The sequence below is a fragment of the Salmo salar genome, chromosome ssa06, assembly GCF_905237065.1.
Source record: "Salmo salar chromosome ssa06, Ssal_v3.1, whole genome shotgun sequence".
NCBI classification, from domain to species: domain Eukaryota; kingdom Metazoa; phylum Chordata; class Actinopteri; order Salmoniformes; family Salmonidae; genus Salmo; species Salmo salar.
The window spans coordinates 32,161,638-32,233,726 of NC_059447.1; the positions used below are offsets into that span (position 1 = coordinate 32,161,638).

At 47.4% G+C, this 72,089-nt stretch overlaps 1 protein-coding gene across 1 annotated transcript; it reads left to right on the plus strand.

The window, feature by feature from the left end:
• Positions 1-31,556: 31,556 nt before the first annotated feature.
• On the plus strand, positions 31,557-40,719 carry LOC106606996 (neuronal pentraxin-1). The gene is made up of 5 exons (XM_014203525.2): positions 31,557-32,097; positions 32,519-32,726; positions 33,830-34,074; positions 34,370-34,549; positions 38,729-40,719. The coding sequence occupies exons 1-5, from the start codon at positions 31,636-31,638 to the stop codon at positions 38,948-38,950; spliced, it is 1,317 nt and encodes a 438-aa protein (XP_014059000.1). The 5' UTR covers positions 31,557-31,635; the 3' UTR covers positions 38,951-40,719.
• The last annotated feature ends 31,370 nt before the right edge of the window (positions 40,720-72,089 follow it).

The following is a 72,089-nucleotide window of genomic DNA, read 5'->3' on the forward strand; positions in this document are numbered from 1 at the left end:
CAGATACAGCTAGCGTCCCTCTCTCCACTCTAGTCAGCCAGATACAGCTAGCGTCCCTCTCTCCACTCTAGTCAGCCAGATACAGCTAGCGTCCCTCTCTCCACCCCAGTCAGCCAGATACAGCTAGCATCCCTCTCTCCACCATAGTCAGCCAGATACAGCTAGCGTCCCTCTCTCCACTCCATTTAGCCAGCTACAGCTAGCACCTACAGCCCAAATGATTCATGTCAGAAATTAGCTCCCGGCAGCAGCAGAACAATATACTGTACTTCTCTGGACTGCTCACATGTCCCTACTGTCCACTCCAACACAACACTGTCCACTCCAAGACAGTCCTGTCCACTCTGACACAGCACTGTTCACTCCAAGACAGTCCTGTCCACTCTGACACAGCACTGTCCACTCCAAGACAGTCCTGTCCACTCTGACACAGCACTGTCCACTCCAAGACAGTCCTGTCCACTCTGACACAGCACTGTTCATTCCAAAACATCACTGTTCACGCTAAGACAGCAATGTGTTACAAACCAGCTTGTAGCCCGTAACAAAGAGGGAGACAACGCGGAGATAAGGAAATAACAATTTTTATTAAATAAAGTCAGTAGTGTAAGTGAGTGGATGAGTGCATAGATGGTGATAATGCTGGTGGTTGAGAGGTGCCAAAACAAATGAATACAAAGAAACCCCAAATTGCCACAACCAAAAACAACGGTGTGTCTGCATGGAGAGAGTCTCTTCAATGTATGGGGGAAAGGTGTATTTATCCCCGGGACACACCCCAGCCCAGGTGTGTCCCATTTCGCTGACGACCCTCCACCCACCGACATGCTATGAAGGAAAACAAGATTAAAGAGAAAGAATTCGGCAGCCAGAGTGGGAGGGTCATCACAACTGTCCACTCCGACACATCACTGTCTACTCCAACACAGCACTGTCTACTCCAACACATCACTGTCTACTCCAACACAGCACTGTCTACTCCAACACAACCCTGTTTACTCCGACACATCACTTTCCACTCTGACACAGCACTGTCCACTCTGAGAAAACACTGTCCACTCTGAGAAAACACTGTCCACTCTGAGAAAACACTGTCCACTCTGAGAAAACACTGTCCACTCTGAGAAAACACTGTCCACTCTGAGAAAACACTGTCCACGCTGAGAAAACACTGTCCACTCTGAGAAAACACTGTCCACTCTGAGAAAACACTGTCCACTCTGAGAAAACACTGTCCACTCTGAGAAAACACTGTCCACTCTGAGAAAACACTGTCCACTCTGAGAAAACACTGTCCACTCTGAGAAAACACTGTCCACGCTGAGAAAACACTGTCCAATCTGAGAAAACACTGTCCACTCTGAGAAGACACTGTCCACTTGAATACAGCATTGCCCACACATTTTCCACTATAGGAAATTCACTCATGCACATCTCCTCCAGTTCTACATGACCTCTAGTTCAGCTCACATTCTCTCTGGTGAGAACAAGAACTGAGCCTACCATCTCCTGGACTTGCACCTTCCATTGATATTTGATTATCCTGACCCTGTGCTTCTCCTCATAAGCACAATGTTTACAGATCTGCCACTGAAGGCCAGAGAAGTCTATACCAATATATTCTCCCCCTCATATCTATCTACCACAATCACTAACAATCTTCCCTCTCCCCCACGGGCTGCAAATTATTTGGAAAACCCAACAACTTGCTGAGCGGTAGTTTGTGGAGCCATTAGACCCCCTTCACCATCTCCCCATTCCCCTTGGCCCTTCCCCCTCTCTCAATCTGAGAGACCAAGAATCTCTCCAGCCAGTCTAATTCTCTTTCCATATTGGTTGTGTGTGCGACTGTCTGGGTCCCCTCGCTCTGGCCTGTGTGTGTGCCGGTGTTTCAGCTGGTCCCTCTTTCCCCCTCTCTCCCTCCCTCCATCCCTCCCTCCCTCCTCCCTCCCTCCCTCCCTCCCTCCTCCCTCCTCCCTCCTCCTCCTCCCTCCCTCCCTCCCTCTCCCCTTCTCTCCCTCTCTCCCTCCAGGTGCTCCTTCTTCCACCGTGATTTACACACCACCTCTGTGCTATATATTTTGAAGAAAAACCTTAAAAAATACTTACTTTTTTCAGCAGTGGATTGATTGATAATTCAGGGGCGAGGTTGACAGCTGTGTGGTGTGGTTGGAGAAGATCCATGAGGCTACTCTGTCTCCCACTGCCCCCCTCACAGCCCTGTGGCAGCTAACCTCCCTCCTAGTTTCTCCCCAGCCACACAGCTGTCAACCTCACACTGAATTATCAATTCACCGGCGACTCTCAAGGAAAATCTATTTGGAGGAATACGCTGCAGCACAAAAACCTGCAGGTTGTGGTCATGTGACACAACAGTAACACAACAGTGGGTAAATGTGGTCATTGGTATTCTGAGCAGTACCAGTGCTCCTACACACAGCAGAAGTGAGGGATGCTGTATGGGTGTATCTGTTTATTGCACTAACGATGAACTTGATGCATCTGTGAACACGTTACAGTTGGCATGGACACAACACAACACAAACACCAAAATACAAATAAACCTATTAGTCACACAGTGCTACAAGCTGTGGTTGTCTTCATCTTGTTTGTATTTTTGTTTTGAGGTAGGGGCAATTAAAAGGGGATGTTTTTTTAGAAGTGGGATGAAAGCAACAGGATTGAATTGATTCGATAGAAGCACATTAAAGGGTGAGAGTGTGTTCTTCACTGTGATCCCCGAAGACACTCTTCAGCCCCAACAGGCAACCTGGCCTCAGGGCAATTTGTAGGATTTGGTAAGTACATTTGTTTCCCTCCATTTAGTATGATATATTATGTTACGTTAGGTTATGTTATGTTACGTTATGAATGGAGTAGCAGTCGTACAATATCCTACGAATTAGAGGATGTATAGTATCATACGTCTTACCCAATCATATAATATCAAACGAATTAAACTATGTAAGTTATCATGTTATCAAGTTATCTCTCTCATCATCACTAAATGCCTAGGTTTACCTCCTCTGTATTCACATCCCACCATACCTTTGTCTGTACATTATACCTTGAAGCTATTTTATCGCCCCCAGAAACCTGCTCCTTTTTCTCTCTATTCTGGACGTCACAGACGACCAATTCTTATAGCTTTTAGCCGTACCCTTATACTCATTCTTCTCTGCTCCTCTGGGGATGTAGAGGTGAATCCAGGCCCTGCAGTGCCTGGCTCCACTCCTACTCCCCAGGCTCTCTCTTTTGATGACTTCTGTAACTGTAATAGCCTTGGTTTCATGCATGTTAACATTAGAAGCCTCCTCCCTAAGTTTGTTTTATTCACTGCTTTAGCACACTCCGCCAACCCGGATGTCCTAGCCGTGTCTGAATCCTGGCTTAGGAAGGCCACCAAAAACTCTCAAATCTTCATCCCTAACTACAACGTTTTCAGACAAGATAGAACGACCAAAGGGGGCGGTGTTGCAATCTACTGCAGAGATAGCCTGCAGAGCTCTGTCCTGCTATCCAGGTCTGTACCCAAACAATTTGAACTTCTACTTTTAAAAATCCACCTCTCCAAAAACAAGTCTCTCACCGTCGCCGCCTGCTATAGACCCCCCTCGACCCCTAGCTGTGCTCTGGACACCATATGTGAACTGATTGCCCCCATCTATCTTCAGAGCTCGTGCTACTAGGTGACCTAAACTGGGACATGCTTAACACCCCAGCCATCCTACAATCCAAGCTTGATGCCCTCAATCTCACACAAATTATTAATGAACCCACCAGGTACAACCCCAAAGCCGCAAACACTGGCACCCTCATAGATATCATCCTAACCAACGTGCCCTCTAAATACACCTCTGCTGTTTTCAACCAAGATCTCAGCGATCACTGCCTCATTGCCTGCACCCGTAATGGTTCAGAGGTCAAACGACCTCCACTCATCACTGTGAAACGCTCCCTGAAACATTTCAACGAGCAAGCCTTTCTAATCGACCTGGCCCTGGTATCCTGGAAAGATATTGACCTCATCCCGTCAGTAGAGGATGCCTGGTTATTTTTTTTAAATGCCTTCCTCACCATCTTAAATAAGCATGCCCCTTTCAAGAAATTTAGAACCAGGAACAGATATAGCCCTTGGTTCTCCCCAGACCTGACTGCCCTTAACCAACACAAAAATATCCTGTGGCGTTCTGCATTAGCATCGAACTGCCCCCGCGATATGCAACTTTTCAGAGAAGTTAGAAACCAATACACACAAGCAGTTAGAAACGCCAAGGCTAGCTTTTTCAAACAGAAATTTGCTTCCTGCAACTCAAACTCTAAAAAGTTCTGGGACACTGTAAAGTCCATGGAGAATAAGAACACCTCCTCCCAACTGCCCACTGCACTGAGGATAGGAAACTCTGTCACCACCGATAAACCCACTATAATTGAGAATTTCAATAAGCATTTTTCTACGGCTGGCCATGCTTTCCACCTAACTATCCCTACTGCATTCAACAGCACTGCACCCCCCACAGCTACTCGCCCAAGCCTCCCCCATTTCTCCTTCTCCCAAATCCATTCAGCTGATGTTCTGAAAGAGCTGCAAAATCTGGACCCCTACAAATCAGCTGGGCTTGACAATCTGGACCCTTTCTTTCTAAAATTATCTGCCGAAATTATTGCAACCCCTATTACTAGCCTGTTCAAACTCTCTTTCGTGTCGTCTGAGATTCCCATAGATTGGAAAGCAGCTGCTGTCATCCCCCTCTTCAAAGGAGGTGACACTCTTGACCCAAACTGCTACAGACTTATATCCATCCTACCCTGCCTTTCTAAGGTCTTCGAAAGCCAAGTCAACAAACAGATTACCAACCATTTCGAATCCCACCGCACCCTCTCTGCTATGCAATCTGGTTTCAGAGCTGGTCATGGGTGCACCTCAGCCACGCTCAAGGTCCTAAACGACATTGCAACCGCCATCGATAAGAAACAATACTGTGCTGCCGTATTCATTGACCTGGCCAAAGCTTTTGACTCTGTTAATCACCACATCCTCATCGGCAGACTCAGTAGCCCTGGTTTCTCAAACGATTGCGTCGCCTGGTTCACCAACTACTTCTCTGATAGAGTTCAGTGTGTCAAATCGGAGGGCCTGCTGTCCGGACCTCTGGCAGTCTCTATGGGGGTACCACAGGGTTCAATTCTTGGGCCAACTCTTTTCTCTGTATACATCAATGATGTCGCTCTACGCAGACGACACCATTCTGTATACTTCTGGCCCTTCTTTGGACACTGTGTTAACAACCCTCCAGACGAGCTTCAATGCCATACAACTCTCCTTCCGTGGTCTCCAACTGCTCCTAAATACAAGTAAAACTAAATGCATGCTCTTCAACCGATCGCTGCCTGCACCTGTCTGCCTGCCTGTCCAGCATCACTTCTCTGGATGGTTCTGACTTAGAATTTGTGGACAACTACAAATACCTAGGTGTCTGGTTAGACTGTAAACTCTCCTTCCAGACTCACATCAATCATCTCCAATCCAAAGTTAAATCTAGAATTGGCTTCCTATTTCGCAACAAAGCATCCTTCACTCATGTTGCCAAACATACCCTTGTAAAACTGACCATCCTACCAATCCTCGACTTCGGCGATGTCATTTACAAAATAGCCTCCAATACCCTACTCAACAAGCTGGATGCAGTCTATCACAGTGCCATCCATTTTGTCACCAAAGCCCCATATACTACCCACCACTGCGACCTGTACGCTCTCGTTGGCTGGCCTTCGCTTCATAATCGTCGCCAAACACATTGGCTCCAGGTCATCTACAACACCCTGCTAGGTAAAGTCCCCCCTTATCTCCGCTCACTGGTCACCATAGCAGCACCCACCTGTAGCACGCGCTCCAGCAGGTATATCTCTCTGGTCACCCCTAAAGCCAACTCCTCCTTTGGTCGTCTCTCCTTCCAGTTCTCTGCTGCCAATGACTGGAACGAACTACAAAAATCTCTGAAACTGGAAACACTTATCTCCCTCACTAGCTTTAAGCACCAGCTATCAGAACAGCTCCCAGATCACTGCACCTGTACATAGCCCATCTATAATTTAGGCCAAACTACTACCTCTTCCCCTACTGTATTTATTTATTTTATTTATTATTTTGCTCCTTTGCACCATATTATTTATATTTTAACTTTGAACTTTCTTCAAATTATAATTCTACCATTCCAGTGTTTTACTTGCTATACTTTATTTACTTTGCCACCATGGCCTTTTTTTGCCTTTACCTCCCTTATCTCACATCATTTGCTCACATTGTATATAGTCTTATTTTTGTCTACTGTATCATTGATTGTATGTTGTTTTACTCCATGTGTAACTCTGTGTTTTTGTATGTTGTCGAACTGCTTTGCTTTATCTTGGTCAGGTCGCAATTGTAAATGAGAACTTGTTCTCAACTTGCCTACCTGGTTAAATAAAGGTGAAATAAATAAAATAAAATAAATGTGTCTTGGAGGATGTAAAGTATTACATGTCTCTGAGACCAGGCTGCTTTTGCTTCACAAAAACAAAGGAGAATTAAACAAGGAGAATTTTATGTTGCTGGATAGGAGAACTAACGACAAAGGTTAGGATAATTTACGTAGCAGGTTAGGTGAATAAGGTAAAGCTTAGGAAAAGGATTAGGGGAAGGGTTAGCTAAAATGTTACAGTTGTCCCCGATGTGTCTCGAACAAACAAACTTTGGATTGCTAGACGTTCACTGTCTATGCCCACCCATCCTTCCCAATCATCCTCCCTTTCGTTTCTGTCTTAAGTAACCATACCATTATTGCATGTATAACATAACGTAACATATCATACTTACTGGAGGTACACACATTTATGTAAAATAGCCTTTGTCTGTCCAGTGAGTCCAGTCTGCAACAGGGTGACCTAAAGTGGGCTAGCCGCCGTCAACCACATGTGGTATTGATGGATCCATCTTCATAGAGCTGAAAATCTGGTGACTGAACCTTCGTTCTGGTGACTGAACCTTTGTTGTGTTTCTCATAGGAATCTCACTGTGGGCCATTGAAGGCGTACTGTATAGTAATTGGCTTGTGACTGTAGTGAATCCTTTGGCTGGGTTCGTGCTCATACCCATCTCCTAGGTGACAGATATGCTGATGATCTATGGAACTGCTTTGAGAACGGGCCAAGGCTCTCACCACACCTCTGTCATTGGCCAGCTACGAGACCTCATTCATCAGATACGAGGTAGTAGTGTAGTAGGGGCTGACCAAAACTTGGCAAAACAAACCATGTCAAAGACTATTAGGATCTTCATCTACAAATAGCCCGGTCAAACACCCTGATCGAAAGAAGAAACCAGAACACAGATATACTGAAGCACTGTTGTGCATTCGCAGGTTAATTGCTCTAGCTCTAGTAATCCTCCCATCTGAATGGCTGATATGTAGGCCATTGATCCCTGCAGCTGGCTGGGGCCGCGTGAGCATCTGGTGGCAGGGCCAGGCTACAGGCTATAGCCATGCTGTACCCAGTTAGGATAGATTGCCTCACCTCAGCCTGTACCCTGCTAGGATAGGCTGGCTCACCTCAGCTTTTACCCAGCTAGGATAGACTGCCTCACCTCAGCCTGTACCCTGCTGGGATAGGCTGGTTCAGACTCCTGATGCGTGGAGACTCGAGGGGGGTGAACAAATCTAAAGCACCACATGCTATTCCTCCCAGACAAAAGCTGATAACACCTTGAAACTCGTTTGTTTTGTTGTTCAGGACAGAGCCCCCCTAGGTACATTAGGCCACTGAAGGGCAGAGCAACAGCAGGCAGGCTAACTCAGGGAATAAAAACAACCTACAGGGTTCTGTGTTTCTGGACTTTGGTTGATTGTGTCTGAACAAAGGATAGGCCGGGAGAGGGAGAGATGCCCGTGATCACAGCAAACAGCTCACAGATAACGGGTGGTGTGTATGTGTGCAATCGTGTGTGTGTGTGCCACTCATTCTTCCTCCTCAGAGTACTTTTTGTCTGGTCTCCCACCTAGCCTCAGACCAGGGCCATAGACAAACACTTCCTACTGAGTACCCATTCATTTTCCCATTACCATAGATGCAATGCAGGGTTGTCTGCTTCTTTAGTACAGAACAATTTGGGTAAAGTACAATATAATTTCACTTAAACTGACAGATTTCTATAGGGAGTTTGTATTATGCTAATTAGATAAACTTTCACTGCAATTTCATCGACCTGAATTTGTATGCGATATCTAAATAAACCTTCAATGACAGACTTCTTTATGTTGACACACACGCATGCACACATGCACACACACACACACACACACACACACACACACACACACACACACACACACACACACACACACACACACACACACACACACACACACACACACACACACACACACACACACACACACACACACACACACAAACCAATCTGCCACATGTCTTTCTACTGTGAGACAGACAGATTGTAAGTTCTGCACTGATCCATCCCCAGGTTTCACTGTGATGCCTGTATGAGATACTGCATCAGTATGTAAATGGACAATAGAAAAAGGGATGTTCTAGAGGTAAACTCAACAGTGGGAGGTTTGAATCACGCATCTGTGTCCCTGCAGACTGAGATAAATTAATTTGGAATCCTGCGTTTTGACTAAAATATATCCCAGTCAAAATATCAAGCTGAATCATTGGCACTTTTCAGACATTTTCTCCAAATAAAAACAGAACATTTGTGCATGTTTGTTTTGCCTCCAGCTGTGTGTGTGTTTGATGCTGATGCATAGATGAAAGGGGGTGGAAGGGCGTTGTTCGCTATGGTGGATCAGAGGATCGGCAGAACACAGCCCACACACAGCTGTGCCGGCTAGGAGAGCCCTGGACACAGAACATCCTCTCAGGGTGGATGGATAGCATGTGGTACAGACACTGCAGGGACTAAGTCACACACATAACATACACATACACATACACATACACATACACACATACATACATACATACATACATACATACATACATACATACATACATACATACATACATACATACATACATACATACATACATACATACATATATACAGTCCCCATAATTCTTACTTACAAGTACTGTGAACCTTACAAATATAGTTAATAACTCTCTAAATCTCTTTGGGGGGAAACTTTTCTCTTACATAACATGAAAATGCATAAATTAGATTTATGCTGCATGTGATTTCGTACACAACTGGGCACACACACACACACACACACACACACACACATACATACATACATACATACATACATACATACATACATACATACATACAGTCCCCATAATTCTTACTTACAAGTACTGTGAACCTTACAAATATAGTTAATAACTCTCTAAATCTCTTTGGGGGGAAACTTTTCTCTTACATAACATGAAAATGCATAAATTAGATTTATGCTGCATGTGATTTCGTACACAACTGGGCACATGCACGCTATTTGGAGTGTAGCTGACTATATGGAAATGAGTTGGAAAGGTTGCCCGGGCCAATACACTGCAGGAATTTATTGGGGTCTCTACTTAAAATAAAACACAAAAACTTCTGAGTCCCTAAAAACAAATTAATTCATTTTCACTTTCATCACCAGAGGGAAAATGGCTTCAGTTCTAGTAGCAACATATTTGTTGAAAGGCAGTTCATTTCATGTGGATTCACTTGTATCAAATTTTGCAGACAACGCACTGAGCATCAGGTTGGCTCAGCTCACATTGCGTTTTGTATTGATAGACATTTAATCTCATACAGCACATGTCTGCAGTTTGAGATGGCATATTCCAGGAATTAGTTTGATGCAGATCCCCAAAATAAGATGAAACATATTGTTATGAGTGTGATAATGAGAACAACATTGACAGCGCTTTCATGAACCATAAGACTAAAGCTCCAATTAGAGAGAAAACCTAGGCCCTGCAATAGGTTAGCCAGAGTACCCTTCACATTCCTCCAATTAGAGATAGGACAAATGTTCCAAGGACAGTGATCTCTGTCAACCTGTACCATAAAGCCTCCTGGTAACAAGGTGTTCCTTTTAAAAACGGCTATAGTTGACGGTTTGAAATTTGATCTCGATGTGACCTTTGAAGTAATTCAAACGCTAAAGGTTGCAGTTAAAGTGCTGATAGCTTCAATTATTCTCCAACAGAACAAGTATCAGCACCTATTATACCAAAGCCCAGACACTAACTAGACCAGAGCAATGCCATAACCTAACATAAGTCACATTCTCCAAAAGTCTAAGTGCTGTTTTCTTTCAAGTTGGCAATGTCTTCTGTCCATAGGACAAGAATGCCCTGTCCTTTTGAGGCAACAGAGACAGGACTGAAGTGTTCCTGTATCTGGTCTCCAGAGCCTAGGAGGTCCAGGAGGTCTAGCAGGTCCAGTAAGTCAGACATACTCAGACTGATAGGTTGGTACAAAATGGAGCAGGTCTTAGGTCTTTCCTTATCACACACAGGGTCGCTCTGGCACCCTGCCAGAAGTGGTAACACAAGCGCTCCCATAGCACTGCAGTACTTAAAGGCCTTAGGCATCACCTCCCCTCAGGGCATGGGGGACTAGTCTATTGTCTTAACACAATAGATCCACATTGACATTCAACAGTCATCAACAGCTCATCAATCAATCAATCAATCAATCAATCAATCAATCAATCAATCAATCAATCAATCAAATGTATTTATAAAGCCCTTCTTACATCAGCCGATGTCGCAAAGTGCTATACAGAAACCCAGCCTAAAACCCCAAACAGCAAGCAATGCAGGTGTAGAAGCATGGTGGCTAGGAAAAACTCCCTAGAAAGGCCGGAACCTAAGAAGTAACCTAAAGAGAAACCAGGCTATGAGGGGTGGCCAGTCCTCTTCTGGCTGTGCCGGGTGGAGATTATAACAGAGCATGGCCATCAGAGTTTTTGTAAAGGGATTTATATGTTTGAATGTAATGATTAAATAATTCTACCCTGAGACTTAACTATTAGGGATATGGTCTATATAGCATGTAGAATGAGTAACTAAAGGGTTAAGCATAAGTCTAACTAGGTTGGACTAGGATAAGAGAGGAATGGGTGTCTGTGTTTAGTCCCCCTCAAGGTTTCCCTAATCTCAGAGGAATGAAACTGTCGGCTGGGTAATGATTTACAGTGTTAAGAGATCTGGGCCTTAATGTTAGTGTGTATGTGTGTGTGTGAATACGGAGCCTGGTATATAATGATGTCTCTGTACAATGGACTTCAGAGCGCTCTCCTGAATAAACACGTCTGATTCTTGTAAGCTGGGCCTCTGTCTGTGTTATTCAACCAGAATCTTACACATTCTGGGTGGCAGACTGAGTATTTTAATTGAAGTTAACATTGAGAACATAATTCTCATATCAGTTTTATTACCATAGCATAAAATACCCATCATTTTTACCAAGCACGATATCAGCCTATCATGCTGATCTGTGTTGTTAGAGTGGGCAGCGTGCTGGCTGAGCTGAGGCCCTGACTCTCCTCCACATGCTCACTGTGACCCTGGACCAACGGGGGAGGAGCTAGGACCACCCATAATGTGTTTTCAGAACCAACCCTCCCACCCGAGACCTGCCCTATGACCCCGCCTACTTAAAAAACACACACTTGTCACTGTGAGTCACCTACACTGAACTGGCAGAGTCAGTGATCAGATAAAGATAGTGAATAGTACTTAGTTATAGAATATGCCCACTGTATTGATCCTAGAACCTCCAGGCCTGTTCACTCCAGGCATGTCTCTGGGTGTCCTACTCTTCCAACACGATCAATTCAATCCAACAAACTTGTATAAACTGTAGATCTGTGGGATGTTCTGTGGGATGTTGATGGAGCTGTGGGATGTTGTTGATGGATGATAAAATACAGATAGGCTACACTGTCACAAAACGGCAAGACTAAAAAGCTTGCTAAGAGTGAGAGACCTCTTGACCACAACAATGACTGGATGAACAAGATGGATGACTGGATTGAGTGAAGTATGCAATGGATGGATGAATCTCATGCTGACTGCTCAACCAATAGTCGCACAAGGAGCAGACAGGCTCTGTGCTTACTATAGTAAAACCACCTAGCTCTCCTCAATAGAACCAGCAGCCCTCTCTGTCCCTTTCTCTCTGCTGAGTCCTTCTTAACCCCTAACTCTGAGTGAGTCTCTGCTGAGTCCTTCTTAACCCCTAACTCTGAGTGAGTCTCTGCTGAGTCTTTCTTAACCCCTAACTCTGAGTGAGTCTCTGCTGAGTCTTTCTTAACCCCTAACTCCGAGTGAGTCTCTGCTGAGTCTTTCTTAACCCCTAACTCTGAGTGAGTCTCTGCTGAGTCTTTCTTAACCCCTGAATCTGAGTGAGTCTCTGCTGAGTCTTTCTTAACCCCTGACTCTGAGTGAGCCTCTGCTGAGTCTTTCTTAACCCCTGAATCTGAGTGAGTCTCTGCTGAGTCTTTCTTAACCCCTGAATCTGAGTGAGTCTCTGCTGAGTCTTTCTTAACCCCTGACTCTGAGTGAGTCTCTGCTGCCTGCTCAGCAGTCTACTAGAGCACAACCTTCAGTCACTTTGAATTTGCAGAAATGTGCAATATTGCTTTTGTTTGAAATCTGGACAGCGGTTTCTTTGATCGATGCACGGAGGCTTAGGAGGCAGTGCTGCCTGGCACCTGGGAAGAACATTGAGTTTGAATTGAGCGGTGCTGAGCCATGAGGTGTCTGTGTCTCAGTCTCTCTCCACAGCATGGGTGAAAGGCTGGCTGTACCAGGGAGAATCACATTTTAGTCTTTAGGATGGGAGGTGTCAACTAGATTTTTGGGCACAAATCTCATATATGTATTAATGCATAATGAACCACAATGTCTGAGTTATGATACAATTAGGGGATTCAGCCCACAATGTAGGGCAGCCCAGTCCCCAAAGTAACCCTTATCAACACTATGCAAGAGGGTTTATTGTCTGCTCAGGAATTCAGTCTTCTCCATGTTGCTCTTGCCAACCCCTATTCTGTTTTGCTGTGATAACATCCTGTAAGTCTGATATCTGATTGGACGTTAACGCAACAGTAATGCTATTGGTCAACAACTCAGATTTTAAATCCAAATAACTCAGATGTTATAGAGTCTCAGATTCATTGTCTCTTTCTCTTTGTTCTTGACCTGCACTGGTGATAAATACTTTTTCTTTCTCCCTCTCTCGCTCCCTCTCCCATGAGCTATGGGCCATGGCACAAGCCATGGTTTCTTTGTTTCTCTCTCTATCTCCCTCTCTGATCATGCCTACAATAATGCCTTGTAATGCTTGTTAATGCTTTGTAACTTAGGCTTTATGCTTTGTATATGATTTCATTAATTTTACAATGTAATTCAATATCTGCGTTTGATATGGACAATTCTTAGTCCTTTCTTGACCTTTCTATTACTGTAACTCAATGCTAGTCTCTTGCATATTGCTAAGGCATCTTTATGGAGTCAGATATTCCATTTAATAGCCGTAATCATATTAATTGCAGATTCTTATTATGGGTTGCATGTGAGGTACAGATAATATTGATAACTACTTCCCCACTGCACAATAAAGCTGTGTGTTTGTGTAGTGCGGGCTGTTCTTGTACTGTGCTTAGATAATAGTCAGTGCCGGTGCTAGTGGGCAGGAATGTCCATAACTGAGGTTCAGGAGGTGAAGAGAGAGGCAGTAAAACACATGCCCTCCAGATCTATCGGCTGATGAAAGGAACCATCACAGGTGCTTAACCTCACTGCACATTGTGACACATCACGTCTGCTGCCTCCAGTCCCTAATTACAGCTACACTCAGCCACTTTTACACTCCTTCACGACAGAGACTGTCCATGATTTACTATTTAGCTTTCATTACTGACTTTAAATGCAATATTAGGATGGTTACAGAGTCACTTCTGATAACAGGATCTATCCCAGTGCTTAATGCACTTCCTCGTAACGTGAATGAGGAAGTGAGTGAACTGAGCTGAACAAAAAGGAATGTGATGCATCAAGCAGTGCACACAGGACTACCTGCCTCCTCCCCAACTATTCCAGTGTACCCTGAATAAGGAACATAGCTTTTAAGAGTAAACACAGTTTTTATGTGTGCACACAGATGCCCCAGGATGTTTATGACGATACAGTGCTGAAGTATGGATACACACTGTAAAGGTCTGCAGGGAGCATGTAGCTTTAAACATTCTGCAATGTAAAACATCAAAGAACTAGCTGAAATAGCGTAAGTCTATGATGAAATTCCTAGCTTGCAGCTACCGTTGTCAGCTAAGCCTCTTCAGAACTTATGATGCAACCTGAGCTAATGGTGGGTCTGGTTGGGTGAATTTACAGTAAGTAATGTCTAAAGACAACAGAACACACTGTAAGTGCCCAGCATACTAATAGAGCTGTACTTGTTTACATGTCAACAGCACAAACAACTGTGTCCTGAGAGAGGAGAGAGGGAGAGAGAGAAAGAATGATTGAGTAGTGGGACAGATGAGTTTGATGTATTGTAGTTGATCGACTGTGCTGCTATGCTCATTACCCAATGAACACACACAGGTGTCAGAGGTCAGAAAAACATGACCTTTAACATTGAACTGGTTCCAAGCACCCCCAGATTGATAGGCAGTGATCATTCGGCCTGCTCCAGTCATTAAGGCCATTACCACTGTAGTCTCCATCGATCGCTGGACTCCGTCCCCCGTATCCCCAGTAGACGATGGATGTCCAATGGACAAAGTTAACATTCTCTCACCCTCCACGCCTCTGCTGCCTCTCCATCACGCAGAAACAAGGACAAACAGAGATACTCACAGCAGGTTGCAGGCCACAGAGGCCAATAACCATCAGACACTGGGAAAACATTGGAGAGAGATAAGCACTGGTCTAAAAGTATTATTCAAAGATGTAGCTGACCCTTAAGTTTCATGTGTTTGAAAAGAGGTTGGTTCAGATGTTTTGTCAAGGCAATGGGTTTTTCAAGGGTAAAGTCAAAGTGCAACATGGCTATGTTTAGGTCTGGTTAATAGTTTGGACTTATACTGTTGAGCTGAGGTCTGTCAGGGAGTTATGATTGATTCCACTGTGTGCAGAGGTTACTGGCTACAATGCTCTGATACAAAAGATACAACTCACATCTGAAGGACACAGTGCTATTTTTACCTTGTTATCAAATAAATAAAGTACAATCTCACAGGAAAGAGAATTATTTCAAACGTATGCCAGAAGAACAATTTGGGATTAGTAGTAAGTCTTGAAATACATTAAGATTTATTCAAGCACTACTGTCTTTCAACATTATTTTTGTGGTTTCACTGTAACTTTGAATTCTGATTTGAAAAACATATGCATATGTTCACTAGTTTTGTCTTATTTGATCACTTATTAATCCTAATTAGAGAAGGACTATTGTATCATATCAGCATGTCCAGGTAAAGCCCATAAACCAAACCCATTGTCTGAGGAACCCATTGTCTGAGGAACCCATTATCTGAGGAACCCATTATCTGAGGAACCCATTGTCTGAGGAACCCATTGTCTGAGCCTACGTTCAAGTATGACAGACATGGTAAACAGGAGAGAATGATCTCAACAGTACTTTAATTCCTTCTCCAAACATCATTATACTGTACCTCTGGGATCAAATAAGCAAACAGAATAAAATAATAAACCGCTATATCTGGAGAACACTGTGTACTAATGTTGCTTTGCTTATTCTACTGGGGTTGGAATGTTAGACGCAACAACACAAACATAGTCAAATACAGTCAGCCTATAAGGTAATAGTGGGGGTTCCTCCTTGGGCTCTGTAAAAAGGCAGAAGTATGGCGGTTTCAGGTTGAACTAGGTTGAGGGTTGGCCTGCCTCCTCAGGTGTCACTGTCCAGGGTGGTGCAGTGCTGAAGGGACAGCCCTCTCACAGTCAGACATTGGAATATTGAATGAAAAAATCTTGAAAATGCTGCTGATCATATATCCTAGTATAATAATTTAACATGGCAAGCATATTTGTTCCAGAAACATAGCAGAAACACAATACTGTATGTCATCTGACACAGCATCCCACTTCCAATGAATTCCTGTTATTATAATAAGAGCTGCATGCATAGTGGAACTGCACAGCCTTGCCACACGCACCTACACAATGTCAAGGGCAAGCAGGGAGGGGGGCAGGATAGAAGTATTTGTCCATTAGCAGGGACAGACCAGCAGGCCTAACTAAATTCAACTCTCAGCAAAGCACTCTGATCCCCATCACTCTGCTCATACAGTCTACAGGGGTCTAAGGGGAGACATTAGCCTGACGTTACCAAAACGTCAACCACACAGCCAGCTAAAAGCACAATGAGGAGAAAGATAGGTGAGATAGACCCAACAACCCTAAAAGCCTCCCCTAAAAAGCAGAGACTATTTTTACCCAGTGAATTGCTGATATGGAATGAATAACCGTGTGACGCACGAATGAGTGCTTTCCATAGACATCATCACCTCCTTAAACACTTACACTGCAATTCCCCCTCAGTCTATATTATGCCTCTCTTGATGATGAATGAGAGTCCACTCACATTGAAAAACATGAAGTGTCCTGGTTTAGAAACTATTATGGAAGTGGAAAGGTCGTGGAGAGGTCAAATGGAATATTGGTCTTTTGTGGGGGAAGGAAAAACCCTGATGATGCAAAGTGCTACACCATTGTGAGTGTGTGGTTTAAATAACATGGACCCCAGAGAGAGTAAAGACAATAGATGTGGAGAATAAATTGGCTGAAAAATGTGTCAGTAAAGCTTAATTCCTTCAACCCCTAATGTGAGTCAGAGCTCATAAAGAATGAATCAGATTCAAGGGTGACATACACTCACAACGAATCACATAAAATGAAAATGTGCAGATACTGTCTGCTGTTAAATCCAACTATAGAAAGACGGTGTGTTAAGCTCAGCATTCAGTCAACTAATTACACCCTGTCATTACTGAGCCCAGCACCATGCAGACAGATGGCGCTGACAGAGAGGGTGCCTCGCGTCTAGTCCTTAGGAAACTTTGCATTGCTAGCCCAGAAACTTTCCATTAGGAAACTTTGTATTATTAGCCCAGAAAATCTTAAGTGTTATTACAAACAGCCGGGGGAGGGGGGGGGGGGGAATGGTCACCTAAAACCATCACAAACTTTTACAGATGCACATTTGAGAGCATCCTGTTGGGATGTATCACCGCCTGCTAAGGTAACTGCACCGCTCACAACCACAAGGGTCTCCAGAGGGTGGGGCGGTCTGCACAACTGTGGGCAAACTACCTGCTCACAGGAAGGCCAATAAGATCATCAAGGACAACAACCACCAGAGCCACTGCCTGTTCACACCGCTACCATCCAGAAGGCGAGGTCAGTATAGGTACATCAAAGCTGGGACTGAGAGACTGCAAAACAGCCTTTAGCTCAAGGCCATCAGACTGTTAAACAGCCATCACTAACACAGAGAGGCTGCTGCCCAGATACAGACTTGAAATCATTGGCCACTTTAATAAATGGATCACTTGTCACTTTAATAATGGCAATTTAATAATATTTATATATCTTGCATTACTCATCTCATATGTATATACAGTTGAAGTTTACATACACTTAGGATGGAGTCAAACTCGTTTTTCAACCACTCCACAAATTGATTGTTAACAAACTATAGTTTTGGCAAGTCGGTTAGGACATCTACTTTGTGCATGACACAAGTAATTTTTCCAACAATTATTTACAGACAGATTATTTTACTTATAATTCACTGTATCACAATTCCAGTGGGTCAGAAGTTTACATACACTAAGTTTACTGCCTTTAAACAGTTTGTAAATTTCCAGAAAATGAAATCATGGCTTTAGAAGCTTCTGATAGGCTAATGGACATAATTTGAGTCAATTGGAGGTGTACCTGTGGATGTATTTCAAGGCCTACCTTCAAACTCAGTGCCTCTTTGCTTGACATCATGGGAAAATCTAAAGAAATCAGCCAAGACCTCAGAAAAAAAGTCTGGTTCATCCTTGGGAGCAATTTCCAAATGCCTGAAGGTACCACGTTCATCTGTACAAACAATAGTACGCAAGTATAAACACCATGGGAACACGCAGCCGTCATACCGCTCAGGAAGGAGATGCGTTCTGTCTCCTAGAGACGAATGTACTTCGGTACGAAAAGTGAGAATCAATCCCAGAACAACAGCAAAGGACCTTGTGAAGATGCTGGAGGAAACAGGTACAAAGTATCTATATCCACAGTAAAAACTAATCCTATATCGACATAACCTGAAAGACCGCTCAGCAAGGAAGAATCCACTGCTCCAAAACCAACATAAAAAATCCAGACTACGGTTTTCAACTGCACATGGGGACAAAGATCGTACTTTTTGGAGAAATGTCCTCTGGTCCGATGAAACAAAAATATAACTGTTTCGCCATAATGACCATTGTTATGTATGGAGGAAAAAGGGGGAGGCTTGCAAGCCGAAGAACACCATACCAACCGTGAAGCACAGGGGTGGCAGCATCATGTTGTGTGGGTGCTTTGCTGCAGGAGGGACTGGTACACTTCACAAAATAGATGGCATCATGAGGAAGTAAAATTATGTGGATTTATTGAAGCAACATCTCAAGACATCAATAAGGAAGTTGAAGCTTGGTCCCAAATGGGTCTTCCAAATGGACATTGACCCCAAGCATACTTCCAACGTTGTGGTAAAATGGCTTAAGGACAACAAAGTCAAAGTATTGGAGTGGCCATCACAAAGCCCTGACCTCAATCCCATAGAAATTTTGTGGGCAGAACTGAAAAAGCGTGTGCGAGCAAGGAGGACTACAAAGCTGACTCAGTTACACCAGCTCTGTCAGGAGGAATGGACCAAAATTCACCCAACTTATTGTGGGAAGCTTGTGGAAGGCTACCCGAAACGTTTGACCCAGGTTAAAAATGTTAAGGCAACGCTACCAAATACTAATTGAGTGTATGTAAACTTCTGACCCACTGGGAATGTGATGAAAGAAATAAAATCTGAAATAAATAATTCTCTCTACTATTATTCTGACATTTCACATTCTTAAAATAAAGTGGTGATCCTAACTGACCTCAGACAGGGAATTTTTTCTAGGATTAAATGTCAGGAATTGTGAAAAACTGAGTTTAAATGTAGTTGGCTAAGGTGTATGAAAACTTCCGACTTCAACTGTACTGTATTTCATACCGTCTATTGCATCTTGCCTATGCCGCTCTGTCATTGCTCATCCATATATTTACATGTATATATTCTTATTCCATTCCTTTAGTTAGAATTGTGTGTATTAGGTAGCTGTTGTGGAATTGTTAGATTACTTGCTTGATATTACTGCACTGTCGGAACTAGAAGCACAAGCATTTCGCTACACTCGCAATAACATCTGCTAACCATGTGTATGTGACCAATAAAATTGGATTTGATTTGATTTGACAGCATCCAACACACATTGACTGGGCATAGGGAGAGATACTGGAAAAGTGGAGATGAGTTGGACGGACTGAAGGACATGGGAGAAGACAGCTAGACAGTGGATGTGCAGAGCATGGATTATTTGGGGAACATAGAGGGAGGGAACATTTGAGGAGGGAGGTCGGGGTGGGAGGTTGCATCTATTTGTGAGTTTGTTGTTTCTTCAACCTGGCCTCCCTAAAAGCCCCTCTTTCTCCTCCGTAAAGAAGATAGAGGAGAGAAGAAGAAGAAGGGGGAATGAAATATTAAACAAAAAAGGATATCTATTTTTAGAAGCAGGGGCAAAGCTTGAGTTGTATTATTGATGTTGGAGTGTGAGTGGGGCCTCTCGGGCTCTCTGTCTGACAGAAGAAGAAGAACAGGCAGGCCTGTCAGAGTGGACGTGTGCATGTGTGTGCGTGCACGTGCGCATGTGTGTGTGCATGTGTGCGTGTGTGTTTGTGCGTGTGTGCATGTGTGTGTGTGTGCGTGTGTGTGTGCGCATGGGCAGAGGATGCGAGCACAGCATGGGTTTGGCAAGGAGGCACTCCTTGGAATTGAGAAGGAGAAAGTGAGAGGGTGGAAGAGATAAATACTATAAAATAAGAGCAATAAAATCCAAGGAGAAAATAATAGTAAGTAAAAATGAAGACAGGCTGAGAGTAAGAGAAAGAAAAAAAGAGTCAGTGAGTAGAGAGAGACAGTGGGCATGGGAGAGATGGAGAGATGGAGAGATGGAGAGAGGGAAAGAGGGAAACAGGGAAAGAGGGAGAGAGGGAAGAGAGGGAGAGAGGGAGAGAGGGAAAGAGGGAAGGGAAGAGGGAGAGAGAGAAGAGGGAGAGAGGGAGAGAGGGAAAGAGGGAAGAGGGAGAGAGAGAAGAGGGAGAGAGGGAAAAGGGAGAGAGGGAAGAGGGAGAGAGGGAGAGAGGGAGAGAGGGAAAGAGGGAAGAGGGAGAGAGAGAAGAGGGAGAGAAAAAGGAGAGAGGGAAGAGGGAGAGAGGGAAGAGGGAGAGAGGGAAAAAGGGAAAAAGGGAAAGAGGGAGAGAGGGAGAGAGGGAAGAGGGAAGAGAGGGAGAGAGGGAAAGAGGGAAAGAGGGAGAGAGAGAAGAGGGAGAGAGGGAAAGTGGGAAAAAGGGAGAGAGGGAAGAGGGAGAGAGGGAAAGAGGGAAAGAGGGAAGAGGGAGAGAGAGAAGAGGGAGAGAGGGAAAGTGGGAAAAAGGGAGAGAGGGAGAGAGGGAGAGAGGGAGAGAGGGAGAAAGGGAGAGAGGGAGAGAGGGAGAGGGAGAGAGGGAAAAAGGGAGAGAGGGAAAGAGGGAGAGAGGGAGAGAGGGAGAGAGGGAAGAGGGAGAGAGGGAAAAAGGGAGAGAGGGAAAGAGGGAAAGAGGGAGAGAGGGAGAGAGGGAAGAGGGAGAGAGAGAGAGGGACAGCGCAGGGGCCTATACTGCCTGAGCTGCATTCCCTCCAGACAACACAAGTGTATAAAAAACATCTGCCTCCGCTTTCTGCCACAACATTGTGATTCCACACAGGAGTGGAGTGGGATCGCCTGGGTTCCGCTGGTGGTTTGGGGAGACGGGTGTTTCATGTGGAGACATTGATCCTGATCTGTTTTCAGACCAGCCATCGGAGCTGGAGGGGGGAGTTTATTGGGCTTCTACAAGACAATAGACAGGTCTGGCTTAATAGCACTGCTCTGAGCACAGTCTGAGGACCAATGGCTGTTAAGGCCAAGATGTTGATGGACAGACTGTAAGTCACGATCAGTTCTAACCCTACTTCCATAAAGCCTTTTGTATTGTGCCTACATCTATTTAGGGTAAGACCATTATCCTTCCCACAGTTATTATCATGCTTTCCAAGCTCAAGGAAGTGAGTGTATCCGTGTTTCTATTCACTCTGGGGTGTACAGTGCATGTAATGTATTTCCAATCAGAGAGTTAGGAGATAGTTGCCAGAGACAGAGACACATGGCCCCTGGTGGTAAGTGGAGCTACCCCAGTGAATCAATTCACTCACAGTCACTTCTTCCCAAATTATCTTCCCCTACGTTACGTCACATTCATATCAGTGAGTTTATACCATCGACTCACAGTCATCCAGGCACAATGAACAGATGCAACGTACATACAGCTCTGATCCATCTCACGCATGTTCAATAGTGCATTCAGTAAGACGCATGTTACACATACAGTACCAGTTAAAAGTTTGAACACACCGACTCATTCAAGGGTTTTTCTTTATTTTGACTATTTTTGCTTATTTGAGCTGTTCTTGCCATTATATGGACTTGGTCTTTTACCAAATAGGGCTATCTCCTGTATACCACCCCTACCTTGTCCAACACAATTGATTTTTTGAAACGCATTAATTAAGAAGGCAAGAAATTCCACACATTTACTTTTAAAAAGACACATCTGTTAATTGAAATGCATTCCAGGTGACTACCTCATGAAGCTGGTTGAGAGAATCTTTGGTTGTCTTCCTCTCATGCTTCCATGTCTTCTCCCTGGACCTCCTCAATGTCCACCTCTTGAACATCAGACTCTGAGGGCTCATCTTCACTGTCACTTTCCAACCATGTTGAAGATGGCTCGTTGTCAGCCTCAAATTTGCCCCGATGGCCACCAATTATTCAATCCTTGCATTGGTCAGCCTGTTGGGTGCTTTGGTGTGTGTGTTCCCAAACAAGGACCAGTTGCGCACTGAGGCAGCTGATGTTGGTGGGATTTGGAGGATGATGGGGGCAACAGGGGAAATAGCCTCAGATCCACAAAGTCCCTTCCACCAGGTGGCTGATGAGATATGTTGGCACAACTGCCATATCTCCATCCCAAAGCACTTGCTTGGAAGTGTACTTCACCAGACTGCCAAGAACCTTGCCCTCATCCAGGCCAAGGTGGCGAGACACAGTAGTGATGACACCATGGACCTTGTTGATCTCTGCACCAGACAGGATGCTCTTGCCAGCATACTTGGGGTCCAACATGTACGCTGCGGTGTGTATGGGCTTCAGGCAGAAGTCTTCACGCTTTTGATGTATTTCAGAACTGCAGTTTCCTCTGCTTGGAGCAACAGTGAAGTGGGCAGGGCAGTATGGATTTCTTCTCTGACATCTGCAAGCAGAGTCTGAACATCAGACAGGATGGCATTGTCTCCCTGCAATGGCTACTGCTATGGGTTTCAGGAGTTTCAGTCTGCTTACCACTCTCTCCCAAAATACATCATCCAGGAGGATCCTCTTGATGGGGCTGTCCATATCGGCAGACTGTGATATGGCCATTTCTTGGAGAGACTCCTTCCCCTCCAGGAGACTGTCAAACATGATGACAACACCACCCCAACGGGTGTTGCTGGGAAGCTTCAATGTGGTGCTCTTATTCTTCTCACTTTGCTTGGTGAGGTAGATTGCTGCTATAACTTGATGACCCTTCACATACCTAACCATTTCCCTTGCTCTCTTGTAGAGTGCATCCATTGTTTTCAGTGCCATGATGTCCTTGAGGAGCAGATTCAATGCATGAACAGCACAGCCAACGGGTGTGATGTGAGGGTAGGACTCCAGTACAAATACCTACTGTGGTCCAAGGTCATTGATGACTGCCTTCAGCTGCCTGCAATGTAGAGACCGGTGTGTCTGTTGTCCCTTGTGCGTGTGCTCTTGTAGAATACTGGTTGAGGGGTGGAGATGATGTAGTTAATTATTCCTTGCCCACGAACATTCAACCAGCAACCAGAGATGATTGCAATACAGTCTGCTTTCTCGATGATTTGCTTGACCTTCACTTGAACTCTGTTGAACTCTGCATCCAGCAAATGAGTAGATAAAGCATGTCTGGTTGGAGGGGTGTATTCTGGGCGAAGAACATTCAGAAATCTCTTCCATTACATATTGCCTGTGAGCATCAGAGCTGAACCAGTTGCATCCACTGCTCGAGCAAGACATTCATCAGCATTTCTCTGACTACGTTCCTCCATTGAGTAAAAAAAAGTCTGAATCCAGGAGGACCATGAGCTGTTGCTATCGATAAGGTGTCTGAGTCATCATTTTCACCTCGAATAGAAGTAGAGGGACTTTTGTCAGAGGTTGCTTGCTGTGAGCGCTGAGGGCACTTTATGCACTTGGCCAGATGATTCTGCATCTTTGTTGCATTCTTCACATACGATTTGGCACAGTATTTGCAAATGTACACAGCTTTCCCTTCTACATTAGCTGCAGTGAAATGTCTCCACACATCAGATAGTGCCCATAGCATTTTTCCTGTAAAGATTTGAAAGAAATGAGTTTATAAAAAAATACAATTCCATGTACAGATAAATAGTTAAGCAGTTAGATATAACAACTCCTTTGTAAGATAAATGTTTTGAAAATGAAACATTCATAGAAACAGGTGAATTAACACTCCTCAGTTTGCAGGCTCAAGCAAGCTAAAACCCACATGGTAGCAAAAACTAACTAGCAGAAATTGTTAACAAGTTAGAAATTATTTAAACACACTTTGCTGTAGGCAACTATTTACGAGTTAACAAAGGATCTTGTATGTCATTTAAAATATATTCACCCCACCCAGTATTGTAATCAAAACTTACCAGAATGCATGTAACCCCTGGCTCAGACAGTGTAGTAGTGGGCTCAATAGCCTCTCATTAGTGTGCAAGATCTTGAGAATCAGCTGTACATGTGATGGAAGAATGCACTGTGCATGCAGAGGGTTGCAATTCCATTGAATTGGGGATAGTTTAACCAAAATATGCCACAAGACCTAGAATTGCCTTATGTGTATCCCACAAAGAAGTTTCACTGTTATAAGCTAACTTTTTTGATGAATTTAAGCAAAATTACCAACATATTCTGGGAAAGTTTCTGACCCTTTGCAACCCTAGTTCTGAGCAAAGGGTCTGAAAACTTATGTAAATGTGATATTTCCGATTTTTTTTTAAATACATTTGCAAAACTTAAAAAAAAACTGTTTTTGTTTTGTCCTTATGGGGCATTGTGTGTAGATTGATGAGGGGGAAAAAATATTTGAATCAATTTTAGAATAAGCCTGTAATGAACCAAAATGTGGAAAAAGTCAAGGGGTCTAAATACTTTCCGAATGCACTGTAAACCATCAGAGAAAACACTGTAACCTTCCCATGACCATCTACTTCTCTCGGTCCTCCAGCAACTTGAGAGAAGTGGATGGTCATGGGAAGGTTACATCTCTCGGTCCTCCAGCACTTCCTGCATTCCATCCATTGCCGCCTCAAGCAGAAAAAACCTTTACTCATACCAGAATATAATTTTGAATAATTGAGATGTGTAGGAAGTCATCCAGGTCAGAGCAAAGAGAACTCTAGAGAACCAGAGACACAGGTTAGTGGAAAACACATTCCAGAAGCATTTCACAGAATCTTAAAAGCTACTCTGAATACATTTCTATGAGGAAAACACCCATATGGGCTCTGTGCATTAGGAATCTTTATCTCATCAATACAGTGTGGGTGTTTTTGAATATCAATTACTTTACTGTGAAACTAACTTTGTTCGACATCTTTTATTACTTTTTTCCCAGACTTTGGAACACAGTTTGACTGTCACGGCGTCGTAAGGAGTGGACCAAAATGCAGCGGGTATATTGATAATCTTCTTTACTTTATTAAAGAGAAGACACTTAAACAAAATAAACGCCTAAAACAGTCCAGTAAGGTGCACAGACTATACTAGGAACAACCACCCACAAAAACAAGTGAAAAACAAACACACTTAAATATGGCCTCCAATTAGAGACAACGACAACCAGCTGCCTCTAATTGGAGGTCATTGAAAAACACAACATAGCAATAGAAAACTAGAATAAACATAGAAATAGAAAAGATAGAACATAAATCAAAAACCCCGAAACACACAAAACAAACACCCCCTACCACGCCCTGACCAAACTACAATAACAAATAACCCCTTTTACTGGTCAGGATGTGACATTGACGGACATGACTTCAGCAATTCCATCACATTGGCTAGTTTAATTTTGTCTGTCTACATCCATTCATTAAACTGGACCTCTTGACAGCTCCGCATGCTTCCTCTGTCTCTCTGACAGGAGACTGCTACATACCCAGACATGAGATTCCCACCTACACATAACGTGCTGCCAAGAGTTTATGAGTCATGACTGTATATGTGTTTTGAAGCATAGTATACAACTTTACATTGTGCATATTGTGTTGACGTGAACATGGATCCAATACCCACAGCAGCCCACAGTATTGGAAGTATTTTTGCTAATATCTCTTTTCTGATATCCAAAGGTGTAAGAGATTCAGAGGCTGATAGTGCCTTGAGCTGTGTGCTTCATATTCATGTGATGTGTTTACACTGTGATCCACCTTTGCATATACTGTTCATTACGCTGAACTCTCACCTTAGTTCGGGCGCTTCGTATGCAAAATCCAAAACCAGTCGAGGATTACCAGGGTTTGAGCTAAAACTATGTGTGAAACGTTGGCACGGCTGGATTAATCTAGATTTGTATGTCCAATAAAACATGCAGTTATGCTTAGGTTGTCTCGTTAGTAGCTGTAGGATAGTACTTACACCATACCGTGGCCTACAGGCCTGTAGTACTACATAGTTAAAATATTTTAAAAACATGTTTGACTTAAACCAATATATTACAGAAGCTGCTTATGCGATTTTCCAAAGCCAGGTTTCATCTTTGTTTGAGAGCAGTATGAGATTGAAATATAATACCCCCGGCTATGAGAATGAGAGAATGCCTGATGCCTAATTCAATTCATACCTGCAGGTTTAGAAAGAGTATCAGACACGGTGTAATCATAAAAAATAAACATTACACAGCAGTTGTTCAAGTTTCTGACTACACTGACTGCTTCAGGGGTGTACATTATCTACAGACAAATCGACCCGTTTACATTCCCTGATAGGAATATGGGCAGGCCAGGGTCATACGATAAATACCATTATAGAGGTACAAGCATATACCCAATTTTCACTACAACAGGAAAAGGATCTAAATCATGAAAGCTAATGATCCATAAAATCAAATCATACACAATAGCCATGCACGTAATCTACAGAGGCAAGCTGAGAACATTACTAGATTCCTGTTTGCTTTTTCATGTCAAAATACCACATCAGAAAAATGGCAATGAATAACTGAGTGCTTTGTAGATCATGTACTGTACATGTCAGCGTTACAAGAGAGGGAGCAAATTAGTATTTGGTAGCGTTGGGTCAAACGTTCCTTCCACAAGCTTCCCACAATAAGTTGGGTAAATTTTGGTCCATTCCTCCTGTAACTGAGTCAGGTTTGTAGGCCTCCTTGCTCGCACACGCTTTTTCAGTTCTCCCCACACATTTTCTATAGGATTGAGGTCAGGGCTTTGTGATGGCCACTCCAATACTTTGACTTTGTTGTCCTTAAGCCATTTTACCACAACTTTGGAAGTATGCTTGGGGTCATTGTCCATTTGGAAGACCCATTTGCGACCAAGCTTTAACTTTTTGACTGATGTCTTGAGATGTTGCTTCAATAAATCCACATAATTTCACTTCCTCATGATTCTATCTATTTTGTGAAGTGTACCAGTCCCTCCTGCAGCAAAGCACCCCCACAACATGATGCTACCACCCCTGTGCTTCACGGTTGGGATGGTGTTCTTCGGCTTGCAAGCCTCCCCCTTTTTCCTCCAAACATTATGATGGTCATTATGGGCAAACGGTTCTATTTTTGTTTCATCAGACCAGAGGACATTTCTCCAAAAAGTACGATCTTTGTCCCCATGTGCAGTTGCAAACCGTAGTCTGGCTTTTTTTATGTCAGTTTTGGAGCAGTGGCTTCTTCCTTGCTGAGCGGCCTTTCAGGTTATGTCGATATAGGACTCATTTTGCTGTGGATATATTTTTGTACCTGTTTGCTCCAGCGTATTCACAAGGTCCTTTGCTGTTGTTCTGGGATTGATTCGCACCAAAGTACGTTCATCTCTAGGAGACAGAACGCGTCTTCTTCCTGAGCTGCGTGGTCCCATAGTGTTTATACTTGCATACTATTGTTTGTAGAGATGAACGTGGTACCTTCAGGTGTTTGGAAATTGCTCCCAAGGATGAACCAGACTCATGGAGGTCTACAATGAGGTCCTGGCTGATTTCTTTTGATTTTCCCATGATGTTAAGCAAAGAGGCATTGAGTTTGAAGGTAGGCCTTGAAATACATCCACAGGTACACCTCCAATTGACTCAAATTATGTCAATTAGCCTATCAGAAGCTTCTAAAGCCATGACATCATTTTCTAGAATTTCCCAAGCTGTTTAAAGGCACAGTCAACTTAGTGTATGTAAACTTCTGATCCACTGGAATTGTGATACAGTGAATTATAAGTGAAATAATTTGTCTGTAAACAATTGCTGGAAAAATTATTTGTCATGCACAAAGTAGATGTCCTAACCGACTTGCCAAAACTATAGTTTGTTAACAATCAATTTGTGGAGTGGTTGAAAAACGAGTTTTAATGACTCCAACATAAGTGTATGTAAACTTCCGACTTCAACTGTACGTTACGGTATGTAAGAGTTAAACCTCCAGTAAGAAAAACAATTGTGTGTATTTGTTATTGTATAGTGTCTGGGCAGAGAACAGGGATAAGTCGCTACAAAGACTATTAGAGACAGAGCATTTACAACCAACAAAAGTAGAATGACAGTGCAATGCAGTGTACACTATCATCTTTAAATATATATGTTTTATTATCACATACACCAGCTAGGTGCAGTGAAATGTGTTGTTTTACAGGGTCAGCCATAGTAGTACGGCACCCCTGGACCAATTAGGGAAAAGTGCCTTGCTGAAAAAGACAATACTGCACTCATAATTTGAAAAACATTTGGTTTTGGTAAGAGGCATTAATGCGAATAAAATATTTACAGTGGCCTAGGGCTAGTTAACGGAAGAGGGTTAGATTGTTTTTACTTTTGCTTGAGCTCACACGAGGCAGAGCAGAAGATATGCTCCTCCATCTTCCAATCCATAAAAGCTTGGTGAAACATCATCATCAACGACTGTAAATTGTGAATTCCAACCATTTCTTATGACAGCATTACTTCACCCTTTCCAGGTTTACCCCTTACAGCCTGTTATGAAGCACTCAGACAATTACATAACCATAAATGTAGTCTTCCATTCCATCTCTTGAACGCCCCAGAAGAGCTGAGAACAAAGAATTTTCCCTTGGCTTTTTTTGGTGGCAGGAATCAGTGGACACAGACGTTATTTTTATTATGGCCCCCTAGCAACCTTATGGTTACACACAGAGCTTAGAGTCAATAAATCTCCTCCTACTCATTTAATTCCTTGTACACATCTGACTTATTTTCACCTAAGAACAGAATAATAATATCTGATCAGAGAACAACCATGATGGTCAATGAGAATTGAATAGAGGCAGGAATGTCACATTTAGTTCCATGCGCAAAACCAAGAACCACTCGCCCTCAGTTCAGCCATTATACATATACACTACAAAAGTATGTGGACACCTGCTTGTCGAACGTCTCATTCCAAAATCATGAGCATTAATATGGAGTTTAATATGGAAAATTGCTGGGGGGACTTGCTTCCATTCAGCCACAAGAGCATTAGCGTGGTCGGGCACTGATGTTGAGCGATTAGGCCTGGCTCGCAGTCGACGTTCCAATTCATCCCAAATGTGTTTGATGAGGTTGAGGTCAGGGGTCTGTGCAGGCCAGTCAAGTTCTTCCACACCAATCTCAACAAACCATTTCTGTATGGACCTCGCTTTGTGCACGGGGACATTGTGATGCTAAAACAGGAAAGGGCCTTCCCCAAACTGTTGCAACAAAGATGAAAGCACAGAATCGTCTACAATGTCATTGTATGCTGTAGCATTAAGATTTCCCTTCACTGGAACTAAGGGGCCTAGCCCAAACCATGAAGAACAGCCCCAGACCATTATTCCTCCTCCACCAAACTTTACAGTTGGCAATATGCATTCGGGCAGGTAGCGTTCTCCTGGCATCCGTCAAATCCAGATTCGTCCGTCGGACTGCCAGATGGTGAAGCGTGATTCATCACTCTAGAGAACTTGTTTTCACTGCTCCAGAGTCCAATAGAGGCGAGCTTTACACCACTCCAAGAGACGCTTGGCATTGTGCATTGTGATCTAAGGCTTGTGTGCGGCTGCTTGGCTATGGAAACCCATTTCATGAAGTTCAGAGGCAGTTTGGAACTCTGTAGTGAGTGTTGCAACCGAGGACAGACGATCTTTACGCGCCCCGAGCTTCAGCACTCGGCGGTACTGTTCTGTGAGCTTGTGTGGCCTACCATTTCACAGCTAAGCTGTTGTTGCTACTACTTCACTTCACAACAACATCACTTACAGTTGACCGTGGAAGCTCTAGCAGGGCAGAGATTTGATGAACTGACTTGTTGGAAAGGTGGCATTCTATGACGGTGCCACATTGAAAGTCACTGAGCTCTTCAGTAAGGCCATTCTACTGCCAATGTTTGTCTATGGAGATTGCATGGCTGTGTGCTCAATTTTATACACTTGTCAGCAATGGGCTTGGCTGAAATAGCCAAATACACTAATTTGAAGTGTTGTCCACACACTTTTGTATATATAATCTACCTCATGGTAAGACTATCTAGGATTGTCAGCTGATAGGAGGTGAAAAGCTTTGGCATTCAGGTGCAGCACTTACAGCATTCAAAGTAAGCACTAAACACGTATAGAATCTTCATTTCAATAACTTGGACTGGGATCATTGCTCAGGGAACAAGTTGCCTGTAGGCACAAATCTAGGATCACTTCCCCAATAAAATGTGTTAGTGGCATGAGTTTCCCTGGGGATAGAAGGCGTAATTTGTGAAGTCAGTGAAGGTGTTGTAGGTTTAATGCCTCTCCGTCCTCCATGTCCTTCCATCACATAGACTCATATTGTCCATTGTACTGTACACATTCTGCAGTTGCCTAAAGTAAATCCATTTTAATCTAAGCTCCAATATGTTTTCATTACTTATTCAAGTTGTTTCATTTGATTTTCAACACTGATATAATTAATAAAGGCTGAGTACGCAACCAAAAAAGTAATATTGCTCTCTCTGAATAATTGAAATAGCAAAAGTCCTTTTTATGGATTGAATTATTCAGATGATTACAAATACTGCATTCAAATACTGCAGACTGTGTTGACACTTTGCAGTATCGTTTTGCCCAAAGGGCAAAAACAGGCTGACACCCCATGGGTGCCTGAGGGCCTCAGGCTGACACCCCATGGGAAAACATTCTGGGTATTACCACTGAGTCACTTACAAACCACCATGCCTGTGTGAGGGGCCTGACTTAAGGTGGACCAGCTTGACAATAGATGAAGAAGATTAGGAACATATTAATTTAGAGCATTCAATTATTTTCACGTTTCTGCAAAATTATACTGTACAATGAGAAATATATGCAATTTACCAAATAAAGAAAACCACTTAACAACATTCTAATAAACCTGGGTGTGACAGTCAAAGAAGTGCAGCTATTGATGGTAATACAACTGCTGCTCGTGTAATTATACTGATGTTAATGGCTGTGCTGGCTGCTGTAAACATGCAGACAGTGTTATCTATTATAAATATGGTAACATGAGAAAATGTATATGGGGCTATCAGTGTCACAGCCATACAGCCCTGAACTTCCTTTCGATGTGAATTCAGTTCGGTCGGTTTTGCCTATATGCACAAAACGAACACAGCTGACTCTCCTGATACCCAGTAATGCCATTGCTGTTTACCAATCCGCAAATTTTAAATTAATAATACACATTAAGAAATGACAAATTGTCGTCGTGATGAATGATTTAGCATCCGGGAGCCTCGAGTTTCATCTTTGAGCGTGAGGCTCCTTCCACCTTGACGTCGAGAGGTGATTAAGCTGCGAGAGTCCTCCTCTCCGTGATGGGGTGAATCTGCTCAGCGCAGACCACGCGCGCTATATAAACCGGGCGCGCGCCACAGACGGATTACAACAAAAAGCGACAGCTCCGTGGTCCTGAAATCACTCGCCACACACCACCGCTGCTCCTAAACCAAATGCAACACAACACACACGGCGAAATGCAGGCCATTAAGAAGGCAATCTCTTGGAAACTTTTTATACTTTGTTACTTATTCGTGGAGGGTTCGTGCCAAGACTTTGGTGATGGACAGACTCAATTTATTTGCACGTCGGTGCCCAAGGATATGGACATATGCGCCGCTACCTTGCAAAACAGTATGCCTGGAGAGGATCTGAAGACTACTGTAATGCAGCTCCGGGAGACCGTCCTACAGCAGAAGGAGACCATTATGAACCAAAAAGAGACTATCAGAGAACTGACTTCCAAGTTAACTCGCTGTGAGGGCCAGAGTGCGCCCGAGCCCGGACCTGGGGGAAGGAGAAAAGAGACGGGGACCAAAAATACTATGGGGGATGTATCAAGGGGTCCCTCGGACACTTTGGCGCAACTATCGCAGACATTACAGTCTCTAAAGCAGAGATTAGAAAATCTCGAGGTATGTGGAGAACCATAATCTTAACGAAATAATAGGCTTTATACATTTCACCAATCATTTTGGGTGAAAAACGAGATGTTTATACAATGGCTAAATCACGTTGCACTGTCCTGTCCAACTCGCACTGCCGCCCTTGTACTTTGTTTATCACATTTACTTCCAGGGATGAACAGCCCTCCACAATGTAGGTTAATACTCTGCACTAATCGTGAAATTTAACAAGTCATGCTGAGGACAGACACCTTGCCGGAGACGAATTTAGTTGCTAGATGTAGGCTACCATGTTGCTAACTCCACAGGGCAATAAACCTTAAATAAATTAATCTGGCATTAGCTTTACGATGTCCCTCAGCATATGGGTTGTAATGTTTCTCAGTATTTTTAAAACGTTTTTTTAACTAATCATTATTTCATTCCACAGCAATTCAGTCGGAACAACAACTCGGTCCAGACGAACAGTCTGAAAGACCTGCTACAGAGTAAAATCGACGATTTGGAGAAGCAGGTGTTATCCCGTGTGAACAGTATAGAAGATGGAAAGCCTGGGCTGCGGAACGAGACGGAGCAGCGCGGTAGAGTGGAGTCGACTCTCACATCCCTGCACCAGAGAATCACCGACCTCGAGAAAGGTGCGAGCTCAAAAACGCCACAAATACTTGGCCGGCATAGTTTAACTAATTAGTATTGCCGTTTAAAAACAAAAACGAGCTATTCTGAAAGACCTTTCAAATCCAACTGAAGTGATGTTTATTACTAATGAATAGATTAATGTCAATATACGAAATCAATTGGTAATATGGCTGGTGTCCATTGCATCGCAGGGGAGGGGATGGGATCCGGTGAATAGCTGCATTGCTTTGCATATCCAATTCCACAAAGATGTGTGGCTTAAGAAGGTGATTTACTGTTTAAGGCATCCGTAAAAAAGGGATGGTGCAACCTTCTGTATTTAGAACTTTCCCCTTAATTAATGCAGATCAAAATGGTTAAATTCTATTGAAACAGCCTTCTCCACTTGCACCACGAGCCGTTTGAGCAGAGCAAAGTTCGCCAGGACCCTATGGCGTAAAGCTCCAGCTCCTTATAGCGGGCAACAAACACCGTTGTAAAGTCCCGCCGAGGGAGGGGTGAGGAGAGACCAGGACCGCTATTCCAAACGCTTTGCTCATGTGATGCCTATCATGCCGCAGAAAAAAACGTGGAACCACAAGAAACAGGATTTTGTTGTATAACTACATTGATCAGTCAACCTTCAGCAGCAATCCGCTGCAAATCTCCCCTGCGCATTACGTGATGCTCAGCGACATATTTTACAACCTTCAAAAAATAAAACTCAAATCCTCACGTTCATCTTGACCTGACAATCACAGTTGGTTGTTAAAGACAGGACACATGTCCCACCATTGATGTCCAACAAATTGGTGTCACTCAGATAGCCGATATAAGAGGCTCTAACAGTGCTCTACAGTGCTTGACTTGGAGTGAAATATGTTTCTGTACTAATTTTGGGTGCTGGTACTGTTTATATTTAGATGCAGGAGCTCCACAATATTTCTTAGCTAATATTCTATAAGAGGAACAGGAGCTCAAGCAGTAGAACATCTGAGGTGCCAGTACTTAGTACCGGTGAGCTCCTGCCCAAGTCAAGCACTGCTTCAATAGGCCTAGGCTATCCCACAATAATTATTGTGACAGGTGACATCTTTAACCTTGTCCTCTGTTTTGTTTACAGGTCAGAAAGAAAACAGGCCGCTGGATAAATTCCAGTTGACATTCCCGTTGAGGACCAACTACATGTATGCCAAAGTGAAGAAGAGTCTCCCTGAGATGTACGCATTCACTGTCTGCATGTGGCTCAAATCCAATGCATCACCTGGGGTGGGCACGCCGTTCTCCTACGCAGTGCCAGGGCAGGCCAACGAGCTGGTGCTGATTGAGTGGGGGAATAATCCTATGGAGATACTCATCAATGACAAGGTATACTCACATGTTATTTTACATGATGCATATATCACCAACAGTATACAAAATATTATTTGAAAGCAGAGTATTGCATCAAAATTATTCTTAATGTATGAACATGCTGATTGTAGCATGAGTGCCTGCACTACAAACTACAAAGAAATATCATTTTTGAATTAGACCACACTGACTATAAAGCCTCAAGCTTTTTAATAAATATGCAAGCTTTTTTATTTTAGTTGGCTGCAGTGATAAAAAAATATAAAAAACTCCAGCATATACTAAAAGAAAATACTGAAATCCATTCCAGGTAGCTAAATTACCATTCATTATCAATGACGGGAAGTGGCATCACATCTGTGTCACATGGACAACTCGAGATGGAGTATGGGAGGCTTTCCAAGATGGAGTCATGAGGGGCAGTGGAGAAAACCTTGCTCCATACCATCCAATCAAACCACAAGGTGTTCTGATATTGGGACAAGAACAGGTATGTCCATTACAATTTTAATGGTCAGTTTTTAATCAATACACTTTGGTACCTTAGGACATAATATCAAAAGGGACATGGCCTATAGCATAAACATAGCATCAGTCAGACCTGAGCTGCTGACTCTCAGGTTCCATAATAAGATGGAGGAATTATCCCTTTTAGGCATGAATTTGGATCGATTGTCAAATTAAATCAATCAAATAAAATAATATTTGTCACATGCTTCGTAAACAACAGGTGTAGACTAACAGTGAAATGCTTACCTCTAGGCCCTTCCAAACAATGCAGAGAGAAAAAAAGAGAAATAATAGAAAAATAGACAAATAATAACACAAGGAATAAATACACAATGAGTAATGATAACTTGGCTATATACATGGGGTACCAGTACTGAGTCGATGTGCAGGGGTACGAGGTAATTGAGGGAAATACAGTGCGTCCGGAAAGTATTCAGAACCCTTCTGCTTTTTCCATATTTTGTAACGTTACAGCCTTATTATAAAATGGATTAAGAAAAAAACTTTCCTCATCAATCTACACACAATACCCCATAATGACAAAGTAAAAACAGGTTTTTAGAAATTTTAGAAAATATATTAAAAAAAACAACTGAAATATACATTTACGTAAGTATTCAGACCCTTTATGCTGTACTTAAGCACCTCTGGCAGCAATTACAGCCTTGAGTCTTCTTGGGTATGATGCTACAAGCTTGGCACACCTGCATTTGGGGAGTTTCTCACATTCTTCTTTCCTTCGATCCTGACTAGTCTCCCAGTCCCTGCCACTGAAAAACATCCCCACAGCATGATGCTGCCACCACCATGCTTCACCGTAGAGATTGTGCCAGGTTTCCTCCAGACATGACGCTTGGCATTCAGGCCAAAGAGTTAAACTTTGGTTTCATCAGACCAGAGAGTCTTGTTTCTCATGGTCTGAGATTCCTTTAGGTGCCTTTTGGCAAACTCCTAGCAGGCTGTCATGTGCCTTTTACTGAGGAGTGGCTTCCGTCTGGCCACTCTACCATAAAGGCCTGATTGGTGGAGTGCTACAGAGATGGTTGTCCTTCTGGAAGTTTCTTCCATCTCCACAGAGGAACTCTGCAGCTATGTATGAGTGACCATTGGGTTCTTGATCACCTCCCTGACCAAGGCCCTTGTCTCACGATTGCTCAGTTTGGCCAGGCGGCCAGCTCTAGGAAGAGTCTTGGTGATTCCAAACTTCTTACATTTAAGAATGATGGAGGCCACTGTGTTCTTGGGGACCTTCAATGCTGCAGACATGTTTTGGTACCCTTCCCCAGATCTGTGCCTCGAAACAATCCTGTCGCGGAACTCTATGGACAAATTCCTTCAACCTTTCTGTTTTATATTTTTAATACATTGGCAAACATTTCTAAAAACCTGTTTTTGCTTTGTCATTATAGGGTATTATGTGTAGATTGTCCAAAAAATCTATAATTTAATACATTTTAGAATAAGGCTGTAACGTAACAAAATATGGAAAAAGTCAAGGGGTCTGAATGCTTTCCAAATTCACTGTATGTACATATACAGTAGGTAGGGATAAAGTGACTAGGCAACAAGATAGATAATAAAAACTAGCAGCAGCATATGTGACGAGTCAAAAGAGTTGCTGCAAAAAGGGTCAATGCAGATAGTTAAATAGTGAACCAATAGCTCCCCGGACTAACTATTTAGCAGTCTAATGGCTTGTAGTAAGCTGTTCAGGGTCATGTTGGTTACAGACCTGGTGCATCGGTAGCGCCTGCCATGCGGTACCAGAGAGAACAGTCTATGACTTGGGTGGCTGGAGTCTTTGACAATTTTAAGGGTCTTTCTCTGACACAGCCTGGTATAGAGGTCCTGGATGGCAGGGAGCTCAGCCCCAGTGATGTACTTGGCCATATGCACTACTCTCTGTAGCGCCTTGTGGTCAGATGCCAAGCAGTTGCCATACCGGTGATGCAGCCAGTCAAGATGCTCTCAATGGTGTAGCTGTAGAAAGTTTTGAGGATCTGAGGGCCCATGCAAATCTTTTCAACCTCCTGAGGTGGAAGAGGAATTGTCGTGCTCTCTTCACGACTGTGTTGGTGTGTGTGGACCATGATAATTCCTTAGTGATGTGGACACCGAGGAACTTGAAGCTCTCAACCTGATCCACTACAGCACTGTTTATGTGGATAGAGGCATGCTCAGCCCTCCGTTTCCTGTACCTACAATCAGCTCCTTTGTCTTGCTGACGTTGAGAGAGAGGTTGTTGTCCTGGCACCGCATTGCCCCTAAGGTTCAATGTTGAGGGTCAAGGGTGGTGGATGTGTTGTTCCCTTCCCTTACCACCTGGGGGCAGCCCCGTCAGGAAGTCCAACATCTAGTTGCAGAGGGAGGTGTTTAGTCCCAAGGTCCTTAGCTTAGTGATGAGCTTGGAAGGCACTTTGGTGTTGAACGCTGAGCTGTAGTCAATGAACAGCATTCTCACGTAGGTGTTATTTTTGTCCAGATGGGAAAGACAGTGTGGAGTGCAATAAGATTGCATTATCTGTGGATCTGTTGGGGCGGTATGCCAATTGGAGGGGGTCCTCTGTGTCTGGGATGATAGTGTTGATGTGAGCCATGACCAGCCTTTCAAAGCATTTCATGGTGGCAGATGTGAGTGCTACGGGGTGATAGTCATTTAGACAGGCTACCTTGGCATTCTTGGGCACAGGAACTATGGTGGTCTGCTTGAAACATGTAGATATTACAGACTGGGTCAGGGAGAGGTTGAACATGTCAGTAAAGACACTTGCCACCTGGTCCTTGCATGCTCGGAGTACATGCCCTGTTAATTAGTCTAGCCCTGCTGCCTTTTGAATGTTAACCTGTTTAAAGGTCTTACCCACATCGGCTACGGAGAGCGTGAACACACAGTCATCTGGAACAGCATGTGCTCTCATGCATGGTTTAGTGTTACAAGGCTTGAAGCAAGCATAGAAGGTATTTAGCTCGTCTTGTAGGGTCGCATTACTGAACAGCTCGTGGCTGTGTTTCCCTTTGTTATCCGTGATAGTTTGCAAGCCTTGCCACATCCGACGAGCATCAGAGCTGGTGTAGTAGGATTCGATCTTGGTCCTGTATTGATGCTTTGCCTGTTTGATGGATCGTCGGAGGGCATAGCGGGATTTCTTGTAAGCGTCCGGAATAGTGTTCTGTTCCCTAAAAGCGGCAGCTCTAGCCACTGGGAGTGTGAGAAATGATCCTTTTTACACATGAAACCAACATAGTCTCAGGGCAATTCGTATTATTCTGTAAGTAAATCTGTGACACTCCATTTCATATGATATATTACTTTATGTACGTTACATTATGAATGGAATAGCGATCGTACAATATCATACGAAATATAGGATGTATAGTATCATATTGTACGTCTTACCCGGTCGTACAATAGCATATGAACTGAATGAAGTATATTATACAACACTTTGTGGGACGTATACTATTATACGTCTTTCTCTGGGACCAGGTTGCTTATTGCGCCATAACCACAAATGAGAATTATGGGGAGAATTTATGTTGGCGGTTAGGGGAACTAAAAACAAAGTTTAGGATAACTTTTGTAAACGGTTAGGAGAACTAAAACGACAAAGTTTAGGAGAATTTACATAGCAGGTTAGGTGAAATTGGTTAAGTTTTAAATAAGAGTTAGGGGAAGAGTAAGTTAAAATGCTACAGTTGTCCCCAACGCGACTCGATCACACAACCTTTGAATTGCAAGACAGTTGCAGATTACTCCCATCCATCCCCCCCAACCAATCTCCCTTTCTAGCTAAAGTAACTACACCATTACTAGGTATCATATGTCTTGGAGGTGCTAAGAAATACGTAAAGTATGAGGCCAGGCTGACGAAACAGGGCAACCCCAATTCTGATTTATCAGCTCACACTGCAATGGCAAAATGACAAGCCATTTGCATGGTAACGTGATTCATCAGTCAAAACAATAATCTGGCTAAATGAAAAAGTCTACTCATTTGATATATGAGCTATCCTTGGTTTCATCTAACAAGCCACATGGATGGAAGCATGGATAAATTATTTAATGCACAAATTAACTCCAAAGGTTAACTTGAAATAATTGTTTTCCTTTGTGTTAGCACAATATCCATCTTCATTAATTCTATATTATTTCCCACAGGATACGCTTGGAGGGGGCTTTGATGCTACACAAGCTTTTGTTGGAGACCTGGCGAATTTTCATATCTGGGACCGGAAGTTGTCTATTGGAGAGATATACAACCTGGCAACTTGCAGCAGCAAAGCGCAGATAGGCAACGTGTTTTCGTGGTTGGAGAGCAGCATTGATATTTACGGAGGAGCCTCCAAGTGGACATTTGAGGCTTGTCGTCAACTGAACTGAACTGCAGGGAAAAGTGAAAAGCCAATGAGAAATGTGTGTGTTAAAGCCTCTGTTCATAATGCGTCTGATTTGATAGATAAAGAAGAACTTATTTCGGTAAATGACATCTGGATTTGTTATAGATATGGAATACTTTATGTGTGGACACTTACTAGATTTCTACCTGTCTAAAATAAGAATCTGACCTTGTTCATCTTGGATATTTCAGTTAGATAGTTTTGGCATCTGGTTGGATGCTTCAAAGCACTTCGTCCAACAGGCCGGTTTGTTATCTCATGGTCTTCAGAGCAATTGACACATACAGGCCAGCATATCACCACAACGCAGTGCAGACGCAGACAGCACTCCCCGACAGAGGACCACTTAGAACGTCCACCATCAGTAGAATTGGTGACCATGTAGTTGTCCCCGACGAGGAAATCGGGGAGGGGACTGGGGATCTGTCTCCGTCCGTTAGTACATTAGTGCGTTCGTACATTAGTCACACGTGACATCTCAGACAGCACTAGGTCGGTTGTGACAAAACTTGAATGATGCGTCTTGCATTAGATATCCGGCATTTACAAAATTACACTGATTGGCCAGATGATGGCGCTATAACAAGAATTGTATAATATTTCAAATGCAAACTTTGAAAGGTCACGTCCATTACCCCGTTTGACCTAATGTCATGAAATTCGGTACATAGGTCCCTCTCCTCAAAAGAAACATATTTGCCTCAGGGACCAATAAGCTTCACCATTATGGATTTTCCGTTATTTAGAATTTTATGAAAAACACTTAAAACGCTACTCTTCTGGCACCAAATGACCGATCTGCATGAAACTTGATATGTGGCATCTATGGCAATATTTTCCAGACTAGTACCTAAAACAACATGGCCACTATTGACCAATAAATATTCACTTGGGCATGGTCTGGCAAAAATTAGTCAAGGATATTCGTATTGTAACAAATGCTGTCAAGACTCAACATATGACTCAGAGTGATGAGTCTAGCTAACCCACAAGATATCTCAGACACCACTGGCCCGATTTTGACGAAACTTGGGTGAATGATGTGTCTTGTCATAGAAATTGGTCATTTACAAAATCATACTGATTGGCCAATGGGGTGGCTGCATCATTCGTGGGGGACGACATGCTTACTGTTGCTTTGTTTTTATTGGACTGGGGACACGCATTTCAACCAATCATGCGATTTTATTTATATTGCCATTGCCTGGGATTTTCACTGTGATCAACGGGTGGACTTGAAAAGGAATGTATACTTAAATGGTTATGAAACAGGCACAGCTTTCTGCTCTATCGCTATCGTTTCTCTATCACCACCTGCTTGACGCAATTTTGTGTAAAGAATGACATATTATTTGCCAACATACAAGCCTGGGTGCCTTGGGATGTTGAAATAACTCAGCACATTCATTATGATTTGCAAAGTATTTTCTGTCGTATTTATTTTCCTGTAGGCCTACAACGAGATTTATTTCCAAAAGAGATGTTTATTATCATAACACCTTAAGTTGGATAATAAGATGATTATTGTACTTAAAAGCAATTCATTGAGGTGTTTGTACTTTAATGGGAATGTTTTCTGTACAGTAACTGCATGACTTAACTAATTGCTGCAGCAGCATCAACAAAATCTGCTTTTACTATCCTCCTTTTGGGTTGAGATTTTATACTGTATTGTTATATGCTCAAAGCATGGCAACACTGAAATATGAAAAAGTTCTAATTTTTTAAATAAAATTGTGATACCTGAATCTATCCCTGTGTGAGTGTGACATTACTGTCACAGAGTAACCCATGCATGTCACAGGCCTACAAATGTTTTTGAAAGCATATGAGAGTCCTCTTACATTTCTCTATAGTCTCAATTAACATTGTGAAACCTATTGTCAAGAATCAATGGCAGGTTCAGAGACCTCTGTACACCACTCGCTTGTATTTCCTCTTACTAGATATGCACAGACTGAGAGGCATTGAGAGGCCTGGGTTTCAGTATGTGGCATCAGTGGATGAACCGGGTCTGTGGTGTAACAGCACTACTGCTCTCTTCTTATGGAAACCCTAAAAGTTGAACCCTAAACGTTGTGGCCAGGACCCGGAGAGGATAGAGAAGGTCAACACTATCTGCCTCCTTAAAAGAAAAGCTAGTCCTCAATACCACTGGATAAATCTCCCGGCCACCGCGACCCAGACAACATCTCAAGGTGCATTCCATTGCCACCAAGGTCAAGGGCTACCTGGGAAATATTCTGTCCTCCTGACATAAAAATACACACACACACACGTAAGAACACACACACACCAGTATTCCCAAAACTTGATGTCTATTAGCAATAGCTTTGAATCGACGACAGGGAGAGAGGAGTTTAACTGAGATACGCAGATGACATGCCCATTTCCCATTTCCATTTAACTAGTTAAGAACAAATTCTAATTTACAATGACGGCCTAGGAACACTGGGTTAACTGCCTTGTTCAGGGGAAGAACGACAGATTTTTTTACCTTGTCAGGTCGGGAATTTGATCTAGCAACCTTTCGGTTACTGGCCCAACGCTCTAACCACTAGACTACCTGCCGCCCCATTGTAATGCATCCTGTATCCCATATACAATCACAGAAATACCATGTAAAACCGGTTGGCAGGGCTTGACCTATAGCTAGTAGGGTTCATGAACTCAGTAATGAGGCCAGGTCGATAATTCATGGTAAAACCACCTCAGTTGAGTGGTGGGCTTCCCATGATCCACCTCTGGGACATGGAACACATCTGAAGTCTTTTCCCCAGGTGCCATCCTGCTGTAGCCTATACATATCCCATAGCCATTATCGCGTGCTGCTTTGGACACAGGTGGAGTTGGGTTACAGAGATAATTCCTACTGTGGTAGAGAACAGCAGACAGGCTATCTATCCCCTGAGTGACCACAGCCTCTGCGTGGCCCCTGGAGCACTGGCCGGAAATAGACCAGAGATATAATAGGTCAACCTTGTCTTCACCTCTGGACCATGTGTGTCTGGTCCGGATCAGGCTTTTTTTGGTCTGACCCAAATCCCGGCCCAGATGTTTTGAGGTGTATTTTTATCCTAGCTGGACAGGAGGGACTCTGGTCAGTATTACGTGGCCAATAGCACTACTATTCTGATGTAAGGTTCCTATCAGGGTCATCTCCTCCACATCTGTTTGTCTTTATTATATCATGGTCTGAAATCTAACAACCAACTCCAGTCTTTCACCATATTCTGAAACCCTTATTCTCTCTCCCTTGGCGTGACGCAGTAGGAGCAGTAAGAATAACACTGGGGTGGTAATGAACAGGTAAAGGCTGGTAGCTGGAGGCTCCTGGATAACAAGCTCACAGTGCTGCACTGGGAACTCAATATCTTACTACAGGTGTACTTCAGCATCTCATTGCATGAACTTCAATCCACAACTCGAAGGTAACTGGCTCTCAATAGACAGTCAACAAACCAGTAATATCTACCATGCTCCACACAACAGTACTACATATTCAACTATATTGTATATTATAAACTGGGTGGTTCGAGCCCTGAATGCTGATTGGCTGACAGCTGTGGTATATCAGACCGTATACCACAGATATGACAAAACATTTATTTTTACTGCTCTAGTTATGTTCATAACCAGTTTATAATATGGTAACCAGTTTATAATAGCAATAAGGCACCTCAGGGGTTTGTGATATACGGCCAAAATACCATTGCTAAGGGTCCAGGCGTTGCGTCGTGCCTAAGAGCAGCCCTTAGCCGTGGTATATTGGCCATATACCACACCCCCTCGTGCTTTTTTGCTTAAATATACCCTGTCCCTGTCACGAATGTTTGTAGAGAAGGACCAAGGCGCAGCGTGAGTATCGTTCCACATCTTTTTTAATACGTGAAACTTCGCAAGACATACATTAAACTATAAACAAAATAACAAACCGTGACGACAGAGGTGCAACATGCACTAACTCAAAATAAGATCCCACAAACAACAGGTGGGAAAAAACTGCCTAAATATGATCCCCAATCAGAGACAACGATAGACAGCTGCCTCTGATTGGGAACCATATCAGGCCAACATAGAAATATAACATCTAGATTACCCACCCTAGTCACACCCTGACCTAACCAGAAATAGAGAATAAAAAGATCTCTAAGGTCAGGGCGTGACAGTCCCTGACCCTTTGACTCACACTCCACACTGGCAAGTCATCCCATTCACAGCTAAAAAAGCGTGATGTGTGAGGACGAGTACTGCATACAGTTGGCCCACTCAGAATGATCTGCCCTAAATTATGAATTGTATTTGTGTTTGTATGTGTGTCCATAGCTCTGACCACTATGGTATTCTCACAGATGCCTGGTCCGGTTGACCAGCTTGGCTGGTTGGCCTGTGTGACCTTGCCGTCTGCATCCAGCTAGCTATGACTGTATGAAGGTGGCAGCTAACAAGATCTCTCTCTCCTGCCATCTTCCACCTGCTTTGAATACATAATGAGAAAAGCCAGGCACTGTCCCACCAGTGACCAGAGCCTGATGAAAAATGCATGACCAGTGTGGGTAAACAGCCCCTCAATGTGGGTCAGCAGAGAGGAGAGGAGGAAATTATGCAAAGGTCATATTGATGTTGAATATGATCCTCACTTCTTGTGATATTTAGAAAAACCTTGGGAGGTGCGTATTGGATTGTTGATGAGAATGTTGGTCCGTGACAGTACAAGTGGTTAGAGTGATAGAGCTTCTGATAGGTCAGCTGCAGAGCTTGGAAAAACATGACATCATCAGAAAGAGGTCATAGAAGCACTACATCTAGTATGACTCTGTCATTAGTCAAAGTATCAATACCCCATGTGGGTGGGAGTGGCCTTAGACCAATGGGAGAGTTTCCTAGAGAGGCTGAATAAAGAGTGACCCTGAGAAGTCCAATATCACCAATTACCATTGATGTAAACCCTACCATTAAAGGCCTTGTGAAACTCCTTTGTAGTTAGTTTAAAACTCCTTCCCAGCTCATTTGAGCAAGCACAAGCAGTAGATCACTGTTCCAATCAAATCTTATTATGCTAAGTATTTCTGGTCAGCCTTATTAAATATGTACCCTATTCATTATTGCACAGCATTAGCAAACCATTCCCATTCATCTTTCTTGTAATTATTTCATGTTGGATTACAGCAGGCAGAGCTACTGTGGATCCCCTCTGACTGTCCATAACAGAGGCCGACAGAGCCCTGTGGTAGACTGGCAGAGAGACAAGACAAGAGGCGTTTGTAAGGCAAACTGAAACAGAATATATATGAGACACATCCGTATTCGTCCATAATCTCACAGCCTTCTCTATGGCTGTCAGACTCATGCTCAACACTCCATGTCACTGAATGAATAATTTATTTCATCCCAGGAAGCAAAGAAAATTCTCCTTCAGATTTCTCTTTTGCCAGTGCACCAGCCAGCCACTCAGATTCACTACTTCTTCCACCGCCGCAGTCGACGCTTTGCCTCTCTGGGGAAATACAAACACAAACATTAGGCTGGGCAGATTCCTTTGAAGAACCCTCCCCGAGCTATCCCAGATAGGCAGGTATCTGATAACTTCTCTAGGGGTAAAGTCATTTTGGACCAGTGCTTTTAAGAGAAGAAGCTAGTTAAGCGTGCTTTACATACAAATTACCTGCTCTTTGCACCAGGGATGAATATCACTGCAGGTTGTATGAAATCATCAGCACAAATAAAATGTGAGGAGTATATAGATGGTAAGTATCAAACTGCAGCACCCTCAGAAGCCACCATTTGAGCAGTTCAGTGTGTTTTGGGTCGTGGCGTCTCTGGGGGCCCATACAGTTTGTCTTGTCTAAAGGATGACAGTGCAGATTAATGGGCCAATCCAGCCCACTCATCCAGCTCTTCCTCCCCTGGCGCTGTGCCACACTCTGCAGCTCAGTGCCTGCTGGGAGGTCACAGCCCCCAGAGGGGGTGGCAGAGTGCTGTTGCCACCAGGGATAGGGGAGGGGAACACATGTTATGTTGTGTGTGCCCCCCCCAGTAGGAGTAAAAGGGTCTACTGGGATGAGTGTTTAGAGACCAGTTGCCTGAGAGGCATTAGCCACGGGAGGTGTATGACAGAAGCCGACACCACAGGAATATTTTTCAAGACATTGCCACAATCTCTGCACCCTCTGGGAACGATGCCAGGGGCTGTGTTCCATAATCAGGTCAATCAGAGACAGAGCACCTTCCCACCATCTCTCACCCCCACCCAGCACACCACCCTGCACCTCCTCACAATTCCTGGGTTTGGGCACAGAGCACAGACTACTGGTGCCCTGCTATGTGTGTGAACATACAGAGAAGGTGTGACAGGGCTGGTGCCAGAAGGGGGGAAGAGGGGGGAAGGAGGGGGAGCATCACACCTAACCAGACAGAAACAGAAACAGATGAGCTATACTGACAATTCTATGTGTCTGAAAAACAGGAAATCAACAGCAACTCTCATGCATACAAATAAAACAGAAACTATAAATTAGTGGCAGCAGGCAGAATGTGAACAAAGTTCAACATCTGCTAAGTTGGGCACATTGGTCCTTTTCATAAGAACCCAAACAAAAATAAAATATGAAGATAAGAACAAAAGCTGCAATCTTAATCATTTTTCTAGGATTGAAAAATTGGGATCTCACTCCAAAGGATTACAACTTCAAATGAAAACAGATTCTGTTGGGAAATGTTTTCTAAAGTATGACGAAAGCTAGCTGCAAAGCCAAAAAAAAGAGAAAGAAGTGCTCTAGTCTCTAGAACACAAAGGGATGTATGTACCACAGTCTCTTCTGTACTGAATGGAACTCTTTGAAAGAATCTAGAGAATTTAAAGATTTCATAGGGCTGAGTCACAATCAAACCAGCCCAGACAGTGTTGACAACTTGGATTAAATAGTGGCCAGGAGAAGATGTTGGCCAGAACCACATACAGTACCACTTCTACACAATGGAGGACAGACACATAGATGGAAGTACAGGGCAGGCAGTGTTAAAAAGACCAGCCCATAGTTTCATCACCCCTGAACTATTAGTTAGCTGTACTCTCCCAACACCCCTTATTTTCTTAATTAGTGGTACCTACAAGTCACCCCACTTGTATCAGCCAATCATAGTTCACCATTCCCATGCAGCTCACTGACCTCTGCTGCTGCCATCAGAGTGAGATCGTGGTCAGAAGAGAATGAACGTCTTGGACTGATCCTCACCAATCTGTATTTGACCTGTGTTTTAGTGCGTTCATCTAAGTGTAAGAACTGTTGACATGTCAGTGGTATTTTAGTTGGGTGTTGCTAAGGCAGTCAAGATATTTACCAGTTATTCCTTTTATATGTGTGTCATGCTATTCCTTGCCAGCTAGCCTAGTCATGCTAGCTCGTCTACACTGTGTACCACACGCCTTGTTTAGGATAGACTATTCATATTATTTTGTTCATATTGTCTGTGTACTTGTAGTCATATTTATTGACATGTAGAGCCTTTATGTAGTGTTACTGTACACTGTATTTAGCCTTGTCTAACAAGTAGCCTAATTTAGCCTTTGCCTTCCTCGTGGCGCAGTTACTATTCCACAGTGGTCGTGGTCTCGTGCTCATGCAGAATCTGGTTGCATTATGGTCATGTTTTCAGATATGCTTACCTGTATATGGATCTTTAAGCTGTAACTGCATGCCATTATTGTTTCTGCATTAGTAAATCAGTAATTGAACATTGTAGTGCATAGATGTGTGTATTGATGTACATATTACGCTAAGCCAGTCTATTGGTTGTATACAGGCCATACTACTATGATACGACAGGACAGGCCATAGTATATGCTAAGCTAGTTGACCTATTAGAGGCCATATGTATCTGTGTATGATATTGTCCAACTGTGCTACTGCCAATGCTCTGTATGGTCATTACTGGAATCTAGCTTAATTTCTTCATAGAACCACTCCTATTTGGCTTCCTATTTCGCAACATAGCATCCTTCACTCATGCTGCCAAACATACCCTCGTAAAACTGACCATCCTACCGATCCTCGACTTTGGCGATGTCATTTACAAAATAGCCTCCAATACCCTACTCAATAAGCTGAATGCAGTCTATCACAGTGCCATCCGTTTTGTCACCAAAGCCCCATATACTACCCACCACTGCGACCTGTACGCTCTCGTTTGCTGGCCCTCACTTCATACTCGTCGCCAAACCCACTGGCTCCAGGTCATCTACAAGACCTTGCTAGGTAAAGTCCCCCCTTGTCACAAGCGTCAACATGAGTAGACCAAGGTGCAGCGTGGAATATGTTCATCTTGTATTTTAATGCCAAAATTGAACACTTTACAAATATAACAAAAATGACAGCCGACAGTTCCGTCAGGTACTTACAACAAAACAGAAAGCAACTACCCACAAAAAACAAAGGAAAAACAGGCTGCCTAAGTATGGCTTCCAATCAGAGACAACGATAGACACCTGCCTCTGATTGGAAACCATACCCGGCCAAAACATAGAATGCCCACCCACCTATCACACCATGGCCTAGCTAAACAGAGAAAACACAGCTCTCCTAGGTCAGAGCGTGACACCCCTTATCTCCGCTCACTGGTCACCATAGCAGCACCCACCTGTCGCACGCGCTCCAGCAGGTATATCTCTCTGGTCACCCCCAAAGCCAATTCCTCCTTTGGCCGTCTCTCCTTCCAGTTCTCTGCTGCCAATGACTGGAACGAACTACAAAAATCTCTGAAACTGGAAACACTTATCTCCATCACTAGCTTTAAGCACCAGCTGTCAGAGCAGCTCACAGATCACTGCACCTGTACATAGCCCATCTATCATTTAGCCCATACAACTACCTCTTCCCCTACTGTATTTATTTATTCATTTATTTTGCTCCTTTGCACCCCATTATTTCTATTTCTACTTTGCACTTTCTTCCACTGCAAATCTACCATTCCAGTGTTTTACTTGCTATATTGTATTTACTTTGCCACCATGGCCTTTTTTGCCTTTACCTCCCTTATCTCACCTCATTTGCTCACTTTGTATATAGACTTATTTTTCTACTGTATTATTGACTGTATGTTTGTTTTACTCCATGTGTAACTCTGTGTTGTTGTATGTGTCGAACTGCTTTGCTTTATCTTGGCCAGGCCGCAATTGTAAATGAGAACTTGTTCTCAACTTACCTACCTGGTTAAATAAAGGTGAAATAAAAAATAAATACAATTATACACTCTCACTTTTACTGTGAGCCATCATTACAGAGGAGTGCGGTGTGTTGAACCCAATATCTGCAATAAACCTGTTCTGAAGACATCTGACTTGTTATTGTCAGACAGACCAGTGGCTGATCCTTATCAACTGGTACCTATAGCTCTCTACTAGTGCCCAGTTCTAGCTGGTCCTCCCGGATCAGCCTTTAGTATTTTTCAGGCAGACAGAAATTAGAGTTAAGGTTAATTCTCAAACGACATTCATGTAGAATGCAGATATTATGAGGGTATGCGGAATAGACGTTCATTGGGGGTAAGAATTGTGAGTTGGATAGAAAGGGATAGGACAAAATCATTCAGAGAAATGACTGTATTTTGGAGAAAGAAGTGAAGGAGACAGTATTCACTCCTAACCTCATCAAAGCACAGAGCCATTCTTCCTTATTCACACTTCAGATTTCCAATAGTCAGGAGACTTATAACAATTTCTATATTGTAGTAGTGGTGTGTTTTATAGAATGTAAGACTATCGAGAGGGCCAGTCAATGATCGACCAGAGTAGACGACCTACCTTGAGACATTCTTCTGATCTGTAAAGTGAAAGAGTAATGTATAGACATTCTGAATCACAAACCACAGGAGATTGCGGCATATGTACTGTTGGGTAACCGTGACAGTCTAAAGGATATAATTGTGAATCTTAATAACACAGGGATATATTTTCGATGAGTTTCATCATGTAATTACTTTTAGATGAGTTTCCTCATCTTCTGCTGAAAGCCTGGTGCTTATTTTTGAACGGTGAGAGTAATGCAATCATTGAGAGATTAAAAAGTTCCAAGTAGCTTACTGATGTTTACAAAATATTCATATGCACCGCAAACTGGCCCCTGCAGTCACAGACCCAGAGCTGGCCCCTGCAGCCACAGACCCTGAGCTGGCACAGAGCTGGCCCCTGCAGTCACAGACCCAGAGCTGGCCCATGCAGTCACAGACCCAGAGCTGGCCAACAGCAGGCCCCTGCAGTCACAGACCCAGAGCTGGCCCCTGCAATCACAGACCCAGAGCTGGCCAACAGCAGGCCCTTGCAGTCACAGACCCAGAGCTGGCACAGAGCTGGCCCCTGCAGTCACAGACCCAGAGCTGGCCCCTGCAATCACAGACCCATAGCTGGCCAACAGCAGGCCCCTGCAGTCACAGACCCAGAGCTGGCCCCTGCAGTCACAGACCCAGAGCTGGCACAGAGCAGGCCCTTGCAGTCACAGACCCAGAGCTGGCACAGAGCAGGCCCCTGCAGTCACAGACCCAGAGCTGGCCCCTGCAGTCACAGACCCAGAGCTGGCACAGAGCAGGCCCCTGCAGTCACAGACCCAGAGCTGGCCCCTGCAGTCACATACCCAGAGCTGGCACAGAGCAGGCCCTTGCAGTCACAGACCCAGAGCTGGCCCCTGCAGTCACAGACCCAGAGCTGGCACAGAGCAGGCCCCTGCAGTCACAGACCCAGAGCTGGCACAGAGCAGGCCCCTGCAGTCACAGACCCAGAGCTGGCCCCTGCAGTCACAGACCCAGAGCTGGCCCCTGCAGTCACAGACCCAGAGCTGGCCAACAGCAGGCCCCTGCAGTCACAGACACAGAGCTGGCACAGAGCTGGCCCCTGCAGTCACAGACCCAGAGCTGGCCCCTGCAATCACAGACCCATAGCTGGCCAACAGCAGGCCCCTGCAGTCACAGACCCAGAGCTGGCCCCTGCAGTCACAGACCCAGAGCTGGCACAGAGCAGGCCCTTGCAGTCACAGACCCAGAGCTGGCACAGAGCAGGCCCCTGCAGTCACAGACCCAGAGCTGGCCCCTGCAGTCACAGACCCAGAGCTGGCACAGAGCAGGCCCTTGCAGTCACAGACCCAGAGCTGGCACAGAGCAGGCCCCTGCAGTCACAGACCCAGAGCTGGCCCCTGCAGTCACAGACCCAGAGCTGGCACAGAGCTGGCCCCTGCAGTCACAGACCCAGAGCTGGCCCCTGCAATCACAGACCCATAGCTGGCCAACGGCAGGCCCCTGCAGTCACAGACCCAGAGCTGGCCCCTGCAGTCACAGACCCAGAGCTGGCACAGAGCAGGCCCTTGCAGTCACAGACCCAGAGCTGGCACAGAGCAGGCCCCTGCAGTCACAGACCCAGAGCTGGCCCCTGCAGTCACAGACCCAGAGCTGGCACAGAGCAGGCCCCTGCAGTCACAGACCCAGAGCTGGCCCCTGCAGTCACATACCCAGAGCTGGCACAGAGCAGGCCCCTGCAGTCACAGACCCAGAGCTGGCCCCTGCAGTCACAGACCCAGAGCTGGCACAGAGCAGGCCCCTGCAGTCACAGACCCAGAGCTGGCACAGAGCAGGCCCCTGCAGTCACAGACCCAGAGCTGGCCCCTGCAGTCACAGACCCAGAGCTGGCCCCTGCAGTCACAGACCCAGAGCTGGCCAACAGCAGGCCCCTGCAGTCACAGACACAGAGCTGGCACAGAGCTGGCCCCTGCAGTCACAGACCCAGAGCTGGCCCCTGCAATCACAGACCCATAGCTGGCCAACAGCAGGCCCCTGCAGTCACAGACCCAGAGCTGGCCCCTGCAGTCACAGACCCAGAGCTGGCACAGAGCAGGCCCTTGCAGTCACAGACCCAGAGCTGGCACAGAGCAGGCCCTTGCAGTCACAGACCCAGAGCTGGCACAGAGCAGGCCCCTGCAGTCACAGACCCAGAGCTGGCCCCTGCAGTCACAGACCCAGAGCTGGCACAGAGCAGGCCCTTGCAGTCACAGACCCAGAGCTGGCACAGAGCAGGCCCCTGCAGTCACAGACCCAGAGCTGGCCCCTGCAGTCACAGACCCAGAGCTGGCACAGAGCAGGCCCCTGCAGTCACAGACCCAGAGCTGGCACAGAGCAGGCCCCTGCAGTCACAGACCCAGAGCTGGCCCCTGCAGTCACAGACCCAGAGCTGGCCCCTGCAGTCACAGACCCAGAGCTGGCCAACAGCAGGCCCCTGCAGTCACAGACACAGAGCTGGCACAGAGCTGGCCCCTGCAGTCACAGACCCAGAGCTGGCCAAAGCAATCACAGACCCATAGATGGCCAACAGCAGGCCCCTGCAATCACAGACCCAGAGCTGGCCCCTGCAGTCACAGACCCAGAGCTGGCACAGAGCAGGCCCTTGCAGTCACAGACCCAGAGCTGGCACAGAGCAGGCCCCTGCAGTCACAGACCCAGAGCTGGCCCCTGCAGTCACAGACCCAGAGCTGGCACAGAGCAGGCCCTTGCAGTCACAGACCCAGAGCTGGCACAGAGCAGGCCCCTGCAGTCACAGACCCAGAGCTGGCCAACAGCAGGCCCCTGCAGTCACAGACCCAGAGCTGGCCCCTGCAGTCACAGACCCAGAGCTGGCCAACAGCAGGCCCCTGCAGTCACAGACCCAGAGCTGGCACAGAGCAGGCCCCTGCAGTCACAGACCCAGAGCTGGCACAGAGCAGGCCCCTGCAGTCAAAGACCCAGAGCTGGCCCCTGCAGTCACAGACCCAGACCTGGCACAGAGCAGGCCCCTGCAGTCACAGACCCAGAGCTGGCACAGAGCAGGCCCCTGCAGTCACAGACCCAGAGCTGGCACAGAGCAGGCCCCTGCAGTCACAGACCCAGAGCTGGCCCCTGCAGTCACAGACCCAGAGCTGGCAAAGAGCAGGCCCCTGCAGTCACATACCCAGAGCTGGCACAGAGCAGGCCCCTGCAGTCACAGACCCAGAGCTGGCCCCTGCAGTCACAGACCCAGAGCTGGCACAGAGCAGGCCCCTGCAGTCACAGACCCAGAGCTGGCACAGAGCAGGCCCCTGCAGTCACAGACCCAGAGCTGGCCCCTGCAGTCACAGACCCAGAGCTGGTACAGAGCAGGCCCCTGCAGTCAAAGACCCAGAGCTGGCCCCTGCAGTCACAGACCCAGAGCTGGCCCCTGCAGTCACAGACCCAGAGCTGGCACAGAGCAGGCCCCTGCAGTCACAGACCCAGAGCTGGCACAGAGCAGGCCCCTGCAGTCACAGACCCAGAGCTGGCCCCTGCAGTCACAGACGCAGAGCTGGCACAGAGCAGGCCCCTGCAGTCACAGACCCAGAGCTGGCCCCTGCAGTCACAGACCCAGAGCTGGCACAGAGCAGGCCCCTGCAGTCACAGACCCAGAGCTGGCACAGAGCAGGCCCCTGCAGTCACAGACCCAGAGCTGGCCCCTGCAGTCACAGACCCAGAGCTGGCACAGAGCAGGCCCCTGCAGTCACAGACCCAGAGCTGGCACAGAGCAGGCCCCTGCAGTCACAGACCCAGAGCTAGCCCCTGCAGTCACAGACCCAGAGCTGGCCAAAAGCAGGCCCCTGCAATCACAGACCCAGAGCTGGCCCCTGCTGTCACAGACCCAGAGCTGGCAAACAGCAGGCCCCTGCTGTCACAGACCCAGAGCTGGCACAGAGCAGGCCCCTGCAGTCACAGACCCAGAGCTGGCCCCTGCAGTCACAGACCCAGAGCTGGCCAACAGCAGGCCCCCTGCAGTCACAGACCCAGAGCTGGCCCCTGTTGTCACAGACCCAGAGCTGGCCAACAGCAGGCCCCTGCAGTCACAGACCCAGAGTTGGCACAGAGCAGGCCCCTGCAGTCACAGACTCAGAGCAGGCCCCTGCAGTCACAGACCCAGAGCTGGCCCCTGCAGTCACAGACCCAGAGCTGGCCCCTTCAGTCACAGACCCAGAGCTGGCACAGAGCTGGCCCCTGCAATCACAGACCCAGAGCTGGCCAACAGCAGGCCCCTGCAGTCACAGACCCAGAGCTGGCACAGAGCTGGCCCCTGCAGTCACAGACCCAGAGCTGGCACAGAGCTGGCCCCTGCAATCACAGACCCAGAGCTGGCCAACAGCAGGCCCCTGCAATCACAGACCCAGAGCTGGCCCCTGCTGTCACAGACCCAGGGCTGGCCAACAGCAGGCCCCTGCTGTCACAGACCCAGAGCTGGCACAGAGCAGGCCCCTGCAGTCACAGACCCAGAGCTGGCCCCTGCAGTCACAGACCCAGAGCTGGCCAACAGCAGGCCCCTGCAGTCACAGACCCAGAGCTGGCTCCTGATGTCACAGACCCAGGGCTGGCCAACAGCAGGCCCCTGCTGTCACAGACCCAGAGCTGGCACAGAGCTGGCCCCTGCAGTCACAGACCCAGAGCTGGCCCCTGCAGTCACAGACCCAGAGCTGGCCAACAGCAGGCCCCTGCGTCACAGACTCAGAGCAGGCCCCTGCAGTCACAGACCCAGAGCTGGCCCCTGCAGTCACAGACCCAGAGCTGGCCCCTTCAGTCACAGACCCAGAGCTGGCACAGAGCTGGCCCCTGCAATCACAGACCCAGAGCTGGCCAACAGCAGGCCCCTGCAGTCACAGACCCAGAGCTGGCACAGAGCTGGCCCCTGCAGTCACAGACCCAGAGCTGGCACAGAGCAGGCCCCTGCAGTCACAGACCCAGAGCTGGCCCCTGCAGTCACAGACCCAGAGCTGGCCCCTGCAGTCACAGACCCAGAGCTGGCCAACAGCAGGCCCCTGCAGTCACAGACACAGAGCTGGCACAGAGCTGGCCCCTGCAGTCACAGACCCAGAGCTGGCCCCTGCAATCACAGACCCATAGCTGGCCAACAGCAGGCCCCTGCAGTCACAGACCCAGAGCTGGCCCCTGCAGTCACAGACCCAGAGCTGGCACAGAGCAGGCCCTTGCAGTCACAGACCCAGAGCTGGCACAGAGCAGGCCCCTGCAGTCACAGACCCAGAGCTGGCCCCTGCAGTCACAGACCCAGAGCTGGCACAGAGCAGGCCCTTGCAGTCACAGACCCAGAGCTGGCACAGAGCAGGCCCCTGCAGTCACAGACCCAGAGCTGGCCCCTGCAGTCACAGACCCAGAGCTGGCACAGAGCTGGCCCCTGCAGTCACAGACCCAGAGCTGGCCCCTGCAATCACAGACCCATAGCTGGCCAACGGCAGGCCCCTGCAGTCACAGACCCAGAGCTGGCCCCTGCAGTCACAGACCCAGAGCTGGCACAGAGCAGGCCCTTGCAGTCACAGACCCAGAGCTGGCACAGAGCAGGCCCCTGCAGTCACAGACCCAGAGCTGGCCCCTGCAGTCACAGACCCAGAGCTGGCACAGAGCAGGCCCCTGCAGTCACAGACCCAGAGCTGGCCCCTGCAGTCACATACCCAGAGCTGGCACAGAGCAGGCCCCTGCAGTCACAGACCCAGAGCTGGCACAGAGCAGGCCCCTGCAGTCACAGACCCAGAGCTGGCACAGAGCAGGCCCCTGCAGTCACAGACCCAGAGCTGGCCCCTGCAGTCACAGACCCAGAGCTGGCCCCTGCAGTCACAGACCCAGAGCTGGCCAACAGCAGGCCCCTGCAGTCACAGACACAGAGCTGGCACAGAGCTGGCCCCTGCAGTCACAGACCCAGAGCTGGCCCCTGCAATCACAGACCCATAGCTGGCCAACAGCAGGCCCCTGCAGTCACAGACCCAGAGCTGGCCCCTGCAGTCACAGACCCAGAGCTGGCACAGAGCAGGCCCTTGCAGTCACAGACCCAGAGCTGGCACAGAGCAGGCCCCTGCAGTCACAGACCCAGAGCTGGCCCCTGCAGTCACAGACCCAGAGCTGGCACAGAGCAGGCCCTTGCAGTCACAGACCCAGAGCTGGCACAGAGCAGGCCCCTGCAGTCACAGACCCAGAGCTGGCCCCTGCAGTCACAGACCCAGAGCTGGCACAGAGCAGGCCCCTGCAGTCACAGACCCAGAGCTGGCACAGAGCAGGCCCCTGCAGTCACAGACCCAGAGCTGGCCCCTGCAGTCACAGACCCAGAGCTGGCCCCTGCAGTCACAGACCCAGAGCTGGCCAACAGCAGGCCCCTGCAGTCACAGACACAGAGCTGGCACAGAGCTGGCCCCTGCAGTCACAGACCCAGAGCTGGCCAAAGCAATCACAGACCCATAGATGGCCAACAGCAGGCCCCTGCAGTCACAGACCCAGAGCTGGCCCCTGCAGTCACAGACCCAGAGCTGGCACAGAGCAGGCCCTTGCAGTCACAGACCCAGAGCTGGCACAGAGCAGGCCCCTGCAGTCACAGACCCAGAGCTGGGCCCTGCAGTCACAGACCCAGAGCTGGCACAGAGCAGGCCCTTGCAGTCACAGACCCAGAGCTGGCACAGAGCAGGCCCCTGCAGTCACAGACCCAGAGCTGGCCAACAGCAGGCCCCTGCAGTCACAGACCCAGAGCTGGCCCCTGCAGTCACAGACCCAGAGCTGGCCAACAGCAGGCCCCTGCAGTCACAGACCCAGAGCTGGCACAGAGCAGGCCCCTGCAGTCACAGACCCAGAGCTGGCACAGAGCAGGCCCCTGCAGTCAAAGACCCAGAGCTGGCCCCTGCAGTCACAGACCCAGACCTGGCACAGAGCAGGCCCCTGCAGTCACAGACCCAGAGCTGGCACAGAGCAGGCCCCTGCAGTCACAGACCCAGAGCTGGCACAGAGCAGGCCCCTGCAGTCACAGACCCAGAGCTGGCCCCTGCAGTCACAGACCCAGAGCTGGCAAAGAGCAGGCCCCTGCAGTCACAGACCCAGAGCTGGCACAGAGCAGGCCCCTGCAGTCACAGACCCAGAGCTGGCCCCTGCAATCACAGACCCAGAGCTGGCACAGAGCAGGCCCCTGCAGTCACAGACCCAGAGCTGGCACAGAGCAGGCCCCTGCAGTCACAGACCCAGAGCTGGCCCCTGCAGTCACAGACCCAGAGCTGGTACAGAGCAGGCCCCTGCAGTCAAAGACCCAGAGCTGGCCCCTGCAGTCACAGACCCAGAGCTGGCCCCTGCAGTCACAGACCCAGAGCTGGCACAGAGCAGGCCCCTGCAGTCACAGACCCAGAGCTGGCACAGAGCAGGCCCCTGCAGTCACAGACCCAGAGCTGGCCCCTGCAGTCACAGACGCAGAGCTGGCACAGAGCAGGCCCCTGCAGTCACAGACCCAGAGCTGGCCCCTGCAGTCACAGACCCAGAGCTGGCACAGAGCAGGCCCCTGCAGTCACAGACCCAGAGCTGGCACAGAGCAGGCCCCTGCAGTCACAGACCCAGAGCTGGCCCCTGCAGTCACAGACCCAGAGCTGGCACAGAGCAGGCCCCTGCAGTCACAGACCCAGAGCTGGCCCCTGCAGTCACAGACCCAGAGCTGGCCCCTTCAGTCACAGACCCAGAGCTGGCACAGAGCTGGCCCCTGCAATCACAGACCCAGAGCTGGCCAACAGCAGGCCCCTGCAGTCACAGACCCAGAGCTGGCACAGAGCTGGCCCCTGCAGTCACAGACCCAGAGCTGGCACAGAGCTGGCCCCTGCAATCACAGACCCAGAGCTGGCCAACAGCAGGCCCCTGCAATCACAGACCCAGAGCTGGCCCCTGCTGTCACAGACCCAGGGCTGGCCAACAGCAGGCCCCTGCTGTCACAGACCCAGAGCTGGCACAGAGCAGGCCCCTGCAGTCACAGACCCAGAGCTGGCCCCTGCAGTCACAGACCCAGAGCTGGCCAACAGCAGGCCCCTGCAGTCACAGACCCAGAGCTGGCTCCTGATGTCACAGACCCAGGGCTGGCCAACAGCAGGCCCCTGCTGTCACAGACCCAGAGCTGGCACAGAGCTGGCCCCTGCAGTCACAGACCCAGAGCTGGCCCCTGCAGTCACAGACCCAGAGCTGGCCAACAGCAGGCCCCTGCGTCACAGACTCAGAGCAGGCCCCTGCAGTCACAGACCCAGAGCTGGCCCCTGCAGTCACAGACCCAGAGCTGGCCCCTTCAGTCACAGACCCAGAGCTGGCACAGAGCTGGCCCCTGCAATCACAGACCCAGAGCTGGCCAACAGCAGGCCCCTGCAGTCACAGACCCAGAGCTGGCACAGAGCTGGCCCCTGCAGTCACAGACCCAGAGCTGGCACAGAGCAGGCCCCTGCAGTCACAGACCCAGAGCTGGCCCCTGCAGTCACAGACCCAGAGCTGGCACAGAGCAGGCCCTTGCAGTCACAGACCCAGAGCTGGCACAGAGCAGGCCCCTGCAGTCACAGACCCAGAGCTGGCCCCTGCAGTCACAGACCCAGAGCTGGCCCAGAGCTGGCCCCTGCAGTCACAGACCCAGAGCTGGCCCCTGCAATCACAGACCCATAGCTGGCCAACGGCAGGCCCCTGCAGTCACAGACCCAGAGCTGGCCCCTGCAGTCACAGACCCAGAGCTGGCACAGAGCAGGCCCTTGCAGTCACAGACCCAGAGCTGGCACAGAGCAGGCCCCTGCAGTCACAGACCCAGAGCTGGCCCCTGCAGTCACAGACCCAGAGCTGGCACAGAGCAGGCCCCTGCAGTCACAGACCCAGAGCTGGCCCCTGCAGTCACATACCCAGAGCTGGCACAGAGCAGGCCCCTGCAGTCACAGACCCAGAGCTGGCACAGAGCAGGCCCCTGCAGTCACAGACCCAGAGCTGGCACAGAGCAGGCCCCTGCAGTCACAGACCCAGAGCTGGCCCCTGCAGTCACAGACCCAGAGCTGGCCCCTGCAGTCACAGACCCAGAGCTGGCCAACAGCAGGCCCCTGCAGTCACAGACACAGAGCTGGCACAGAGCTGGCCCCTGCAGTCACAGACCCAGAGCTGGCCCCTGCAATCACAGACCCATAGCTGGCCAACAGCAGGCCCCTGCAGTCACAGACCCAGAGCTGGCCCCTGCAGTCACAGACCCAGAGCTGGCACAGAGCAGGCCCTTGCAGTCACAGACCCAGAGCTGGCACAGAGCAGGCCCCTGCAGTCACAGACCCAGAGCTGGCCCCTGCAGTCACAGACCCAGAGCTGGCACAGAGCAGGCCCTTGCAGTCACAGACCCAGAGCTGGCACAGAGCAGGCCCCTGCAGTCACAGACCCAGAGCTGGCCCCTGCAGTCACAGACCCAGAGCTGGCACAGAGCAGGCCCCTGCAGTCACAGACCCAGAGCTGGCACAGAGCAGGCCCCTGCAGTCACAGACCCAGAGCTGGCCCCTGCAGTCACAGACCCAGAGCTGGCCCCTGCAGTCACAGACCCAGAGCTGGCCAACAGCAGGCCCCTGCAGTCACAGACACAGAGCTGGCACAGAGCTGGCCCCTGCAGTCACAGACCCAGAGCTGGCCAAAGCAATCACAGACCCATAGATGGCCAACAGCAGGCCCCTGCAGTCACAGACCCAGAGCTGGCCCCTGCAGTCACAGACCCAGAGCTGGCACAGAGCAGGCCCCTTGCAGTCACAGACCCAGAGCTGGCACAGAGCAGGCCCCTGCAGTCACAGACCCAGAGCTGGGCCCTGCAGTCACAGACCCAGAGCTGGCACAGAGCAGGCCCTTGCAGTCACAGACCCAGAGCTGGCACAGAGCAGGCCCCTGCAGTCACAGACCCAGAGCTGGCCAACAGCAGGCCCCTGCAGTCACAGACCCAGAGCTGGCCCCTGCAGTCACAGACCCAGAGCTGGCCAACAGCAGGCCCCTGCAGTCACAGACCCAGAGCTGGCACAGAGCAGGCCCCTGCAGTCACAGACCCAGAGCTGGCACAGAGCAGGCCCCTGCAGTCAAAGACCCAGAGCTGGCCCCTGCAGTCACAGACCCAGACCTGGCACAGAGCAGGCCCCTGCAGTCACAGACCCAGAGCTGGCACAGAGCAGGCCCCTGCAGTCACAGACCCAGAGCTGGCACAGAGCAGGCCCCTGCAGTCACAGACCCAGAGCTGGCCCCTGCAGTCACAGACCCAGAGCTGGCAAAGAGCAGGCCCCTGCAGTCACAGACCCAGAGCTGGCACAGAGCAGGCCCCTGCAGTCACAGACCCAGAGCTGGCCCCTGCAGTCACAGACCCAGAGCTGGCACAGAGCAGGCCCCTGCAGTCACAGACCCAGAGCTGGCACAGAGCAGGCCCCTGCAGTCACAGACCCAGAGCTGGCCCCTGCAGTCACAGACCCAGAGCTGGTCAGAGCAGGCCCCCTGCAGTCAAAGACCCAGAGCTGGCCCCTGCAGTCACAGACCCAGAGCTGGCCCCTGCAGTCACAGACCCAGAGCTGGCACAGAGCAGGCCCCTGCAGTCACAGACCCAGAGCTGGCCCCTGCAGTCACAGACCCAGAGCTGGCACAGAGCAGGCCCCTGCAGTCACAGACCCAGAGCTGGCACAGAGCAGGCCCCTGCAGTCACAGACCCAGAGCTAGCCCCTGCAGTCACAGACCCAGAGCTGGCCAAAAGCAGGCCCCTGCAATCACAGACCCAGAGCTGGCCCCTGCTGTCACAGACCCAGAGCTGGCAAACAGCAGGCCCCTGCTGTCACAGACCCAGAGCTGGCACAGAGCAGGCCCCTGCAGTCACAGACCCAGAGCTGGCCCCTGCAGTCACAGACCCAGAGCTGGCCAACAGCAGGCCCCTGCAGTCACAGACCCAGAGCTGGCCCCTGTTGTCACAGACCCAGAGCTGGCCAACAGCAGGCCCCTGCAGTCACAGACCCAGAGCTGGCACAGAGCAGGCCCCTGCAGTCACAGACTCAGAGCAGGCCCCTGCAGTCACAGACCCAGAGCTGGCCCCTGCAGTCACAGACCCAGAGCTGGCCCCTGCAGTCACAGACCCAGAGCTGGCACAGAGCTGGCCCCTGCAATCACAGACCCAGAGCTGGCCAACAGCAGGCCCCTGCAGTCACAGACCCAGAGCTGGCACAGAGCTGGCCCCTGCAGTCACAGACCCAGAGCTGGCACAGAGCTGGCCCCTGCAGTCACAGACCCAGAGCTGGCCAACAGCAGGCCCCTGCAGTCACAGACCCAGAGCTGGCCCCTGCTGTCACAGACCCAGGGCTGGCCAACAGCAGGCCCCTGCTGTCACAGACCCAGAGCTGGCACAGAGCTGGCCCCTGCAGTCACAGACCCAGAGCTGGCCCCTGCAGTCACAGACCCAGAGCTGGCCAACAGCAGGCCCCTGCGTCACAGACTCAGAGCAGGCCCCTGCAGTCACAGACCCAGAGCTGGCCCCTGCAGTCACAGACCCAGAGCTGGCCCCTTCAGTCACAGACCCAGAGCTGGCACAGAGCTGGCCCCTGCAATCACAGACCCAGAGCTGGCCAACAGCAGGCCCCTGCAGTCACAGACCCAGAGCTGGCACAGAGCTGGCCCCTGCAGTCACAGACCCAGAGCTGGCACAGAGCAGGCCCCTGCAGTCACAGACCCAGAGCTGGCCCCTGCAGTCACAGACCCAGAGCTGGCCAACAGCAGGCCCCTGCAGTCACAGACCCAGAGCAGGCCCTTGCAGTCACAGACCCAGAGCTGGCCCCTGCAGTTACAGACCCAGAGCTGGCCAACAGCAGGCCCCTGCAGTCACAGACCCAGAGCTGGCCCCTGATGTCACAGACCCAGGGCTGGCCAACAGCAGGCCCCTGCTGTCACAGACCCAGAGCTGGCACAGAGCTGGCCCCTGCAGTCACAGACCCAGAGCTGGCCCCTGCAGTCACAGACCCAGAGCTGGCCAACAGCAGGCCCCTGCGTCACAGACCAGAGCAGGCCCCTGCAGTCACAGACCCAGAGCTGGCCCCTGCAGTCACAGACCCAGAGCTGGCCCCTGCAGTCACAGACCCAGAGCTGGCACAGAGCTGGCCCCTGCAGTCACAGACCCAGAGCTGGCCAACAGCAGGCCCCTGCAGTCACAGACCCAGAGCTGGCACAGAGCTGGCCCCTGCAGTCACAGACCCAGAGGCACAGAGCAGGCCCCTGCAGTCACAGACCCAGAGCTGGCCCCTGCAGTCACAGACCCAGAGCTGGCCAACAGCAGGCCCCTGCAGTCACAGACCCAGAGCAGGCCCTTGCAGTCACAGACCCAGAGCTGCCGGCCCCTGCAGTCACAGACCCAGAGCTGGCAACAGCAGGCCCCTGAAGTCACAGACCCAGAGCTGGCCCCTGCAGTCACAGACTCAGAGCAGGCCCCTGCAGTCACAGACCCAGAGCTGGCCCCTGTTGTCACAGACCCAGAGCTGGCCAACAGCAGGCCCCTGCAGTCACAGACCCAGAGCTGGCACAGAGCAGGCCCCTGCAGTCACAGACCCAGAGCTGGCACAGAGCAGGCCCCTGCAGTCACAGACCCAGAGCTGGCCCCTGCAGCACAGACCCAGAGCTGGCCAACAGCAGGCCCCTGCAGTCACAGACCCAGAGCAGGCCCTTGCAGTCACAGACCCAGAGCTGGCCCCTGCAGTCACAGACCCAGAGCTGGCCCCTGCAGTCACAGACTCAGAGCAGGCCCCTGCAGTCACAGACCCAGAGCTGGCCCCTGTTGTCACAGACCCAGAGCTGGCCAACAGCAGGCCCCTGCAGTCACAGACCCAGAGCTGGCACAGAGCAGGCCCCTGCAGTCACAGACACAGAGCTGGCCCCTGCAGTCACAGACTCAGAGCAGGCCCCTGCAGTCACAGACCCAGAGCTGGCCCCTGCAGTCACAGACCCAGAGCTGGCCCCTTCAGTCACAGACCCAGAGCTGGCACAGAGCTGGCTCTGCAATCACAGACCCAGAGCTGGCCAACAGCAGGCCCCTGCAGTCACAGACCCAGAGCTGGCACAGAGCTGGCCCCTGCAGTCACAGACCCAGAGCTGGCACAGAGCAGGCCCTTGCAGTCACAGACCCAGAGCTGGCACAGAGCAGGCCCCTGCAGTCACAGACCCAGAGCTGGCCCCTGCAGTCACAGACCCAGAGCTGGCCAACAGCAGGCCCCTGCAGTCACAGACCCAGAGCTGGCCCCTGCAGTCACAAACCCAGAGCTGGCCAACAGCAGGCCCTTGCAGTCACAGACCCAGAGCTGGCACAGAGCAGGCCCCTGCAGTCACAGACCCAGAGCTGGCCCCTGCAGTCACAGACCCAGAGCTGGCACAGAGCAGGCCCCTGCAGTCACAAACCTCAGTGATCACACTGCTCCAAAGGGTCAGGGGGCAAGACTGTCACCACCAGAGTTAATATAGGCCACTTAGGCCACTTATGATCCTAGCCTTGGGACACTGGATGGCTCTGGAAAGTCTCATTATTAACTTCCCAAGTCAACATACTTTTTTTGTCACGCTATGTGGAGTCCATTATACGACATCCAATGGTGTGCTTCTGCTGGAATGGAAAATTATTTTAACAATGTCCCCTTTGTCCCTGAACAGTCTTTGCAGCTCTGGACAGGCTCACACACCGACTCACTGTAACACAGCTAATGAGAGTCCTGCAGTCTGACACTGCTCTCTGTGTGTGTGTGTGTGTGTGTGTGTGTGTGTGTGTGTGTGTGTGTGTGTGTGTGTGTGTGTGTGTGTGTGTGTGTGTGTGTGTGTGTGTGTGTGTGTGTGTGCAGCTCCTCACGGACACATTGATTCCGTCTCCCCTTGTCAATCCCCCCTCCCACCCTCTACATCTCCTGGCTGCATTCCCACATACACTGCTTCTTTCCTCCACTGTCATATTATATAAAAAAATATATTTAACAAATAAACTAATATAATAAAAAAGTTAAACTATAAAATGACAATAACGAGGCTACATACAGGGGGTACCGGTACCGAGTCAATGTCCAGGGGTACAGGTTAGTGGAGGTAATTTGTCCATGTAGGTAGGGGTGATAATAAACAGTGAGTAGCAGGTCAGATGCTGAGCAGTTGCCATACCAAGCGGTGATGCAACCGGTCAGAATACTCTCGATGCTGCAGCTTTGAAGATCTGGGGACCCATGCCAAATCTTTTCAGTCTCCTGAGGGGGAAAAGGTGTTGTCGTGCCCGCTTCATGACTGTCTTTGGACCCTGATAGTTTGTTGGGGATGTGGACACTAAGGAACTAGAAACTCTCGACCCGCTCCACTACAGCCCCGTCGATGTTAATGAGGGCCTGTTCGGCCCGCCTTTTCCTGTAGTCCACGATCAGCTCCTTTGTCTTGCTCACATTGAGGGAGAGGTTGTTGTCCTGGCACCACACAGCCAGGTCTCTGACCTGCTCCCTATAGGCTGTCTCATCGTTCTCAGTGATCAGGCCTACCACTGTTGTGTCGTCAGCAAACTTAATGATGGTGTTGGAGTCGTGTTTGGCCACGCAGTTGTGGGTGAACAGGGAGTAAAGGAGCACACACCCCTGAGGGGCCCCAGTGTTGAGGATCAGCATGGCAGACGTGTTGTTGACTACCCTTACCACCTGGGGGCGGCCCGTCAGGAACTCCAGGATGCAGAGGGAGGTGTTTAGTCCCACGGTCCTTGGAGGAAATGACATTGAGTGATGGTATGTTTGGCTACTGGAGGAGTCAGACAAGGAGAAGTGTCATTGTCTGGGGGAAAAAGTATGAAATGTATGCATTCACTACTGTAAGTCGCTCTGGATAAGAGCGTCTGCTAAATGACTAAAATGTAAAATGTAAAAATGTAACAGTGCTCAGGTAGTCACTCAAATAACGTCTGTGTGATTCTGTGTGAGTACAGCACACTCCACAGTCATTGTCCTTGGGATATGGCTTTTTGGTCAGCAAAGAAACATCATCCAGACGTTAGTCATCTCTAAACAAAACCCCATTACTGATTTTCGATACAGAAGACTGAATCACTCACATTCACTCAAATATACAAAAACACATTTAAAACCATCTTGTAAGTGAAGGAACACACATTTAATCTGCACCATTATGTGAGATGATTGGTGTGTGTGGTGTCTAGTGTGTCAGAGTGCAGATGATTGGTGTGTGTGGTGTCTAGTGTGTCAGAGTGCAGATGATTGGTGTGTGTGGTGTTGTGTGTCAGAGTGCAGATGATTGGTGTGTGTGATGTCTAGTGTGTCAGAGTGCAGATGATTGGTGTGTGTGGTGTCTAGTGTGTCAGAGTGCAGATGATTGGTGTGTGTGGTGTCTACTGTGTCAGAGTGCAGATGATTGGTGTGTGAGTCCAGTGGATGATTCAGTAGAATACTTAATTACTTTGGTGGTTAGACACTGGGACTGGGCTAGAGCGTGAGACACTATCTGTGTCACAGCCACTTAAGCAATAAAGACAGGATAACTGATCGTGAAGACTGTAGACGTCATCGCCGAAGCAGCGCTGGGGGACCGGTGACAAGGATGGAGGGAGAGGAGAGGAAGAAGGATGGCAGCAGCTAACTGTGCCTCTCTTAAGAGCATACAGGACAGATGAGAAAGAGGACTGTGACATGAGTTGGGAAAGAACGAGACAGTCTGGGGCTGTTGGACCAGGGAATAATAATATACTACTTCTCATCCCCATTCAAACTCAACAGCCTCTCTGTGGCACATGGGAAATAGGAGACTTGAACAATCACATGCCCTGTTTGCCCTTTTCATCAGTGACTCTCATAGGGCCATCTTTCTAGAGCAATTGTCATTGTCAAGGAAATGTTAATAAAGTTAGGTTTCTATTGAGTACAGACCGAAGCCCCTGTGTGTTTCTCTGCAGTACTGCATGGAGCAAAAGATCAGTGCGTAGTCTCTGACACAGGTGGATGGAGAGAACACACGCTGGACTAATGATCCAGGAAAAGGGCCTTTAGTAAATTACTGTATGTGTGTGTATATGTGTGTGTGTATCCACACAAGGTGACTCAATCTATCCAAGCACCACCCTGCTCTGACAGCAATAACCTGGATAGACACAGAACATATTAAATCTCTCCGGGGCTAGAACCAGAACTTCCCACCAACCAAGAGAGACATCAATCATTTGGAGGCCCGGTCTGGAGCCACAGGGCCAAATCCAACTGAGAGACTCCACAGCAACTCCATTACAGAAATATAGAGCAGTCATACTGTACCTTGTTAAACAATGCATACTAGCACAGGGATGACCTCAGCAGAGTATAAGTACCAGTTCTGCCCCACAGTCCTGGTGGTGTGAGTCATCACAGACGCATCATGTAGCAAAACATCTGGCTCCGGACTAAGATACATATGCCCCGTTTATACCTGGTTCTAACATGCGTCCTTTGTTCTGATCTTGTCCACATTCTGATTGTACCAACATTTTTAGACAGGTGTAGATTAAAAGACGCATTGTGATCTGATTGTGATCAGCTCTTATAAGTGTAAACAGGCATGATCAGGTCAAGATCAGGACGAAGGACGCATTTTAGCGGAAGGTAAACGGGGATGGAGTGTCATCAAGGCTAACACAACGGGGTACATAACCGTTATGAAATAACCAAAGATATAGGTCATTCTGTGACTCATGACGTGGTATAATATGCTGTCATGGGACAAATGTATAGGCTGTACTATGAAGTGGAAACATGTTCATCTCTCATCCCACCAGAGTAAAACATACAACAATCCTCCATAAAGGAGCAGGTATAAAATAACAGTTGAAGCAGATAGCAGCTGTATTTTTCTGTGGTGTTTAGCCATGCTGTCAGAAGGTGAGTGTAGCTGGTGCATGAAGTCAGGCGCAAGAGAGCAAAACGAGTGAGCAATGTACTTTACTCAAAAATAAAGGCACAAGGTAACAAATACACTTGACCAAATACAAACGGTAAATATATTACGCACGGGTGAAAACAGCACCCGTCGAAATACCAGCCATCATGAACCAAAATGAACATAAACAATCACGCACAAAGAACATGGGGGAAACAGAGGGTTAAATACATGAACATGTAATTGGGGAATGAAAACCAGGTGTGTAGAAAACAAAGACAAAACCAATGGAAAATGAAAGGCGGATCAGCGATAGCTAGAAGACCGGTGACGTCGACCACCGAACGCCGCCCATACAAGGAGAGGGACCGACTTTGGCGGAAGTCGTGACACATGCTCTCAGGCTATGAGGTTTAGACCTCTTTTATCATCACTCAGTGCCCGGGCTTACCTCCACTGTACCCGCACCCCACCATACCCTTGTCTGCACATTATGCCCTGAATCTATTCTACCACGCCCAGAAATCTGCTCCTTTTATTCTCTGTCCCCAACGCTCTAGACGACCAGTTTTGATTGCCTTTAGCCGTACCCTCATCCAACTCCTCCTCTGTTCCTCGGGTGATGTGGAGGTTAACCCAGGCCCTGCGTGTCCCCAGGCACTCTCATTTGTTGACTTCTGTAATCGAAAAAGCATTGGTTTCATGCATGTTAACATCAAAAGCCTCCTCCCTAAGTTTGTTTTACTCACTGCTTTAGCACACTCCGCCAACCCTGATGTCCTTGCCGTGTATGAATCCTGGCTTAGGAAGGCCACCAAAAATTCTGAGATTTCCATACCCAACTACAACATTTTCCATCAAGGGGGAGAAGTGGCAATCTACTGCAGAGATAGCTTGCAAAGTTCTGTCATACTTTCCAGGTCTATGCCCAAACAGTTCTAATTTTAAAAATGAATCTCTCCAGAAACAAGTCTCTCACTGTTGTCGCCTGTTATAGACCCCCCTCAGCTCCCAGCTATGCCCTGGACATCATATGTGAATTGATTGCCCCTCATCTATCTTCAGAGTTCATTCTGCTAGGTGACCTAAACTGGAATATTGCTTAACACCCCAGCAGTCCTACAATCTAAGTTAGATTGTAAGACACAAATTATCAAGGAACTCACCAGGTACAACCCTAAATCCGTAAACATGGCCACCTTCATAGATATTATCCTGACCAACTTGCCCTCCAAATACGCCTCTGCTGTTTTCAATCAGCATCTCAGCGATCATTGCCTGCATCTGCTATGGGTCCGCAGTCAAACGACCACCCCTTATCACTGTCAAACGCTCCCTAAAACACTTCTGCGAGCAGGCCTTTCAAATCGACCTGGCCCGGGTATCCTGGAAGGATATTGACCTCATCCCGTCAGTCGAGGATGCCTGGTCGTTCTTTAAAAGTAATTTCCTCACCATCTTAAATAAGCATGCCCCTTTCAAAAAATGTAGAACTAAGAACAGATATAGCCCTTGGTTCACTCCAGACCTGACTGCTCTTGACCATCACAAAAACATCCTGTGGCAAACTGCAATAGCATCGAATAGTCCCCGCGATATGCAACTGTTCAGGGAAGTCAGGAACCTATACACACAGTCAGTCAGGAAAGCAAAGGCTTGCTTTTTCAAATAGGAATTTGCATCCTGTAGCTCTAACTCCCAAAAGTTTTGGGACACTGTAAAGTCCACGGAGAACAAGAGCACCTGCTCCCAGCTGCCCACTGCACTGAGGCTATAAACCGATAAATCCATGATATTCAAAAATTTCAATAAAATTTCAATAACTTCAGCGATGTCATCTACAAAATTGCTTCCAATACTCTACTCAGCAAACTGGATGCAGTCTATCACAGTGTCATCCGTTTTGTTACCAAAGTCCCTTATACCACCCACCACTGCGACCTGTATGCTCTAGTCGGCTGGCCCTCGCTACCTATTCATCGCCAGACCCACTGGCTCCAGGTCATCTATAAGTCTATGCTAGGTAAAGCTCCGCCTTATCTCAGCTCACTGGTCACGATAACAACACCCACCCGTAGCACGCGCTCCAGCAGGTATATCTCACTGGTCATCCTTAAAGCCAACACCTTCTGAGGCTGTCTTTCCTTCCAGTTCTCTGCTGCCAGTGACTGGAACAAAGTGCAAAAATCACTGAAGCTGGAGACTTATATTTCCCTCACTAGCTTTAAACATCAGCTATCTGAGCAGCTAACCAATCGCTGCAGCTGTACATAGTCCATCTGTAAATAGCCCACCCAATCTACCTATCTCATCACCATATTGTTTTCATTTACTTTTCTGCTCTTTTGCACACCAGTATCACTACTTGCACATCATCATCTGCTCATCTACCACTCCAGTGTTAATCTGCTAAATTGTAATTACTTCGCTACTGTGGCCTATTTATTGCCTTACCTCCTCACGCCATTTGCACACACTATATATAGACTTTCTTTTTTTTCTATTGTGTTACTGACTGTACGCTTGTTCATTCCATGTGTAACTCTGATGTTGTTTTTGTCGCACTGCTTTGCTTTATCTTGGCCAGGTCGCAGTTGTAAATGAGAACTTGTTCTCAACTAGCCTACCTGGTTAAATAAAGGTGAAATAAAATACATTTAAAAAGATCTGGATCTGATGATCTTTGCTGCAGGGCAGGAGGAGGGTTATCTGGATTTGACCAAATCTCTACCCTGGATCTGTCTAAATGAACCAGAGCTAATCCTACCTGTCACATCAAAGAACCAGCATTTCTACTGTTTCCCTGTTCAGTGCTGACACCTGGATAGCCTGGCACACCTCCACAAGGAGCACACAGCTCCACTCACAGTCATTATAGGAGTAGAGTGCAGGAGGTGTGTACGGTGTTTAAATGGGGAAAATAAACTCAAGTAGAATCAAAGTCCAGTAGGCTACGGCAGGTCAAGGTGATTCAAATTCAAAAGACGTGCCTTTCAAATCAAAAAGTGAGCTGAATACATATGAACAGCCTTTCTAGGGGTGGTGCCCAGTAGGAACCTGGGAGTAAACAGTGTTCTCGTAATGCACAAAGAATGTGTTTGCAGTGACAACACAAAATCTCCATGGAAGACACTCATTGCAGTCAAAAGCATGTGGCTTAAGACAGATTGTTTACAGCTGGACGGATCTCAGTCAGCACTACTCCTGCTCTACAGAAGCCAGGCTCTTGGACAGCCTCTTGGTTCTGAGAGGGACTTGACTGTCAGTCTCAGCCCACCAGAGGAATAGTGACAAAGCTGATGAAGGCTGCTGAGAGCTGAGCTGCTGATGAGACAGATGCTGAGGGCGTCAGAGACCCAAACTAGTAAACACAGCTGAGAGATGCTCACATACATTGAGGGAAAAAAGTATTTGATCCCCTGCTGATTTTGTACGTTTGCCCACTGACAAAGAAATGATCAGTCTATAATTTTAATGGTAGGTTTATTTGAACAGTGAGAGACAGAATAACAACAAAATCCAGAAAAACGCATGTCAGAAATGTTTACATTGATTTGCATTTTAATGAGGGAAATAAGTATTTGACCCCCTCTCAATCAGAAAGCTTTCTGGCTCCCAGGTGTCTTTTATACAGGTAACGAGCTGAGATTAGGAGCACACTCTTAAAGGGAGTGCTCCTAATCTCAGTTTGTTACCTGTATAAAAGACACCTGTCCACAGAAGCAATCAATCAATCAGATTCCAAACTCTCCACCATGGCCAAGACCAAAGAGCTCTCCAAGGATGTCAGGGACAAGAATTGTAGACCTACACAAGGCTGGAATGGGCTACAAGACCATCGCCAAGCAGCTTGGTGAGAAGGTGACAACAGTTGGTGTGATTATTCGCAAATGGAAGAAACACAAAAGAACTGTCCATCTCCCTCGGCCTGGGGCTCCATGCAAGATCTCACCTCGTGGAGTTGCAATGATCATGAGAACGGTGAGGAATCAGCCCAGAACTACATGGGAGGATCTTGTCAATGATCTCAAGGCAGCTGGGACCATAGTCACCAAGAAAACAATTGGTAACACACTACGCCGTGAAGTACTGAAATCCTGCAGCGCCCGCAAGGTCCCCCTGCTCAAGAAAGCACATACACATGCCTGTCTGAAGTTTGCCAATGAACATCTGAATGATTCAGAGGACAACTGGGGGAAAGTGTTGTGGTCAGATGAGACCAAAATGGAGCTCTTTGGCATCAACTCAACTCGCCGTGTTCGGAGGAGGAGCAATGCTGCCTATGACCCCAAGAACACCATCCCCACTGTCAAACATGGAGGTGGAAACATTATGCTTTGGGGGTGTTTTTCTGCAAAGGGGACAGGACAACTTCACCGCATCAAAGGGACGATGGACGGGGCCATGTACTGTCAAATCTTGGGTGAGAACCTCCTTCCCTCAGCCAGGGCATTGAAAATGGGTCGTGGATGGGTATTCCAGCATGACATTGACCCAAAACACATGGCCAAGGCAACAAAGGAGTGGCTCAAGAAGAAGCACATTAAGGTCCTGGAGTGGCCTAGCCAGTCTCCAGAACTTAATCCCATAGAAAATCTGTGGAGGGAGCTGAATGTTCGAGTTGCCAAACGTCAGCCTCGAAACCTTAATGACTTGGAGAAGATCTGCAAAGAGGAGTGGGACAAAATCCCTCCTGAGATGTGTGCAAACCTGGTGGCCAACTACAAGAAACGTCTGACCTCTGTGATTGCCAACAAGGGTTTTGCCACCAAGTGCTAAGTCATGTTTTGCAGAGGGGTCAAATACTTATTTCCCTCATTAAAATGCAAATCAATTTATAACATTTTTGACATGCGTTTTTCTGGATTTTGTTGTTATTCTGTCTCTCACTGTTCAAATAAACCTACCATTAAAATTATAGACTGATCATTTCTTTGTCAGTGGGCAATCGTACAAAATCAGCAGGGGATCAAATACTTTTTTCCCTCACTGTAGCTGCTGTGGAAGACGGGGAGAGTGGCACGAAGTCTGGCACTGAAAACCTGCACTGACTGGTTGTCTGTTAAGCCGCTTTCTTAAAGGAATGTTAAATAAATGTAATAAGACAATTTAGTTTCTTTATTAAAGAGGTTTTTACAATGAATGAGTAACTCATTTGTGTTACGTCCGTAATGATTACAAATGATCATTGAACTAGAGCACATTCAAAACACATTTGACATCAACTCTGCGCAGGTCCTAAAACCTGGCACAGTGATATTGAATAATCCCTGGTATGACACAGGCAGAGGAGTGGTGGGACACAGCAATAATCCCAGGACATGGCTCTCACCCCAGGTCACCATAGGGACCAGCTCCTAATCCAAGGTCACTTTCTCAACCAACCCAGTCTGGTCATAACATAACATTATAACTATGTTACAACAGGACAATATGTGAATACTTGGGGAAATGTTCCATTAAACTGCTATTTGTGTCCTTATTCTTCTTGGATTGTATAGTTTGTTTACAATATCAGGCTACACACACTACAAACAATTTATGATAGGCTAAATCCATTTACAGCAAGACAAGAACACATTCCCCCACAGATGTATTGTGTGAGTCAAACTGTGAAGAGATACTGGGCTTGAAAGTGAGAGACAGTGCCATAAAAATGCAAATCCAAGGTAATTGTAGAGAAGAAGCAAAACAAACCAGATTATTTCATTTTGGGCAGAGTGAACTAATTCCTTATTGATGTTACAGAACTGACATCCCTGTAGCTTTTAAAAAGTTATGTATAGCGGATGTAAGGACAGATGCAGTATTTGAGACTTTTGTTTTCAAAACATACTCTACTTTAGAATTTCATAGAACTTACTACTTGATATAAAATTACATCTATCACTCGTTGAAAACTAGTTTTGCTTCATTGCATTTATATTAATGTAGATTCTGAATGGGTAAGTAAACCAGCTCCAGCAAGACCTGTGAAGAAATAATAGGCACTACAAGTACTGAGGAGCTGTCCATAGCCCTGCCTAGGCACTGGTTGCTGTCCATGGTACTGTGGAGGTGCTGAAAGGACAACTCTAAGATGAGTCTGTGGTCACTGGGCATGTCCTGTCATGGTCCCACAATCACAATTAAACATTTTGTTTTGTTTTGAGTGACTCAATGTGTTGTTTATTCAAGGTCAAAGTTCTGAACACCCTCCTGTCTTGATCCCGCTTTAGTGCGTAATATCAATATGTTTATCAGATTGGATGGAGAAAATAATGCACATTTTAACCTGTAAACAACTCTTTTTTTATGCTGTTATGCTGTCATGCAGTGTGTTTGCTGTATAGAGACGGAAATTCAGAGAGCTGTTATTCAGTTTCAATAAGATCAAACAAGGGCCTGATATTAAACCACTCTCTCTCATTGTGGTAAATATCATTCTTTCCTGCCTC

What these genes read in the sequence shown, in the direction of transcription:
- LOC106606996 (XM_014203525.2), top strand. Translation starts at nt 31,636, where the DNA reads ATGCAACACAACACACACGGCGAAATGCAGGCCATTAAGAAGGCAATC. An exon ending in AGAGATTAGAAAATCTCGAG is followed by an intron (nt 32,098 to 32,518) that starts GTATGTGGAGAA and finishes TTCATTCCACAG; the next exon opens with CAATTCAGTCGGAACAACAA. An exon ending in AGATACTCATCAATGACAAG is followed by an intron (nt 34,075 to 34,369) that starts GTATACTCACAT and finishes AATCCATTCCAG; the next exon opens with GTAGCTAAATTACCATTCAT.